This window comes from Macrotis lagotis, chromosome 1, assembly GCF_037893015.1.
Source record: "Macrotis lagotis isolate mMagLag1 chromosome 1, bilby.v1.9.chrom.fasta, whole genome shotgun sequence".
Lineage (NCBI taxonomy): Eukaryota > Metazoa > Chordata > Mammalia > Peramelemorphia > Peramelidae > Macrotis > Macrotis lagotis.
The window spans coordinates 916,972,399-917,044,487 of record NC_133658.1 but is presented as its reverse complement, the minus strand read 5'-3'; the positions used below and the strand labels follow the sequence as shown (position 1 = coordinate 917,044,487).

The window sequence follows — 72,089 nt, the reverse complement described above, 5'->3', positions numbered from 1 at the left end:
CCAATATCTTGCCACCACAAAAAGAGCTGCCATATATATTTTTGTGTACCTGGCTCTTTTCCCTTTTTCTTATGATCTCTTTGTGATATGCCCTTTGGGCATAGTTCCAAATCGCTCTCCAGAATGATTGATGAGTTTACAACCTCATCAACAGTGCATTAGTGTCCAAATTTTCACACCTCTCTTCCAACATTTCTCATTTTCCTTTTCTATCATTTAATCATTTTGATAGGTGTGAGGTGGTACCTCAGAATTGTTTTAATTTTTATTTCTCTAATCAATAGTGATTTAGAGCATTTTTTCACAAGACTGGAGAGAATGTTGATTTCTTCCTCTGAAAATTGCCTGTTCATATCCTTTGACCCTTTTATCAATTGATTCACTTGTCCATATATTTGAGAAATGAAGCGTAAATCAGAGAAATTTGTTTTAAAATTTTATCCACCTCCAGTTTTAAGTTTTCCTTCTAATCTTGACTTTGGTTTATCTGTGAAAAGCCTTTTTGATTAATGCAATCAAAACTATCCATTTCACATGCTTTCTATTTCTTGTTTTTTTCATAAATCTTCCTTTATCCACACATCTGACAGGTAAAATTCGTTCATACTTCCCTAATTTGCTTATATATATCACCCTTCATTTCTCTATCATGTGCCTATTTTGACCCTTTCTTGTTATACGATATAAGTTGTTTGTCTATATTTACTTTGTTTCAATCTATTTTCCAGTTTTCCTAGCAGTTTTTGTCGAATAGTGAATTCTTGTCCTGATTGCTCACATGTTTGGGTTTATCAAACACTAAATGACTATGGTCATTTACTTATAATATATTGTGTAGATAATCTATTCCCTTTGATACACCACTTTATCACTGGATCAGTACTGGACCAGTATCACTAGGCAGACTGTTTTAATGAATGCCACCATGTAACACAATGTGAAATCTGTTTATGGCTAGGCCACCTTTCTTCATTTTTTCCCCTATAAATTCGATCATTTTCTTGACCTTTTGTTCTTCCAAATGAGTTTTGTCATTACTTTTTCTAATTCTGTAAAATAATTTTTGTAATTTGATTACTATGACACTAAGTAAATTAATTTAGGTGGAATTATAATTTTTGTTATATTGATTCAGTTTATCCATGGGTGGCTAGATGGCACAGTGAATAGAGCACTGGCCTTGGAGGCAGGAAGACAGGAGTATGGATTCATCTTCAGACACTTGGTACTCACTAACTGTGTGACTTTGGATAAGTCACTTAAGCCTGATTGATTCACAGACAGAGACATCTCCAGTCCTCCTGATTCATTTACAGCCACTGGATCCAGATGGCTCTGGAGGAGAAAGTGAGTCTGGCAACTTAGCATAGCATCCCCTCAATCAAATCCAATTCATGTGCTTGTCATGACATCACCTCCCTGATTTTATTTGAGAACAAAGAATAAACATCATCACCATCATCATCATAATCATCATTATTTTCTCCAGTTGTTCATATCTGCCTTCATTTGTGTGAAAAATGTTTTGTATTTGTCTTCATATAGTTATCATATTTGTCCTGGGCAGGTAGATTCCCAAGTAATTTTACATTGTCTATAGGTTTTTTAAAGTGGAAGATTTCTTTCTATCTCCTCTTGCTGGACTCTGTTGCTAATATATAGAAATTTATGTGGGCTTATTTTATATCCTGAACTTTTCTAAAGTTGCTAATGATTTGCACTAGATTTTTAGTTGAAACTCTAGGATTCTCCTAGTATACCATCATATATTCTGAAAAATGATAATTTTCTTTCCTTATTACTAATTCCTTCTATTTCTTTTTCTTTTTATAGCTACTATTTTAGTACAATATTGAAAAATAGCAATGCTAGATATTTTCGTTGTTAAAACTTCCTATTAAACTTTCTCCTAATTATTTCTTGTTTCCCCTCTGGCCATATTTTTAACTGAATCTTGTCTCAAGAATAGAGAATAGAGATATAGATTGACTTTGGGGAGAAAATTGGGGTGGTAGCAGTGCTGTCTATTCCATTCTCTGGAAGTGCACCTGCCAAGAAACTTTGGACGGTGGCTTATGAACCAAAAAGAAGGGTCAGACAAATCTGTCTTGTTTTTCTCAACTACTTTCCTAACCTATTCCATTTGAGTATTTTTAAATTTTTATTTTTGATATATTATCATTTATTTTGTTAGATACTTTCCAATTACATATATATTTTTAATTTAGCGTCATTTTTAAAAATTTTGAGTTCCATATTCTCTCCCTCCATCACCACTCCCTCCTGCTCCTTCTTTACACCCTTGAAAAGGATCTAAATTTAAGTCTGCCTTCAGACACTTGCTTCTTACTAGCTACGTGAACTTGGATAAGCCACTTAGGTTTGATTTCCTCATATCCAGAGCCATCTTCAGTCATCCTGATCCATTGGATTTGGGATGAATGCTAAGGGAGAGAAAATGAGTCTGGTGACTTAGCACAACGCCCCCCCCCCAAGATATACACTTAAATTCAATTCACATGCTTGTCTTAGCACCACCTCCCCAATGTTATGATCTTCTGTGAGAATGAAGGACATAAAACAATAACATTTCCCATATTGAAAAAAGAAAATTTACATGCACATACAGTCAAAACAAGAAAAATAAATCTGCTCTCAGATTTCAGTAGTTCTCTCCTTGGTGGTATATAGCCTTTTTTAAAAAAAATCATGGATCTTTTGAAATTGTTTTAGATCATTGTCTTGATCAGAGTAGCTAAATTTTTCATGGTTGGTTATAATTACCATAATTGATATTATTATGGACCATGTTGTCCTGGTTCTTTTCACTTTGCATCAGTTCCTATGCATGTGTATGCACATATATGTATATTTGACACCACATCATATCCTTTGTCTCTTAGATCTGGGATGAAGTCTGAGACAGGGTTAGAATTAGGATTAGATGAAGGACCTTCAATTTGCTGCTGCTAATAGCCTAATTATAATAATGACAGAGCTTTAAGGTTTGCAAGATTCTCACAACAACAAATGAGGAAACTGAAACTGAGAGATATTTTGTACAGGGTCACCCAGAACCTGTATGCATCAAAACATTCATTTCATCTTTCACCTAAGCTAACTAGGTGTCTGTTTATTGGGGAAGGGTATGTGACTGTATTGCAAATTTTTGTGGTTGTTATTTCAGTCACTTCCAATTCTTCATGATCTTATTTTGGATTTTTTTCTTAGCAAAATACTTAAGTGATTTGCCATTTCTTCTCCAGCTAATTTTACAAATGAGGAAATTGAGGCAAGTAGGATGAAGTGACTTGCCTGGGGTCATACAATTAATCCATGTCTGAAGCCAGATTTGAACTAATGAAAATGAGTCTTCCTGACTCCAGAGCTGGCACCACCTAACTGCCTTCTAGCACATACTAGATATTTAGCCAGTATTTATTGACTGCCTGCCTGCCCAAGGTTTTGGTGGGAAGGGTGTGCTGATCCATGTCTAATAGAGATCTTCTCTGGCAGATTATGGCTGAGCCATGGATCGGAGCCCAAGAGCATGGGTGTTTTCCCCATATTCTCCTGCTCAGCTACTCCCTGATCCTTATTGAGATTCAGTTGACACTGGGCAGCTGGGAAAGGAAAACACGGGAGCTAAGGCTGGCTAATGGGGTCTCTGGGAAGGGAGCCTGCAGACAACAGGTGCAGAGGTCCCCTGAGACCTCTGGGCTCTCATCTCTTCCAGAAACATTCCCCAGACCCACCCTCCAGGCTGACTCGGGCCCTCTCATCCCTCAGAAGAAATGTGTCACCCTGAAGTGGTGAGGATTTCCTGGGGCTGGTATGTACCATCTAAGGAAAGAAGGAAGTTCTCAGGACATAGATGTTCCCACAGCTAGGAGGAAGGCTGAGCTCCACAACTCCTCTTTGACCCTGGACATAATTGAGCTCTACAAGAGCTCTACAAGAACCTCTACAAGAACCAGTCCCATTGGCCAAAGCCAAGTGAGCCCCTGAAGCTGGTGATGACAGGTGGAAAGGTACCCCCAAGTCTTCTTTTCACCCCCATCACGGACTAGTCCTGAGGGAGTCAGATCCAATCTTGAGAATGGAGAGGAGAGAGCACCCTCAGCTCCAACCTCAGGAAACAGAATAGAGCTTGAGGCTTAGTCTGGGCTTGCTGGGGTGGGAACAAGTGGGCTCTAATAAAACCAGAAGATGAAGGAGAAGGGACCCATAGCTCCTAGTTCAGACCCTAGACCAGCCCAGGAAAGGAACAACTTTCCCTTTAACTATAGCCTCTTTGTCCCCCAGGTTGGTATGATAAACCTTCCCTCTTAGCCCTACCCAGGCAAGAGATGACCTTGGAAGAGAATGTTACCCTCAGATATCAGTTCCAGTATGGTTTGAAAAATAGACAGTTCACTAGAAGGGAGGGGCCCCCCTTCCCAGAACCAAGGAAGCTGGAACAAGGCATATTTCCACATTCCTGAGCTGACTACTGCACATGGAGGCTATTACAGATGCAATAGTTTTCACACCAACACCCCTGTGAGTGGTCAGACCCCAGTGATCCCCTAGAGATCAGGGTCAGAGGTAAGGGAGTTCCAGTCTGGTTCTTTCATGCCCATCAGCTTCAAATGCAATGTTCTAACCAAGATGACTCTGCCCCTGGGAGCCCAGAAGCCAGGTGCATTTGGAGAAGCGAAACCCCGGGGCTGTCTGGGACAGTGGGTGGCTCTGAGGTAGGAGCCAGAGGGACTGATGATGAAGGAGATGGGGGATCTAAAAACTGTACAACATGGAGGGAAAGAAGATGAAATTCCCAAGACCTGGCCTGGAGTAGGAAGAGTTAAAAATGAGGTGGATGAGGAAGGAAAGGAACCAACAGAAAAGGTTACTCCAACCCCTGCCACTTTTCATTCCATTTCCAGGAGCCATTTAACCCTCAACTAAAAATTTCCAGAAAGGTCTGGGGTTCAGCAGACTTGATAACTGATAGGTAACCAGAGACTCTCGGGACAGGGCAAGTCCTGCCAAGTGGGAGAGCAGATCATGGGGATAGATCCAGGTCAAGGAGAAGAAACAAATGGAGGAAAAAAGAAAGAAGAGGTAGGTTTATACTCTTTTTCACACAGCCAGGCCTCTTCCTACCACCAACCACAGGAGAGGAAGAGGAGGAGGATCTGTGCTAACATGGAAGACCTTATTCTTAAGTCAATTGCAACTTCCACCCCCTTTCCAGAAGCTTCCTCCCAGAAGCATCGAAAATTTCACTAAGCTTGACTGGACTGGTCCTCATCCTCCTGACAGATGGAAGCCTAGAACAGCTGAAAAGGGCACCACAAAGAACCCTGGAAGCCCTGATCTGAGCAGACAAACCAGGCCAAAGAACAAGGCAGAGTTGGAAGACAGTGAATTAAGACTTAGAAACTGTTTCACTCTTTGGTTATCTTATCAGAATCAATAAAAGAAGCCCTTTGGTACACTGTAATCAGCCCTCTTTCCTCCTTTCAAAAAGCTAGCTGCCCCAGGGCCCCTGGTATTAGCGATTAGGAACCTCCAAATGCTCTTTTCTATGGTTGCCTGGTGGAGCAGAGGCAGGGGATTCAAAGGCAAGAACCTCCAGGAGGACCTATCCCCACATTTCTCCTTTCTCACCCCTAGACTTGGAACACCAGTCATTGGCTAGCCTGTCTTGTTCCATAGTGTCCTGACTTCATAAGCACCCCCACCTCTTCCCAGAGCATTATACAGTGTGGGGGAGCAGGACCTGGAGACACAGGACTCCTGTGAGCACCAACCTCTGAGAAAGCAGTTCTGCTACATTCAGATAGTACAAGGGAGCCTGGCTAACCCCTTTCTCTTTTCCCCTGAAGCCTGTCTCTGGGGACCCTCCTTTGCCTTGCTCTCCAGCCTCATGTATTTTTGAGTTGGGCTAGTACATGATGTAATAGATGGGGGAGCAGAGGAAATCCTCTCATTGTTTCCTATCACTGTATAGTGACAAAGAGACTACTGAGCCAGCACCAAAGTAGGGGGGTACAGAAGGTCAGGTCCAGTGAAGCCTTTTACCCTGCCCTGCCAGGTGTCTCCAGATTTCTCTCTCTGAACCCCATGAAAGTGAGAGGTCATAGAGCTGCTTCTGTGTTTATACTTTTCTGAAGTTAGATGAATATTAGAGTGGGAATGGACTAGATGATGATCTCAGGAGCTTCAAGGCTGCCAGTTTTGGAGAAAGCCATCAGATGCCTAGCTACCAGAGTTGGAAAGAAGGATCTGCCAAGGGTCATTGAATTTTAGTCTGGTGAGGAGCCAGTTCTGGGAAGCACCAGTCTTAAGATGAATCAGTCTCTCATCTGAGATGACCAGGTCCAGCAAGCAAGGGAGTGACTCTCTACCGGCTATAATGCACCCAGGGGTGAGTGTGGGGTAACTGCTTGATAGCATTTACTTTAAGTCTTAGCCCATTGCCCTCCCCAAAAGGTGAGGCAGCTAGATAGGACAGTGGATGAAGTATTAGACCCAAAGTCAGGAAGACTTGAGTTCAAATCCTGCCTCAGATGCTTACTAGTTGTGTGAAGCCATAGACAAAGCTCTTAACCTCTATTTCCTCATCTGTAAATGGGTGTATCATTGTTTCTCTCTCCCAGGGTTGTTGTGAAGATCAAAGGAGATCATTTCTGTAAAGGACATTGCAAGCCTTTAAAGTACCTCCAAGATGTTAGCTTTGATTATCAGATGGCAGATCAGGGACAGGATTGAGTCATGGACTCCTTAGGATTCTGAGCTGAGATCCTTGGAGAGGTGGTGGGGCCTTTGATAGAAACAGGGAATTGTGGAGAAAGGATGAGTGGGGGGAGTGGAGTGGAGAGTGAATTATTATTATTACCAATTGGGTTTGATCAACTTTACAATGTCAAAGGGACATTCTTTTGGAGAAGTCCTATAGGCAGATGAAAGATTTCTGCTGTTGTTGTCATTTATTTTCTAAGAGGATCAATGAATGATATCACAAGGTGATGTCTTGAATTAAGTGAGGCAAAACTTCAAAAAATCATCAATCTCACCCTTTCTTCCAGAGTCTTCAAAGTCCAGTGGCAAGACAAAAGTTAAGATGACTGGTAATGGTCCAGGATGCAGTGGATGACCAAATTCCAAGTTCTCCACAACATCTGCTTTAACCACCTTCATGGTTGAAGCAAATTGCCTTCATCTTCCAGGGGGAAGTCTTCACATGCTTGGGTAGTCATCTCCCTAATTCACCCACAGTTGTGAAGCCCATCAGTTACTCTCAGTCTGGTTTAACCCATCTACCAAAATGGTTTAATAGGGGTGTGGCCACCATGTGTGCTACAATTCCTTGAATCTACAGGTGAGAGGTGGGTAAAGCTGGACACCAAAGTAGGATGAGCAACTGAATGGGGGTCAGTAAGTCCATTTTTATAGAGATAAAAATGCAATCTATAGTGGCTTATGAAATCCCAAAGAAAGAAGCTATAGGGAAAGAAAGAGGAGGGGATCCAGGTCAAAACCTTAGACAAGAATCACCAGTTAGTGGATAGGAAGTGATGATCTTGGGAAGGAGACTGAGGGATGGCCATCAGTGTTAGAGGAGGAGAAGCAGGAGAGAGCAGTGTTTCCATAGTTTAGGAAGGAGAGAGATTCAGGAAAAATGAGTGTAGACAGTGTCAAAAGTTGTATATAAGACATGAATAATGAAGAAAGGATTATGTAATATAGAGGAATATCTCATATCCTTGCAGAGAAAAATTTTTGTGCAGTTGTGGCATCTGAAACCAGATTGTGAGGAGCTGAACACTGAGGAGATGAGACAATAGAGACCCTGTGTAGAAGATTTCTATAGCTTCTATATCAGCACATTTACTAATTTAGTGATAGACTACCATGGCACATTCCAGAATGGGGGGTGTGGGTTGAGGGATCCCAGAAACAAAGTCTTCTCCATCTGACTTTCCCAACCCCTAACCCCATTCCAGATTCCATATCAGTGAGCCCAGTTATACTCAACTCTCCCTCTTCTTTCTGAGTGATGCTGGTTAAGGTCTTTCTCCAGATTATGTCCACTAACCATGGAAAGATTGGATCCAGAGTCTTCTTTTCAAAAAGTCAAAACTCATAGATCTCAGGGTGGCTAGGTGGCTCAGTGGATAGAGCACCAGCCCTGGAGTCAGGAGTACCTGAGATCAAATCTGGCTTCAAACACTAAATAATTACCTAGCTGTATGGCCTTGGGAAAGCCACTTAACCCTGTTGCCTAGCAAAAACCTAAAAAAAATAAAACTCAAAGATCTCTAGACTCAGCTAACAAAAGGCAAAAAAGCTTAGAAGGGTCCATCTTGCTGGAAGACCTCAAGAAAAAGCAGATGAGATGTTGAACTTAGAGGAGAAATTCAAGGTGGGCGAGATAGTCATCTTCAAGCAAAAGAGATCAGACTGCAATATGTGAATACAGACCAAAGTGTATTTTTTTTCTCACTTTATTTTTTTTGAGGTTTCTCTTTTTTCTCTGTGTGTGTGTGGGGGGGGGTATATTTACTTTTACAGTACACATATAAGAATGTTTTCATGGCTACAGCTTTTTAACCTACACAAAGTAACTTGCTCTCTCAATGAAGGAAGAGAATTTGGAACTCAAGGATTTGGAAGTAAATGTTGAGACCTGCTTTTGCACATAGCTGGGGGGGGGCAGAGAAAAGAAAAATTAGTGTGTCAAAAGACCAAAGGGGTAAAAACCCATTGTAGAATGAGTCAAAATCCCAGAAGAGATTAAAAAGGAGGTGAGTGAGCCCAAAATAATTGAATGTATTAGAAAATGAACAGTGGAAAGAGGAAAAAAAAATAAGGATTTCAATGGAAATACTTAAAACCAAATGAAATATTTAATATATGGGTAGCAAATAATGCTGAGACAGTATGATCACAGGATATTACACATGGAAGCATAGAGCTGGAAGGTTCCTGGAAGTCTATTAAGTCCAACCTCCTCGTTAACAAAACTAAAGCTCAAAGAGACTTGGTGACTGGCCCATGGTTATGCAGACAGCATGTATCAGAGTCAAGATTTGAAGTCAAATATTCCTGATCACAAGTTTAGATCTAAATTCACCACAAGTTATTATGCAAAAGAAGGGCAATGTAATGCTGAATTTAAGGAAGCAAGGCTGACTCTGAAGTAGGGAATTTATTTCTTGAAAAGGAACTGGGTTTGGGGAATCTTCCCTGGTGAACAGACTAAACAAAATGTGTACATTGGGAAGATAGTAGTATATGATTTTGTATTGAGCAATTTCCTGTCGTGGATGTAAGCTCAGATAAAGAATAGATCCGAGTTGCTAATGTATATGTCTTCCATGAAATATAAAATGACAAAATGTAAAAAAAAAAAAAAAAAGGTTTAAAAAAGAGAGAAAGATCTGTTCTGCTTAGTACTTAGATGGAATAATGGGGAACGATGGGTAGAAACTTCAGGAAACTTAGAACAAGTATAGTTAAAAACTTCCTACCATTTGGGGTTATCCAGCACTGGAACAGGTGAGAAAGGATGTGCAGCAGCCCTCTCACTGGGATACTAATATAAGAAAACAAATGATCACTTCTTGGGTATATTGTATGCACATTATTCCTTAAGCCTATAAGAGGAGGCTTCCTATAAGAAGAAGAAGCAGGGTTCCTCTTGATTGTTTACCAAGAGAGGCAGGACAACATCTGAGTTGTTTAGAAAAATGACCTCATAAGAATTGTTTTTCTTTTTTTTTTTTGCTTAAGTAGAATAAAGTAATATTTCCATCAAAAAAATGAATTGAAATACTTAGGAAATTCAGGAAAATATCAGGATATAGAACAAGTTCACCTAAATCATCATCATTTTTATGAATCACAAACCAAACTCACTAGAAAGAACTTGTAAGAGAAATTTGAAAAAGAAATTCCATTCAAAGTAACTAACGAGTTCTAAAATATTTGGAAATGCATCTATCAAGAAACATCATGATCATCAGGAAATTCATCATCCCTGAGATTTAATTATATGAGATATGATAAAATATATGAATTCAATTATAAAACTTCCTTTGCAGAAATACAGATCTAATGATTGAAAAAATATTAATTACTCATAGACAAAGTAAATATAATTAAAATTGAAATAGTGCTTAAATTATTTAATTTAAGAATGAAAATTAAATGACAGATTCAGTAAAATTTCTTGTTCAGTTGTTTCAGTCATTTCTGAGCCTTTGTGATCCTACCAGGGATTTTCTTGGTCAACATACTGACATGTTTGCCATTTCCTTCTCCAGCTCATTTGAGGAAATGAAACAAACAGTATCAAGTGACTTGCCCAGGGTTACCCAGCTAGTGAGTGTCTGAGCCTGAATTTGAAATCTGGAAGATGAGACTTCCAGGTCTTACACTCCATTAATCATATCACCTTGTTGAGCCATCAACCAACCTACTAAAGGATTGTTCTATAAGATAGAAGAAAGAATTTTAAAGGTATTACTGGGGAAAAGTAGCAAAGGCAGGTTTGGGACATCCAGTAATGCAGTATAATAAACATTTATTAAGTGACAGTCTCTATGGGTGTACAAATGAGAAAGAATTTTCCTTCCTGAAAGGAGCTTCTATTCTATTGGGAGAAACAACTCCCAAAAGGAAGCTGAAGTAGGGGAAGGAAGAAGGTACCTAGCTCAGGGTGTGATGACAATAATGGAGTCAAAAACAAACAGAGCAGCTGTTGGGAAATGAGGAGCTGACTGTTACTCAGCATCCTCTTTACTGGTAGACTTTGGGAAGAATTTTTTGCAGCCTTTCAGTGAGGGGAAGAGGAACAATCAAGGCCAATAAAGAGGTGCACCAAAGGTGATGAAATCTCAGGGATGATGAGTTTCCTGATGATGAGTTTATCCTTGAGGGGAATGAAGATATTGGAGTCAAAAAGAAGCAATGCTGCTGGCAGGTGATTACAAAACATTGTTCATTAAAATGATTGATTTAGGTATAGATCATATAGAAGCAAGCTTAGTGTTTGATAAACTCAAAGATTCTATGATAAATGCCTATTGTGGATAAGGACTCTATTTAATACAAAAATTCTGGAAAACCAGAAGGCAGTCTGGCAGAAATTAAGTCTAGACCTATGTTCCACAATTTATATCAAGATAAACTCCAAATGAAGGCATGACTTAAACATAAAATGTAACATCATGTGCTAACCAGAGGATTAGGGAGGAAATTAACTTTCAGATCTATGGAGATTGGGAGAATATGACTAAATAAGTGATAGAGTCATAGAAAATTTGATGAACTGTTTTGAATGTGTAGAAATGAACAATTTATGCACAAATTTCCATGCAGTTAAAATTAGCAAAGAACTAGGGTAAATCTTGGTAATAAATTTTTCACATCTAAGATATTGTTAAACTACTTAAGACTAAGATCCATTCCGCAATGGGTAAATGATCGAAGACTAGGTTCAGTAAGAATATTAAAGGAAGAAATACAAGCTATTAGTGATAATATGAAAAATTTCCCAAACACTAATAATTAGATAAATGCAAATTAAAATAGTTCTCAGCTTCTTCTTTACACCCATAAGTTTGGCAAAGATAACAAAAGAGGAAAATGACAAATATTAGAAGCACTACTGGAAAACAGACATACTAATATACTATTGATGGAACTCTGTATTGATCTAACACTGGTATCTGTGCTTGTTCTTTGACTCAACTATGTCACCACTAGGTCTATATCCCAATGAGATAAAAGAGGAGAAGGAAGTATAAATACAAAGATGTTTAAAGAAGCTTCTTTTATAGAAGGCAAAAAACTTTAAGGAAATGACTGCAAAGGGAAATTACAGCTTGAGAATGAAGTGGAATATTAGTGTATCATAAGAAATGGAAAAAAATCATTTCAGAGGAAGCTCTGAGGAGACATGTATGAATGGAAATATAAGTGAACAGAATTTGTAGAACAATTTGTACAACATACTTATAGAGCAAAAACAAGGGTAAAAGACTAGTTAATGCAATGCTTATCCAAAAATCCACAAAAATGAATATGAAACACACCATCCACCTTCTGATGGATCATATATAGTTATTATGAAGAATGATTTTTTTTATTGTTCCTTTGAGAGGGATTGTAGAAGGAAGAAATAATAAAAATAAACAAAAAGGATAACAGCATCCCCATTGGTCAGTAGATGGCTCTCAAGTGTTTAGGAGAGCCCCAGACCCACTACTATGCAGCATTTTCTGTAAGGGAAGGAAACTAAACTATAAAAAGCAAACAGGACTCTAGCCAGGCTCTGATTTTAAGCTTGGTGATCATGTAGAAAAGCATACCAAAATATCAAAGGAATTATTTTTATCCATGAGTTTTTCCTCCTTTCTCAAATCTGGACTATTCTCTCTCAGTCAAACAGCCTCTAATGTTAATTTTTTTTGTTTTTGCAAAGTGATGAGATAATTATAAAGTGTCTGAGGCTGGATTTGAACTCAGGTCTTCCAGACTCCATGATAGGTGCTCTATCCACTGAGCCACCTAACTGCCCAAATCCTTAATATTCATAAGATTCTGACCATCAGGCCTCTGAAGCCACAAGAATGTAAAAAGATTCTTAACTCTTTCTTCTAGAGAGAGTTGAAGATATTTTTCTCTAACACTATCAGCTTAAGCTTCCATTCCTATGAGTTCTTCCTTTTTTTTAACCACTAAGGGTTAGAAGCACATTTCCATTTAAACCATTAAATTTTCTTATCTTTTAAAAAAAAAGCATATCTAAGAAGACTTTTTAAAGTTTATTTTTATTAAAGATATTATTTGAGTTTTACAATTTTCCCCTCAATCTTACTTCCCTCCCCCCACCCTGCCATGGAAAGCAATCTGTCAGTCTTTACTTTGTTTCCATGTTGTACCTTGATCCAAATTGGGTGTGATGAGAGAGCAATCATATCCTTAAAGAAGAGACAAGAAGTCTAAAAGGTAACAAGATCAGACAATAAGATATCTGTTTTTTTCTTAAATTAAAGGGAATAGACCTTGAACTTTGTTCAAACTCCACATCTCCTTATCTGGATACAGATGGCACTCTCCTTTGCAGACAGCCCAAAATTGTTCCTGATTGTTACACTGATGGAATGAGCGAGTCCTTCAAAGTTGATCATCACTCTCGTGTTGCTGTTAGAGCATACAGTGTTTTTCTGGTTCTGCTCATCTAGCTCAGTATCAGTTCATGCAAATCCCTCCAGGCTTCCCTGAAATCCTGACCTCCTGGTTTCTAATAGAACAATAGTGTTCCATGATATACATATACCACAGTTTGCTAAGGCATTCTCCAATTACAGGACATTTACTTGATTTCCAATTCTTTGCCACCACAAACAGGGTTGCTATAAATATTTTTGTACCAGTGATGTTTTTAACCTTTTTCATCATCTCTTCAGGATATATACCCAGTAGTAGTATTGCTGGGTCAAAGGGTATGCACATTTTTGTTGCCCTTTGGGCGTAGTTCCAAGTAGCTCTCCAGAAGGGCTGGATGAGTTCACAGCTCCACTAACAGTGTAATAGTGTCCCAGATTTCCCACAACCCTTCCAACAATGATCATTATTCTTTCTGGTCATATTGGCCAATCTGAGAGGTGTGAGGTGGTACCTCAGAGAAGCTTTAATTTGCATTTCTCTAATAATTAATAATTTAGAGCATTTTTTCATATGGCTATGGATTGCTTTGATCTCCTCATCTGTATATCCTTTGACCATTTATCAATTGGGGAATGGCTTTTTTTGTTTTAAAAATATGACTCAGTTCTCTGTATATTTTAGAAATGAGTCCTTTGTCAGAATCATTAGTTGTAAAGATTGATTCCCCAATTTACTACCTGTCTTTTGATCTTGGTGACAGTGGTTTTTGTCTGTGCAAATCTTTTTAATTTAATGTAATCGAAATCATTTAATTGGTTTTTGGTGATGTCCTCCAACTCTTCCTTAGTCATAAACTGCTCCCCTTTCCATAGATCTGACAGGTAAACTACTGCTTGATCTTCTAATTTGCTTATAGTATAGTTTTTTATGTCTATGTCCTGTAACCATTTGGATCTTGGTAAAGAGTGTGAGGTATTGGTCTAATCTAAGTTTCTTCCATACTACCAATTATCCCAGCAGTTTTTATCAAAGAGGGAGTTTTTATCCCAGTGGCCGGACTCTTTGGGTTTATCAAACAGCAGATTACTATAATCATCTACTGCTTTTACACCTAGTCTATTCCACTGGTCCACCACTCTATTTCTTAGCCAATACCAAACAGTTTTGATGACTGATGCTTTATAATATAGTTTTAGATCAGGTAGGGCTAAGCCACCTTCTTTTGCACTCTTTTTTCATTAAGCTCCTGGTAATTCTTGACTTTTATTTCTCATATATGAATTTACTTACAATTTTTTCTAACTCATTAAAGTAATTTTTTGGAATTTTGATTGGTAGGGCACTAAACAAATAGTTTAGTTTTGGTAGAATTGTCATTTTTATTATATTAGCTCTACCTATCCATGAGCATTTGATATTTGCCCAGTTATTTAAATCTGATTTAATTTGTGTGAGAAGTGTTTTATAATTGTTTTCAAAAAGATTCTGAGTCTGTCTTGGCAAATAGACTCCCAAGTATTTTATATTGTCTGAGGTAACTTTGAATAGGATTTCTCTTTCTAGCTCTTCTTGCTATATCTTGCTAGACATATATAGAAAAGTTTAGGATTTATGAGGGTTTATTTTATAACCTGCAACTTTGCTAAAATTGCTGATTGTTTCTGGTAGTTTTTTGGATGATTTCTTGGGATTCTCTAGGTAGACCATCATGTCATCTGCAAAGAGTGAGAGTTTTGTCTCTTCCTTCCCAATTCTAGTTCCTTCCATTTCGTTTTCTTCTCTAATTGCTGATGCTAACATTTCTAATACAATATTGAATAGTAGTGGTGATAATGGGCACCCTTGTTTCACCCCTGATCTTATTGGGAATGCCTCTAGCCTCTTCCTATTGAATATAATGCTTGTTGATGGTTTCAGATAGACACTGCTAATTATTTTAAGGAACAGTCCATTTATTCCTACACTCTCTAGTGTTTTTAATAGGAATGGATGCTGTATTTTGTCAAAAGCTTTTCCAGCATCTATTGATATGATCATGTGATTTCTGATAGGTTTGTTGTTGATATAATTGAGTATACTAACAGTTTTCCTACTATTGAACCAACCCTGCATTCCTGGAATAAATGCTACTTGATCATAATATATTATCCTAGTGATAACTTGTTGTAATCATTTTGCTAAGATTTTATTTAAGATTTTTGCATCTATATTCATCAGGGAAATATATCTATAACTTTCTTTCTCTATTTTAACTCTTCCTGGTTTAGGTAACAGCACAATATTGGTTTCATAGAAAGAGTTAAGCAGAGTTCCATCAATCCTTATTTTTGAAAAGATTTTATATAGAATTGGAACCAATTGTTCTTTAAATGTTTGGTAAAATTCACTTGTGAATCCATCCAGCCCTGGAGACTTTTTCTTAGGGAGTTCATTAATGGTTGAATCTCTGTTTCTGAGATATGGTTATTTAGGTATTTAATTTCCTATTCATTTAATGTGGGCAGTTTATATTTTTGTAAATATTTATCCATTTCACTTAGCTCATCAAATTTGTTGGCATAGAGTTGGGCAAAATAATTTTGAATTATTACTTTAATTTCCTCCTCATTGGTGGTGAGTTCACCTTTTTCATTTATGATACTAGCAATTTGGTTTTCTTCTTTCTTTTTTTTAATCAAATTGACCAGAGGTTTATCAATTTTATTGGTTTTTTCATAAAACTAACTTTTGGTTTTATTTATTAATTCAATAGGTTTTTTGCTTTTGCTTTTATTAATTTCTCCTTTAATTTTTAGAATGTCTAATTTGGTATTTAATTGGGGATTTTTGATTTGTTCTTTCTCTAATTTTTTTAGTTGCATGTTTAGTTCCTTGATTTCCTCTTTCTCCAATTTATTCATGTAAGCATTTAGAGCTATAATATATCCCGTGAGAGTCGCTTTGAATGAATCCCATAGCTTTTGGTATGTTGTTTCATTATTATCATTATCTAGGATAAAATGGTTAATTCTTTCTATAATTTGTTTTTTGGTCCACTCATTCTTTAAAATGAGGTTATTCAGTTTCCAATTTGTTCTGGGTCTATATCTCCTTGGCTCAATATTGCATATGACTTTTATTGCATTGTGATCTGAGAAAGATGTATTCACTATTTCTGCCTTTCTGCAGTTGATCATTAGGTTTTTATGTCCTAGTACATGGTCAATTTTTGTATAAGTTCCATGTACTGCAGAGAAAAAGGTATATTCCTTTCTATCCCCATTCAATTTCCTCCATAAGTCTACCATATCTAATTTTTCTAAAAATCTTATTTACCTCCTTAACTTCTTTCTTGTTTATTTTATGATTCGATTTATCTAGATCTGATAGTGGGAGGTTGAGGTCTCCCACTAGTAGAGTCTTGCTGTCTGTCTTCCTGTAATTCTTTCAGCTTCTCCTCTAAGAATTTGGGTGCTATCCCACTGGGTACATATATATATTCAATATTGAAATGACTTTATTGTCTATGGTACCTTTTAGGAGAATAAAGTTTCCTTCCTTATCTCTTTTAATGCTATCTATTTTTGCTGATGCTTTGTCTGAGATAAGGATTGCTACCCCTGCTTTTTTTACTTCAGCTGTAGCAAAATATATTTTGCTCTAACCTTTTACCTTTACTCTATATGTATCTCTCTGCTTCAAATGAGTTTCTTGTAAGCAGCATATTGTAGGATTCTGGTTTTTAATCCACTCTGCTATTTGCTTACGTTTTAAGGGAGAGTTCATCCCATTCACATTCAAAGTTATGATTACTAATTCTTTATTGCCCTCCATGCTATCTTCCCTTTGTTTGTATTTCCCCCTTCCCCCTCTTTATCCATATTCCCCAGTATTTTGTTTCTGAATACCACCCCCTTCAGTATGTTTGCCCTCCTATATCACCCCTCCCCTTTCTTTCTCCTTTCCCTTTTTCCCTTTTCCCTTCCCTTCCTTTTGTTATTTCCCCTTCTTTTCCCCCACTCCCCCTTCCCTTTCTCCATCCCCCCCTCCCCTTTTCCCCTTTTAATACTTGAAAGGTTAGATGTTTTATAAGTTAACTGAGTATGTGTAGGTTGACTTTAAGCCAAGTCTGATGAGAAGATTCAGGTGTTTCTCATCTGCTCCCTTCTTCCCCTCTATTACCATAGGGTTTTTTTGTACCTCTTAGTGTAATGAGATTTATCCCATTCGATTCCCTCCATCCTCCCATCTCTTTCCTGTCCCCCCCTTTTTAAGGAGGTAGTGTTTTTTAGACCATTCTGAGTCATAGAAAATTCTGAGTAACTGTCACTTCTGGTTAAGTATATTCTTGAGTTAAAATTCTCGAGGGTTATTGCAGTCTTTCTCCCAAGCGGGGTTAAAGCCAGTTACATCCCATTAGATAGCAGTCTCATGGATAGATCATGAATGTTCATCATTTCTGGCTAGGTATATTCTCTCTGTTAGAGTTACAATTCTCAAGATTTATGAGAATCTTTTCCCCCATGCTGGGATATAGCCAGTTCAGTTTCAACTTACTGGATAGCAGTTTTTTTTTTCATTTTACCAACCTTTTATTTTTTTTTTACCTTTTCATGTGTCTCTTGAACCTCCTGTTTGATGTCCAAATTTTCTATTTATCTCTGGTCTTTTCATAAGAAATTTTTGGAATTCTTCCATTTTGTTAAATGACCATCTTTTTCCCTGGAAGAGAAGGCTCAGCTTTGGGGGGAAAGTAGATTCTTGGCTGCATTCCAAGCTCCCATGCTCTTTGAAAGATCTCATTCCAGGCCCTTTGATCACTTAATGTTGATGCAGCCAGGTCCTGCATGATCCTTACTGTGGCTCCTTGATATTTAAATTGTTTCTTTCTGGTTGCTTACAATATTTTCTCTTTTATCTGATAGTTCTGGAATTTGGCAACAACATTCCTTGGTGTTTTCATTTTAGGATCTTTTTCTGGAGGAGATTGATGTACTCTTTCAGTAACTACTTTGCCCTCCAATTCCATGATATCAGGGCAGTTTTCCATCACTAGATCTTGTAATATAAGTCCAGGCTTGTTTTTCTCTTCAGTGTTTTCAGGGAAGTCCTATAATTCTCAGGTTGCCCCTCCTCAATCTATTCTCAAGGTCAGTGGTTTTGTTGATGAGGTATTTTACATTTGCTTCTATTTTTTCTATTTTTTGATTTTTGTTTAACTGACTCTTGCTGTCTCATAGAGTCATTAGTTTCTGCAGACTCCATTCTTTTTTGGGAGGGAGTAGTTTTCTTCATTAACCTTTTGCAACTCCTTTTCCAATTGGTCAATTCTACGTTTGAAAGAGCTTTCCATTTGACCAATTGAGACTTCGAGAGAATTATTTTCTTTTTGCATTTGCCCAATTGAGGATCTGAGAGAATTTTTCTCATTTTGTATTTGTCCAATTGACGATCTGGGAGATTTATTTTCCTTTTGTATTTGTCCAAATGTTTTTTCTAAGGATTTGTTTTCTTGTTGCAAGGTATTAATTGTCTCTCTCAAATTTTCCAGTTTATTTTTAAACTCCTTCCTTATTTCTTCAAGGAAGTCTTTCTGTGCTGAAGACCAGATTGTATTCTCCTCAGAGGTTCTAGGTCTTTCTGAGTTAGGGTCTTTCCCTTCCAAGAATTTTTCTATGGATCTACCTTTCTGCTGATCCTTCTTCATTTTGCTATGACCTTGAATTGGGGAGGGGCTGGTTCATAGGGCCTTGTGATCAAGAGGCTTTACTCACTGAGTGCAATTTCTCTGGCTGGCCAGTAGGAGGTGCTGGTTGCTTTCTCTGGAGTGTCTGTGACCTTGTTGAGGCCTTCTCCCTTTCCTTGAAGAGAGGAGTTGGAGCTATTGAATTCTTTTGCCTTCAATCAATGGTGTTCTTTACCCTGGTCTGAGGTTATTCGTCAGCTGGGCTGGTTCTTCTGCTCACACACCTGGGCCTGAGGAAGAAGTAGTCTGTAAATGTTTGTTCTGGGAGGAGGCCTTAGCAGCAATGGAGGCATGGACTTTGAGTTCCTCAGACCAGAGGAGCCTAGGGATGGTGTCCACAGCTCTCCTGCACCGGAACTCTCCCCCCAGCCCTGTCTGAAAGCTCCCGAGGGACAGCACCCACACCAGTGACTCTGCAACCTAGTTGACTCAAGCCCCTGCCATCTAGCCCCACCGCTGATCCAGCAGGTCTGTCTCTCCAGCCCTCAGACTCCCGGCTCCAATTCAGCTGCTAATCTGGTTGATTCAGGGCTGATGCTCCTTCTGAGCCCAAACTCACCTGCCCGAATTCATCCAGTGCTGCTAGGGGAGACAAATCCTGAGGTAGATGTTCTTTCTCCTGGCTTTTCTTTCTAGGTTTGTGGGTCGTATTTCTTTTAAGAGGTTTGGCTCATATGATAGATGGGGAAAGATCAGGAGACTTTAGAACTGTGCCTGTCTTCTCTCCATCATCTTGGCTGGAAGTAAGAAGACATTTTTAGTCATTTTCCATAAATGAAAGCCCACACTCTTCTCATACCCTATTCAATCATATAATGAATCACTTTTCCTCTGAGATCCATTCCTCCTTTTAAATTGAAAATCATTTCTCTCAGGATCACCTTATTAAGGGTCACCCCCCCACACACACCCAGGCCAATCAAAATCACTCTTTCATTTTTCTCTGGGTCCTATTCCTGATGTCATTTCCCCACCATACCCCAACATGAATTCTCTGTCTCTCACTCTCTCTCTCTCTCTCCCCCCCCTACCCCATCCTGCTTTTCAGTTCTGCTTTATGTGTTGTCTTCCCTCATTAGAGTGTAAGCTCCCTGATGGCAGGTAATATCTCTTTTCACTTCTGTTTATATTCCTGAATCTTGTCGTGGTGCCTGGTCCATAGTAAGAACTAAATAAATGATTGTTGACTTGATTCGATTGTGTTGGTAACTGATGAGCCTCAAACTTAATGCAGTTTCTACAGTATTCACACCACCATGTTCTTTTCCAAATGGGACATGACTTCTGAAAATTAGATGGGTATTTAACTCAGCTACTTCTGGTCTAAGTTAAAGAGGTTATTATGGATTTTGCTCTTCACTTTCTGGCTTCAGGCAAGTTTTAACATGACCCATTTCCTGGATCTCTCTTGTCTGGACATTTTGACCTTTTAAAGTACATAAAGTCACATTATCTCCAATATTAACTCACCTACATACAAAATAAATGTATATTTGGATAAGACCAAAGTAGAAATTATAGAGCAAGAAGAAATAGCACATTCATTCACACATAATGGAAATAGCTTTTCAACAGACCTAATTACTTTCTAGAATCCTTCTTGAGGAAACAAAATCAATCAGAGTCCTTTCTTTAAGTACCTACTATATGCCAGTTCTGTGCTAGGCACTAAGAAGGGTGTAGGGTGTGTTCAAGGAAGACTAGTAGTACCTCTAGGGTAAGACCTAACAAGCCTTTATCAGAGCTGCTTTCTACCTTTTATGTTCATTGGAGCCACCTTTCACCTGAGACTTTTAAGAAGCTGTAGCATACACAGCAGCCACACCCCAGCAAACCATTTTGACAGACAGACAAAACCAGGTTGAGGGTAGCTGAGGGGGTATCAAACCCAAGCATTTTTTGGTAGATGGAAAGTGAGTGTTTTTTTTATAATTTGGTTGTATTTAGACACTTGAGTTATGGGAGCTTTTACCTTTTCATATTACATTTTTAAATTTATTTACACATTACTAAAATAGTCTTGTTGTAAGAGTAAATGAAACCCCCTTTCCCCATGCAAACAGAAAAACCTCAAGAAAAAGAAAATGAAAGAAAAAGAAAAAAATGTTCTTCATTGATGCATCAGCTCTGTCTCTAGGATGGATCTCATTCTTTATCGTAAGTCTATCAGAGAAGCTGTTTCCTCATTTTTTCCCACATTTGCTATTGCTGATTTTATTTCCCTCCATCTGTTCCTCCTCACTCCCATTTATTATATTTTCTTTCTCTTTCTATTTTGTCCCTCCTCAAAAACGTGCTATGCTATGGGGAAGCTGAGTGGCACAGCAGACAGAGCACAAGCCCTAGGACCAGGAAGCCCTAAATCCCAACCCAGATACCCAACAATCACCCAGCTGTGTGGTCCCAGGTGGGTCACCCAATCCCATCACCTTGCAAAAAAACAAAAAATAATAGGGGAATCTGACTAACCTCTCCCACTATCTTGCCTCTCTTCTATCACCTAAACCCCTCTTCCCCTTTCCCCTTTCTACCATCCCCTTCTCTCTTTTCCTCTAGAATAAGATAGATTTATACATCCTATTGAGTGTGTATTTTATTTTCTCTCTGAGTCACTTCAATTCACTCATTCCCTTCACTTTTCTCCCCTTCCACTCCACTGCAAAAATTTATTTTTTCAATTTTAAGTGTTTAGTAATGAAGTGCTTTTATGATGCCAAGAAAACTATTTATAAGCCAAAGACATATGGTGTCTCTCAATTGCTCAGTGCTGGCAGAGTCATATTGACTAGTAAGTGATAGGGACAAGATCCAAGAGAGATGGTTAAACACTTCCATAGTATTTTTAATAGACAATCAATGACAAAGCCATTGACCATGTATCTCAAGTTGGAAGTCAAACAGTCCTTAGCTGAAGTTCCAACTGAAGAAGAAGTGTTATGCCATTAAGCTTCTTTCCTGTGACAAAGCAGTTGGTGCTAATTCTATTACAGCTGAGACCTACAAGGCGGGAGGGTCTATTGCTCACCCAAAAGCTGACTGAAATTTCTAGGTTATATGGCATGAAGAGGTTATCTCTCAGGAGTTCAAGGATGTCTCCACTGTCCATCTCTATTAAGGTAAAGGGAGTCTGTCTGTCTGTCTGTCTCTCTCTCTCTGTGTGTGTGTGTGTGTGTGTGTGTGTGTATGTGTGTGTGTGTGTGTGTCGTTGCTGTCAAAATTCTTGCCAGAGTCCTCCTTAATAGGCCAGTCCTTCATTTGTAAAATTGTCACTTATCTAAAAGTCAGTGTGTTTTCAGAAAGTGTCAAGAAACAATAGATATGGAGTTTGCTGCCCAGTAGGAGTGCACCTCTATGTTGGTAGATCTGACCAGGTATGAGGGCTTATGGAAAATTATGTACAAATTTAGTTGCCCAGAGAAGTTCATCAGTATTGTACATCAGTTCCATGATGGTATGCTTGTCCAGGTTCTGGATAGTGGACGATGCTCTCAAGCTTTCCTTCTCACAAATCGAGTGAAAAAAATGCTAGAGAGGATGTGGGAAAAATTGGAACTAGTTCATTTTTGTTGGAATTTTAAAATGAACTATTTTGGAGATCAATCTGGATTTATATCTAAAGAGTTATTAAACTACCTAGACACTTTGACCCAGCAATACAATATTTGGTCTATTTCCAAAGTTGATTAGGGAGGGGAAAAGGAAAGAACTGATATGTTTTAAAATATTTATAGCAATTCTCTTTGGGTTAACAAAGAACTGGAAATTGCTGAATGGCTGAACAATGAAATGCTACTCGGTGATAAGGAATGATGAGCTCAGTGATTTTAGAAAAATGTGGAAAGACACAAGAAATAATAAAGAGTGAAATGAGATGTGAAACATCTCATTGAAACATGTTCAATATAATATTAGATATGCTAGAAGTAGCAATAAGAGAAGAAAAATATTGAAAGAATCAGAATAGGCAATGGGGAAGCAAGACTCACTCTTTGCAGATGATATGATGGTATACCCAGAGAACCCAAGAGAATCATCTAAAAACTCCTTGAAATAATTAACAAAGTAGCAGAATACAAAATAAACTCTCATAAATCTTCAACTTTTTATATATGAACAACAAAGCCCAAGAACAAGAGATAGATAGAGAAATTCCATTTAAAATAACTGTAGACAACATTAAATACTTGGGAATCTATCTCCCAAGACAATCCAGAAATTGTATGAACACAATTAAAGTCAGTTCACTCAAATAAAGTCAGTTCTAAATAATTGGGAAAATGTCAAATGCTCATGGTTAGATTGAGTTAATATAATAAAAATGACAATTCTACCCAAATTAAATTACTTATTCAAACTACCAAATAAATACTTTACTGAGCTAGAATAAATAGTAACAAAATTCACCTGGAGTAACAAAAGGGCAAGGATAGCAAGGAAACTGATGAAAAAAATGTAAAGGAAGGTCTACCTTAGCTCTACCAGATCTAAAATTTTACTATAAAACAGCAGTCATCAAAGCTGCCTGGTCCTGGTTAAGAAACAGAGAAATGGATCAGTGGATTAGGATAGGTTCAAAAGAGAATGCAGTAAATGACTACAGCAATCTACTATTTGACAAACCCAAAGACATCAGCCTGTGGGATAAGAACTCACTATTTGACAAAAATTGTTGGGAAAGCTGGAAAATATTATGGCAAAAACTAGACATGGATTCACATCTCACACCCTATACCAAAATAAGGTCAAAATGGGTACAGGATTTAGACATAAAGAGCAATGCCATAGATAAGTTAATAGACCAAAAAATATTCTATCTGATCCATGGAAAGGAGATAACTTTATGACCAAACAAGAATTAGAGCACATTATTAACTGCAAAATGAATGATTTTGACTATATTAAATCACAAAATTTTTTCACCAATAAAATCAGTGCCGCCAAAATTACAAGAAAAGTGCTGGGAAACAATCTTCACAACCAGGAGTTATGATAAAGGTCTAATTTCTAAAATATATAGAGAATAGCATCAAATGCAAATTTATTAAGTCACAAGTCACTTCCCAGTTGATAAATGGTCAAAGGATATGAACAGATAGTTTTCAAATGAAGAAATTAAAGCTATTTATAAGCATATGAAAAATACTCCAAATCACTATTGATTAGAGCAATGCCAATTAAAATAACAATGAGATATCATCCCACACCTATTAGATCAGCCCAGATGAGAAAAAGGGAAGATGATCAATGTTGGAGAGGTCGTGGGAGGATTGGGACATTGATGCATTGCTGGTGGAGTTATGAATAGATCCAAATTTTCTGGAGAGCAATATGGGCCTATGTCCAAAGAGCAATAAAACTGTTCATACCCTTTGACCCAGCAATTCCAATTCTAGGACTACATCCATAAAAAACTGTAAAAAATGGAAAAAGTTCTACATGTTCCAAAATATTCATAGTGGTCCTTTTTGTAGTGGCAAAGAATTGGAAATCGAGGGGATGCCCATCCATTGGGGAATGGCTAAACAAGTTAATGGCATGCAAATACTATGGAATATTATGGCTCTATAAAAAACAATATATGGTCAGACTCTAAAGAAGCATGGAATGATTTGCGGAATCTGAGGGAGTAGAGCCAAGAGAGCAATTTACACATCAACATTACAAGATGAACAACTTTGATGGAAGCAAACCCTCTTGGCAGTCCAAATAGCTAGGACAATTGTATTTAACAGATTATGGAGATTATCCCCAACCAGAGGAAGAAAAATAAAACAAAACAAAATGCACAGAAAAAAAAAAAAACACCCCTACCAAATCTGATAAACACTTTATAAAAATATCTCTTCTGTATCTCTTTCCCTTAATCCTAATTCCTCATGCTAAAAGACTTCTAATTTGTAAATGTGTTTAATAAAATATGTATGTAAAAATGCTAACCTAACTGTTCCCAACTGAGGTGGGGGGAGGGAAGGGAGGAGGGAGGGAAACTTTGTAACTTAGAAATGGATGTGTACAAATGGATGAAAATAAATAAAAAAAAAAATAATTGCAGCAAAAAAAAGAGTGAAATGATGACAAGAGAATATTGTATACAATGGCAGTAATATTGTTTTAAGAATGACCTTTGAGAGAATAAATGTTTTGTCTATTATAAATACTCAAATTAATTATAAAGGCCAAATGAAGACATTATCTGCATCAAGAGAAAGAACTGATAAATAGAAATATGTACAAATGGCAATCATCTTTAGGGAAGGATAAAAAAAGTATGTGATAATTTTGTTGTATTTATCAAAAGATGAACAGGCAAGAGATATGCAGTTTCGTTATACAACTATCTGCTTTATTGTACTATGTTATAGAAATGCTTTTTATTCATAAATTTAAAAATAGAAGTAAAAAAAGAAAATAGAAATGTAAAAAAAATTGTAATCAAGATGATCTATTTTATCTTATAATGCTATCTCTTGTTTATTAATGAGTTGTTCTCCTATTCATAACTCTGATAGACAATATCTTCTATATGATTCTAACATATCTCATTATAAATAGCTTATGTATTCATTTTGACTTTATCTTGGAAAATCATGTAAGATACTGGTCTATGCTCAGGTTCTACGAGATTACATTTTAACTTTCCCAACAATTTTACCAGATAATGAATCATTGTCCCTAAAGCTTAAATTTTTATGTTTATCAAACATGGGACTACTATAATTATTTGCTACAGTGCTCTACTGATCTACCTTTCTATTTCCTAACCAGTACCAAATAGTTTTAATAGTTACTGCTTTTCAGTATAGTTTATTATTTTAATTTATGCAATAAAAAAAGCATTTCTAGAATATAGTACAATTAAAAAAGATGATTCTGTGTGGAACTATACTTCTACTATGCATAACTTGCTATTACTTTCAAATATACTTTTAAAAATCATGTAAATTCCTTTTTATTTCTTCCCTCCCTCTCTCCCAACCTAGAGATGGCTTTCATTAGAACACACATATGGATGTAAAATTATTCTGTACACACTTCTATTCCTAAATTCTTTCTCTGGATGACAATGATGTCTTTCTTCACATGACCTTTATAATTAATTTGAGTATTTATAATAGTCAAAATAGCTTATTTGTTCAAAGTTCTTCTTAAAACCACATTGCTGTTACTGCATACAATATTCTCTTCATTCTGATCATTTCCTTCTTTATGTCATACAAGTCTTTCCATGTTTTTCTTCAATTCCTGAATTCAAAATTCATTACAGTATAGTAATATTCCATCACAATAATATACTACAACTTGTTCAGTCATTCCCCAATTAATGGACATCTTTGCAGCTTCCAGTTCTTTGCCACCACAAAGAGTTGCTCTAACCACTTTAAGACATATAGGTTCTTTTTCTTTTTCCCTAATCATTTTTGGAAATAGTACAAGTAGTGTTATTACTAGTAGTGGTGTTAATTTGCTCTTCAAAAATGGTTGGATCACTTCACAAATCCACAAACATTGGGCAAGTTTCCCAATTTTTCACATCCTCTCCAACATTTTTATTTTTCCTCTTCTATCATTTTATCCAATCTGATAGTCTAAAATAGTACCTCAAGTTTGTTTTAATGTGCATTTCTCTAATCAATAATGACTTAGAGCATTTTTTCAGACAACATATAATTTTTTCATTGGAAAGCTTCCTATTCATCTTCTTTAAAAATTTATCAACTGGGGAATGACTTGTATCCTTATAGATTTGACAGAGTTCTTTACATAATTTCATTACATATAATTACCATTATAGTAAAAAAAAATGACTGTTTAATTTAATGTAATCCTAATGATCCATTTTATACTTAACTTTCTATCTCTTGTTTATTCATAAATTGCTCACCTATCCATAAGTCTGATATGTTCTATGTTCTTTATAACTAGGTCATATATTTGTTTGATCTTATAATAAATGGTTTAAGATATTGGTCTATGCCCAGCTTCTGCCATACTGCTTTTCAGTTTTCCCAACAATTCTTTTATCAAATAATAAAGTATTATTCCAAAATTTAAAGCCATTACACTTGCCAAATACAAGTTATCAAGTTTATTTACTACTGTAAATTGTATCTCTACTCTGTTATTGATCTACTTTTCTATTTCTTAGCCAGTATCAGATAGTTTTGATAATTAATGTCTCATAATATAGTTTAAAATCTGGTCATGTTAAAACTTCCTCCTTTAATTTATTATTATTATCTTTGATATTCTTGATTTTTCCTTTCTCTTTTTTTTTTGCAAGGTAATGGGGTTAAGTGACTTGCCCAAGATCATATGGCTAGGTAATTATTAAGTGTCTGAGAATGGATTTAAACCCTCCTCTGCCCCCCCACCGTCCTCTCACACTAATCATTATAGTTGCACAATGCATATTTTCCAAATAATGGCCTTTTTATTCACCCTATCACAATCACAGCTTCCATCAGCCTTCAATAACCCCTCTGGTATTTCAGGCTCAGGCAAAGGAGACCCTTGCAGAGTGTTTAACAGCTAACTTGAGGAATCTTTTTTGACCACAGAAGGGCAGGGGACTCCACAAGGATGAGGCATCCCTGAATCAGTGGGGCTTACCCCCTTCTCCTGGACTGGTGATGCCAGACTCAGTCAGTCAGCTGCCACTTCTGAAAAACCAACCATGTAAGAAGGACCAGACTAAGAGCTGGGAACTGTTCCTATGTTGGGGCCACTAGGAAATGCCTTAAGCTAAGGACCCTGGACCAGTTAGATCTCAAGTAGGCTTTCAATACCTCTTAAGGGAAAATTAGTTCAGGCTACATGAGGTAGGGTCTTGGGTTCTTCCCCCCCCCCAAAAAAATGTAATGTATTATTAAATCAAAAGAAATATTCCTGTGATGAATTCAGAGAAATTTGGGGAGATTTGTATGAACTGATGCTAAATAAAGCAGAACCAGAACTGGAAGAACAATAAATGCATGGACTATTTTTCATTTGTCTCTGTCATATCTGATTCTTTATGGTCCCTTTTGGAGTTTTCTTGGCAAAGACGATGGAGTAGTCTGCCATTTCCTTCTCAACTCATTTGATAAATAAGGAAACTGAGGCAAATGAGGTGAAGTGGTTAACTAGTCAGTGTCTGAGACTGGGTTTGAACTCAAGTCTTCCTGACCCCAGACTGCATGCTTTAACCACTGCACATCCAATTTGTGTCTTTCCACAGACTCAGCAGACCTCCTTGCTTCCCCTTCTGTCCAGGATGACATGCATGCACACATTCATAATGCACAGCCAGGGAAGGGAGGGAAACTCTTTTCTATATGACAAATGAGGAAACTGGGCAGGATACAGGACATCTATAATCCCTGTTGGGTTCCATAGATGGTGGACAAGGTTGTCTTTCAGTAGACTTAGTGTTCTGTGGTCCTGACATTTGTAATAAATGAGGCAAAGGGGAATGAAGCCAAGATGGTGGCAAGAGTACAGCCTCTCTTAGGTGTTCTCTCCAAAATATTTCAAAAGCCTTATAATTATGACTCTAACTAAATTTTTAGGAGACAGAACTCAGAGAAAGATCCACTGAGACAATTCTCCAGCTGAAGGTAACCTAGAAAAGAATGGGAAGGATCTGTTCCACTGGGTTAGATGGGTTGCAGCACTCTGGAGGGAAGGAGCTTTAGCCTTCTAGGAAAAACCTCAGGGCACCTAGGTCCCTGGCAGCACTGATGCCTGGCAGCAGAAGTAGTTTTCTGACCTGCCATCCCAGGGAGCATCAAGCACAACTTGGAAGATCAGTAGAGTCAGCACAAAGCCCAAGCCAGTGTGGCCTTCCTCAGTACAGCCACAGCCCTCAGCACAGCCCAGATCCCAGGAAACAGAAAGAGGCTGAAGAGCTGCCCAGGAAGAGTTGCCCTGTAGCTGCTCCCTGGGCACTCAGCCCATGGAAGGAAAGAGAGTGTAGGGAGACTACCAGGGTCTGTCCTCTGTCCCTGGGACAGGACTCTGGGGCTTTGACCACATTCAGACCCTGGTCTCAGTCTGGGGCCCCAGAGGGGTGAGCTTGTGATCATTCAACAGACCAGGAGAGCAGTCAGAGCCTCACATACTGAGGACCTTGTAGAGGTGTCCCAATAGTACTCAAAAGCTCAGGAAGCACCCCAAAACCAGGCACCGGCTGGGGAAATAAATAAACAGATAAAAAAGGAATCTACCATAGACAATTATTTTGGTCCTCCAAAGACTAAAATACACAATCTGAAGATGAGAAAGTCCAAGCTTCTGCATCAAAAGACTCCAAGAATTACAGAAGTTGGGCTCAGGCTATGACAGAGCTCAAAAGAGATTTTGAAAATCAAGTAAGGAAGGTAGAAGAAAAATTGGGAAAAGAAATGGGAGAGATTCAGGAAAACATGAAAACAAAGTCAGCAGCTTAATCAAGGAGATCCAAAAAAAAAAATGTTGAAGAAAATAACATATTAAAAATCAGTTTAGGTCAAATGGATAAAACAGTTCAAAAAGTCATGGGGGGGGCAGCTAGGTGGCACAGTGGATAGAGCACCAGCCCTGGAGTCAGGAGTACCTGAGTTCAAATCTGGCCTCAGACACTTAATAATTACCTAGCTGTGTAGCCTTGGGCAAGTCACTTTACCCCATTGCCTTGCAAAAAAAAAAAACCCTTAAAAAAAGTTATTGAGGAGAAGAATGCTCTAAAAATCAGAACTGACTAGATGGAAAAGGAGATAAGAAAGCTCTCTGAGGAAAACAAATCCTTCAAATGTAGAATGGAGCTAAAGGAATCTGGTGACTTTGGAAGAAATGAATACAATAATTCAACACCAAAAGAATGAAAAACTAAAAGAAAATGTAAAATATATCATTGAAAAAAAAACAACTGATCTGGAAAATAGATCCAGAAACAATAATTTAAAAATTATTGGACTACCTGAAAGTGATGATCAAGAAAAGTGCCTTGACTTCATTTTTTAAAGAATTTCTACAGGAAAATTGCCCTGATATCCTAGAAGCAAATGGTAAAAGAGAAATTGAGAGAATCCACCAATCTCCTCTGGAAAGAGATAAAAAAAACTGCCAGGAATATTATAACCAACTTCCAGAACTCCCAAGTCAAAGAGAAAATATTACAAGCAGCCAGGAGGAAATAATTCAAATACTGAGGAGCTGCAGTCCAGATTAGGCAAGATTTAGCAGCATCCACAGTAAGGGTTAAGAGGGCTTGGAATATAATATTTCAGAAGGCAAAAGAGCCTGGAATGCAACCAAGAATCAACTCCCTAGCAAAACTGAATATCCTCTTATAGGGGAATTGATGGACTTTCAGGGAAACAGGGGAATTTCACATGTTCTTGTTGAAACCACCAGAGCTGAACAGAAAATTTGACATTCAAGTTCAGGATTCAGGTGAAGCATAGAGAGTGGAGGAGAAGGTTAAATTATGAGGGACTTAATGATGATGAACTACATGTATTCCTGCATGGAAAGATGATACTGATAATACTCATATGAACATTCTCAACTGATTAGAATGGGTAGAAGGAGCTTTTATAGATGAGGCACAGGAAAGAGCTGAATTTGAAGGTATAATATATTGTAAAAATGGAGTCAATGGGTGAAAGGGAAGTGTACTGGGAGTAAGAGAAATGAGAGGTAGAATAGGCTAAGATATTTCATGTAAGAGTCAAGAAATAGCTTTTGCAATGATATGGACATGGGGAAGGTGAGGGGAATGAGGAAGCCTTCAGTCTCATCAGAAATGGTTCAGAGAGAAAACAGCATATGCACTCAATAGGTTATAGACATACAGAAGAAAAGGAAGAGAAGGGGGACGGTGGAGGGGAGGGGTAATATGGGTGATAAAGGAGAGTGTAGATCATAGGAGAGGATAATCAGATACAACACATTTTCTTTTTTACGTTTTGAAAAGTGCTGGGAATGGGTGGTCTGTCTGGGACCACAGGAGCAGGTGGTTGCTGGGTCTCTGGGGTGGGATGTAGGCTTGAGGCCTCTTGGCCCTGGGGCAGTGCTCTGTCAGCTGGGTCACTGGGCTGCCCCACATCCCATTTTTGAAGAGGGACAGAGTGAAAGAAGAGAGATAATCTAATAGATGGTAGTGGGGAGGAATGGATGGAGGGAATTACAATCAGCAAGAGCAACTATGGAAAAATATAGAAGTAATTACTATGATGGACTCATGATAAAGAAAGTGATCCACCTAAGACAGAGCTGATGGTATCAGTACACAGACTGAAATGCATTTTTTTCTCTTTCTTTCACTTTATTTCTCATGAGGTGTCATATTTTTGTGGGGGAGGGGATATTATGTTTACACTTAAGAATATTTTAGTAATGTGTAAATAAATTAAAGAAAAGTTAAAAAAAGAAAGCAATTGTAGCTGGGAGGAAATAAAAAATTCATTCATGTAACAATAAGAGTTCTTAAATCTGGGAATCTGGGAACTTTTTTTAAAAATGCATTTTGTTAATTGCATTTCAATACAATCTTTTTCCTTTTCCAAAGAAAGAAAGAAACAAACAAACAAACAAACAAATGAGGTAAAGAGGAAACTGTCCAACCTCTGGGCAGAGGAAAGGGCCTGGTGGAACCAAACTCACCTTTCCAAAAGAAGGAAGGGATTTATCCTTTGTACCAGATAAAAGGAAAGCAGATAAAATAAACAATAAAATTCTTTTATAAGAATCATAGAAAGAAAGGAAGAAAGTCCTTTAGGGCCAACTGAGGCAGCCTCTGAGAAAATTATCTATATAGACATTCTTCCAACTGCTCCCTTTGCCTCCCTCTCCCCAAACATGCCCAGGGAATGGGAGGGATATTTCTTCACCCAGTCACTCACGTCTGGGGCCTGGAGAGAAACCAACTGGGGAAATTTCCCCTCACCAACCACCCCCCACCATGGTCTGAGCCTTCCTCTGGGTGAACTGTGAGTCTTACAACCAACTCCTGGAAGAATAGAGCATTGTGATTCAAATGTTGCAGGGTTGAGGGGTGAGTTTCAGATACCACTGAGTCAACAAACAGAAGCCTTGGGAGCAGCTGAGATGACAATCTTCTTTTATTTATATTCAGCAATTTTTTTCTTTTTAATTTCCTTTCTTGTTCTAAGCTTCATAAGCAATAAGTTGACATTTCCATATACAAAGAACAGAAAAAGGGGATTGAACATAAAACCACAAAACTAAGCTAAAATATTAAAGGAAATGAGCTATGAACTATAATTTTTGGAACTAAATAATGAACCAATTTTATGATGAATGCTGTGTGAATTTTCTTAGGATTCTGTCTAGCTACTGCCAATAAATAAACCATGAAGATATATAGACTGACAAGTAAACTGAGGTTTATTAATTAATTTAAGAGTGTGACATGTTCCTCTTCTCTCAACACTTGATAGTGTCAAAATTAATGATTGTGAAAGCCTGTGCTGATGCAAGGGAAAGATGAAGAGAATCGTGAATGTAACAGAAAGAAATTGGGTGGAGATGTAAATTGACTACCATGGAAAAGATGTAGAGAACAATGAATGTAGCAGAAATTAAATCTCTAATCTTAAAGGCTGCCAATCTTGTCAAATTGGGTGGAGATCCCCATTCTTGATTTGCATCCTGATCTCCTTAGGCTTCACTCTCTACCTAATTCCCGATCCAGTAATGGGAAGGGAGTTCACCTTTTGCCCTCTGGATGAGAGGCAAGACATAAAAACCTGAGTTGGACTCCACTCAGAGCTGCAGTCTTCTCTGACCTGCTGGCCCGGCCTACACTGCTACACTGCTTGGCTGTTCTTTTCTCTCTCTCTCTCTCTCTCTCTCTCTCTCTCTCTCTCTCTCTCCTTATCCCTTCCTATATGTTGTAATTTCTTTTAATAAATTTTTGTTTTCTTTCCACCCTTAATTTCCCAAGTCTGAATAATGATTCCTCATAGGCAGCACCAATAGCCAGTGGCTACAGAAAGACAAGTCAGCCAGGGTGAAATCTCTACCCAGACTTGGGAAATTGGATCAGGCTCCATAGGTGAGAAGCACACCCCTTTTTTAGATCCTAGGTTTTTAGAAAAGTAGGAAAATTATTGGACCTCTAGCCCTCCTTCTGGGTTTCCCTTTTTCTGGAAAATGGGAAAATATTGAGTTTTTTGGGAAGTCAGCTAAACTAATCCCACATTGTGTTTCACAGTAGCCCTGGTGTGGGACTGTCTGTGATGTTTCCAGACGGATAGGTTGTGGCAGTTCTGAGGTGTGTTTGGTTTATGCCGCACTGTAGAGTGAGGGTTGTTAAGAAAGGATGGGCTATGTCCAACTGATGTGTTTGCCTGCCTATAAATTGATGGAGAATTAAAATATGAGGGAAAAGTTGGTGCCAAAGACCCCTCCCCAGCTGTGTGCTTGCTCCTTGGAAGGAATTAGATTTGACAAAAGCAAAACACCTGAACACCTGGAAATTATCTTTGGGTAGAACTCTCTTTCTCTTTGAAATGCTCTCTCTGATTCTCTGTGGCCCCCACCCTCTGTAGAGGGAGGGGGAGGATTTTAAAATTTAGACATTCAAACCTATGTCTCAAATAAAATGCATGCTTCACCGCAGGAAAGGTAAGACCCCACCCCCCAAAAAACTTGTTTTAGAAAATAGGGGACCTCCATGCCTTCCTCCTGGTTTGGGGAGGAGGGGAGGTGTTGGGCAACAACCATGTTTTTAATTCCAAGGCCCATTCCCTAAAGACATTATCTGGGCTGAGAAAGTTTCATCCTTGGGAGAGGGAAGGGGAAATGGGCAAATTGATTGAGAGGCCTCTTGGTCAGCTAGTCAAAGCAAAAAGGAGAGTAGAAAGATAACTTTTTCTGGGACTAGGAAATTCAGATTTCATCTTTAAATTAAGCCCGTGTATTATAAATGGCTCGAGAATACTTTGTCCAGAGTGATTAAAACGATTTTTATTAAGCTATCTTATCAAGATGGCACACCTCTCTCATGGTGGGAGAGAGGGGCAGGGAAATCCCAACATACAAGTCTTTTGTGCAGTTTGAAAGGCTTTGTTCCTGCTGCTTCATGCCAGTCATAGGCTGGGGTCACCATATAAGTGACTCCTTGGCTCCTATGCATTTCCCCTGTCCTGCTCATTGTACTTATGAGCACAATCTGCTAGAGCTGCTTGAGCGTGTGCAAAGGAGAAGGTCAAGCCTCTAGGCTAAGTTACAAGCAGGTGGGGCAGTCTCATCAGTTTTGATCAGATTGAGGTCACCTGCCCATATAGGGAGACCTTAGTCTTTGTAATCTATACTAGGCATCCTCCCTTCCCATTCTTGTGGAACCCAAACACCCACATTTTCCTCACAATTTCCCCCCTTTTCTTCTTTTATTAAGAATTTGGGATCCACACCTTATTAGTGAGTTCTTTCTTAAATCACAACCCTTGTTAACGACATAACTACTGACTTTTCTATCAAGATTTTTACTTCCTCATTGTCAGAGACATAGACTAGTCCAATTTTCCAGTTTTGTGCAGGAGCACATGTCAACTTTCTGATGTCTTTTACTATTTGCCTATTGACATCTATCTTGATAGATTCAGTTTACCACAAACTCCTCCTTCTCCAATCAACAGATTTGCTTGCATGGCTTAGCCAGCAAGTCAAGGCTCTAGCTGACTAATTGGTAATTTTTCTACTACAGCTTAGAATCTAATCAGGACATAAAGTGGCTTTCCATAGCCCCCAACTCCCATCCTGTGCCCAGGTAGTAAGCCCTTACATCTAGAAAACAACTCCCTGACCAATCCTTTGAACAAATGGGTGTAGGCAGTCCCACAAATCCAATAAATGTTCCTTTAGTGCTGGTTGGTCTTCCAAGAATATAGTTTCCCATTTTCCAACAAATGGATAACACTGGTCATCCTTACTTCCAAGGGGCCTCCTAAATAAACCATATAATCATCATGATAATAAGTATGTTTCCAAAGCTGCTGTACTTCCTCCCACTAGTAAGTTTCTATATCAATGTCTTTAGATAGATCTTCCTTGCCCCACAAATGATCAAAATAAATTCCTGATTTTGTGCCATTGGACCAACCCTAAGAATAGCTAATATATCTAGTGATATTTCTTAAATTATTTTTCTTACAAATGGCCATTTCAACACTTTTCCTTGCAAGTCCACACTAACTCATAATCACAGTTTCCCTTAACAAGTCCCCCAGTTTATGTACCTTTACAAGAGACCCAGGTAGCATCATAACACCTCACAGGAGTCTCAGTCCATCTATCTCTAAATTATTCAGTCCAGAATATATGTACCCTGCTTCTGGACATGTCCAGACATTTTCTATTCCCCAGGAAAATATCCTGGTCAGATTGGTATAAACAATAGTCACCCTAAATTGACTCAGTCATATATTACTGGTATTTCTCTCCTCTGGACCAGAATCCTGTGCCACAGTGCACCTGTGGCCATGGACTGACAATCTAGGGTGGACTCAGGGGGGACTGGAACCCAAGGCCAATTTTCAAATTAATAGTTTGTGGACTAATAGTTAGCCACACCAGAAGACTGGGCATCGACTTCTGTCAGCCAAATTCTCCTCCCACCTTTACTAATAGGGTATACTAAATAGGATATACAGACTCATGTAGGATATAATTACACCACCCAATAATCTCCCTCCTTTTCTCTCAATAGAGAACATCTTCATCCTCTATCTCCTCCTTTCCGGAAGGAGAATGGCATAAGTAGGGGTGTCATACTTAGAGAATCAAGGAGTATATAGGCATACAATGTACACATAGACAAGAGATGGTGGAGATGAACTGGTCCAGTGTCTCTCCTTCTATCTTCTCCTCTGAAGACAGCCTATGTCCTTCTGCATCTTCTGAATCTGTTCCAAAAAGTCCTCTCCAACTCAGATGACTAGTTAAGACCTTCTCTTCTGGTAAAGAATCTGCTTAACATTTTATTCAGATCAAAACACATGTTTTCATCACAAAACATTGCAAAATATTCTGAATTTATTACAGTTTATGATTTCCTTTGCTTCCATATTGACACACATACTCCATTTTAACACAATAACCTTCCATTAGTGTTTTACTACATGAGCAAAGTCCCAATGAGAATTATCACAATGACTTAAGCTTGTAACATAGATATTCAACAGTCATCTTTGTTCTCACTTGCTCTCATTAGAATAGTGACTCAAATATCATTAACCAAAATGAATTTTTTTGAAATATTCTCATATTTTCCTTTTCCTGGTATACTTATCTAACTCACATTCCTTTCCTTAGACTAGACCTTGAAACTGCAATTATCCCAAGAATTTCCCATTCTTCTTCTTACCTAAATATCCCCTCTAAATAAAAATTAAGGAAACTTACTTCCTATCTTAAGATGTAGCTGATAGCAGGTGTCAAAGCCACAAAGCTAACCTATCTCTGGCTATTAGATCCAATTCACCTAAAATTTCTTTTTCTGGTTTACTTAGCAACTAACTATAAAGATCCTGGACATTAAAGGAAAATTCCTTTACAGATATAAGTATTAAATGTCAGTGTCCAGGCAGAGGTCATGTGAGTAGTCAAATATCTTAGGCCAGATTTATTCTTCAAGGTGAGACATTATCCAAATGTCATTTTAGGGAAATCAAGTCAAAAGGGTCTAACCTCAATCATACTGAGAAGCCATCCCTTTGGCTGCACATCCCTATCACCTGACATCTTTAGCCCATTGACTTCCTTGGCTCCAAGAACATGACCTTGACCCAGTAGCATTTCCTTTTGCTGATCATCCTGTTATCTGCCATAAAAAGAGAAAATTGATTAAAAAGTCCCATGATCTAAAATAGTTGTTTTACTTAAATAGAACTTCCAGTGAATACAATTCACTAAATTCCAATTATAATTTTAGTGGGGGTCCCAATTAATGACCCCCCTACCTAAAACTCTGAGTGTTCTTCCAGGGTTATTAGCAGACTGTGCTAATAACTAATATCTCTGTAATAGAGTAACTGGATTTGAACCTTATAAAATTACTTAAGAATGCATTCAATTTTAACTAATGATTGGCTATTTCAAAATCTTAATGAATATATGTGAGGTTCCTCAAGAAATTCTGATTGACTCTAAAGGTTATTTTTTGAGTGGTCTTAACTGGTACATTCAAAAAAATATATAAATTGTGTGTGTGTGTGTGTGTGTGTGTGTGTGCATGCGCGTGTGTGCGTGCGCGCCCGCGTGTATGTATTTAAACATCAATGGGACGTTTTCACATCTCTCCACTGACCTCGAGAGGTGGAAAAAATGTTTCTATATTCTGATTTGGTACTGGCCAGGGTATCCAACAATCTCACCTTGGTAAATTTGTTTTACAAAAGAGTTGTGTCTGTGTCTAAACTCCTGTAACTGTGTGTGTGTAATTCAGATCTGAAATAGTTACAGTTGCCTGAGTTAAATGTTACTCCTTTTAGTTTGGGTTTTGAATTTATTTGCTTGAAAAGGTCTAATTTTAAGTAATTATTGAAGTTGGGATCTGAGCCTATCCTCTTATACCATTTGAAAGTTTGTAAGTGGCAAAGTTTGTGAAATGATCTCAGTTGTGAGCTAAGTTTTTGTTACTGATTGAAGGCTGTGTTAATGTAGACTACCTGCCCTCAAAAGGCTTTGAAAGGGAGGGAAGGAAATTGATAAGAAAAGGTCACCACCTTGTGTTTCAAAAAGAAACTATCTGAGAGCTAAAAGAGTAATTTAGTCACCTTTGAAAGTTCTGTAAACAAGTCTTGAGAAATTATATGCATTATTAAGAAGGAAAATATAATTGGGATAAATTGTATGTCAAGGAATTTGGGAATATTGAATCATATATAATATATTACTGATATCCCTTGGGGAAGAAAAACTACTAAATTTTTAATCTGGTTTGTTTTGATGTTAAATCAATATTGATAATTGTCAACAATTCTTATCTGAACTTTTGTTGGTAAAGGAAGAAAGTTTGTAGTAATCTTTGTCCACTAAAAGTAAAATCTACTTAACATCTGTTATTTGAAAATAAGAAAATGTATCAACATTGCCTAGCATTTATAGCATTTGCTCTTGTTCTAAGAGGAATGAGATGTTTAAATAAGAAGAATCTTATGTCCAATGTAAAATTAATAAGTATACTACTGGGTCTATACCTTGAAGAGATTATTAAAAAAGGGTAAAAATGTCACTTCAACAAAATATTTGAAGCAGCCCTGTTTGTGGTGTCAAAGAATTGGAAATTAAGTGAATGTCCTTCATTTGGGGAATGGCTTAACGAACTGTAGTATATGCATGTGATGGAACACTACTGTTATATTAGAAACCAGGAGGAATGGGATTTCAGGGAAGCCTGGAAGGATTTGCATGAACTGGTACTGAGGGAAATGAGCAGAACCAGAAGAACATTGTACACCCTAACAGCAACATGGGGGTGATGATCAGCTTGATGGACTTGCTCATTCCATCAGTGCAACAATCAGGGACGATTTGGGGCTGTCTGCAATGGAGAATACCATCTGTGTCCAGAGAAAGAACTGTGGAGTTTAAACAAAGACTAAGGACTATTACCTTTAATTTAGACAAACAAAACTGATATCTTATTGTCTGATCTTGTATCCAGAGAAAGAATCTTAGAGTTTGAACAAAGACCAAAGATTAGGGGAACAATTGCAAAACTCAAAATAAATAAAATCTTAAAGAGAAAAAAATTAATAAAGTGTGTTTAATTTTGAAAAAATCAAGAATATGGACTTTCTCATGGTAACTGCAGGCAGCTCTGACTGAACATAGCAATTGTGTTGTTCCCTCCAAGGTAACTTATTGACGAATAGGATATATTTATCAGTTATGTAATCTTTTGTAACTTCGAAGAAATGTTATTTACAGTGTTTGGTTCTCTTCTGAACATGCAAGCTATTTGAATACTGGAATATTAAAGCCTGGAATTAACATGTGATTGCTTTGAAAGGGTGGTAAGGGAAATATCACAAATTATGACCCCCTTCTGGGACACATTTGTGGATTATTATTTTATAAAATTTAATGAAATGCCTAGTTGTTTTTACATTGTTAATTGCATTAGAATTAATAACACATGTTAGAAATGTATAGTACCTAAGATGTTCTAATGGTTTTAAAGAATTCTGAAAGTAATAATTTATATTTTGAAGATGGCTAGTAGTTAAAAAATTTATGTATAGATGTTTCTAGTTATATATGAAAACTGGGACCAAACTGTGGTTATTTGCTTTGAGGGAAAAGCACCTATGTAACATGAGGAAGATAAAATAATGATAGTAATTTGAGATTTCTCTGTTGCAATCTCTAGCCAATTGTTATGTGAGAAGTATGGAGATGATGGACAACCTCCGAGCCAGAAGGAGATGTTTAGTTATTTTAAACATAGTTAATAACTAAATGGGTTCATTGCAAAAAGTTGATTTTATAAAAAAATATTAATTAGGATTATTGTTTTTACATCTCAAAATCTATTTATTGCATTTCATTTACATCACTGTCCTTAGGTATATGAGCAACATTTGAATTATCATTTTTCCCCCCTGAATCTCTTAGACCAAATTACAGTCTGGCACATTCCTGCTTCTCCTTAGTGCTCAAGCCACCTGAAATTCTGGTTATAGGTAATTGCTATATTACAATGTATTGATAATTGATCTGCCTGATATCAGATATGTTAAAATAGACAATATGCCAGTGAAGCCATTTAGCTCTATGGGGTTTGATGCTAAATGCTGCAGATGCAGTAAGTGACCTTTGAAAGAACAGTCCTAACCTTACTGGGGTAGGATTCTCTTAAAGGAACCCCTCACCTGGCTCATTGAAAAGGGCTGTCTGTATGATTTCATAAGGGAACAGTCCTTGTGTCCCTCTCTGCTCTGAAACAGCAAATTGCCATGATCATTCTAGGTGCATCCTAATTACGTTGGAGAGTTAGCCAGTGAATCAGGATAATGCCTGTTGGTATACTTTTTAACTGCTTTAAAGGAGAGATCCATTCTTCAGCTAGAATTGTTGTTCATTCTAAACATGGCCAAAGCAAAGTAGAAAATTTTGTTGCAAATTACCTTTTGGACATGTGCAATTTTAAAATAGTTTTTCAGTACATCTGTTTATACTATTTTTGAGCTTTTGTTTACAACCTATGTGGCATCCATCAACGAATCTGTATTGTATTGGAATCCATGTTCTTAGAAAAAGGAATTTTGATACTGGCTTAGGATCATACAGTATAATTTTTACCCCTTATAGACCTACTTTTTCCTAACTATTGGATCTCTGTTCAATAGCCTTCTCTGTTACAATATCTCTGGTTTTTGCTTGCTCAATTTTTTTCCCTTGAGTTTTGTTTCTCTAGCTATATATCTCTGTGACCAGCCTCTGCTGTTGCCAGTTAATCATTCTCTAGACTCTGCCTCAATGAAGTCCTTGCTGTAATGCATTCATCTCCAAACAGACTCTGAAAGGCCCAAAAGAATCTGGGTCCCAAATAATTTTGATGGGGGAATGATGCAGGGGAAAAATAAAGAAAATTGTGAATGTTGAAATTGGGTGGAGATGTAAATTGACTACCATGGAAAAGATAGAGAATTATGATTGTAACAGATGCAAAATTTGTAATCTTAAAGGCTGCTAATCTTGTCAAATTGAGTGGAGGTTCCCCATTCTTGATGTAAATCAACTACCATTGATTCATTGTTCAAAGTAAAGTTTGTATCTTGATCTCCTTAGTTTTCACTTCTACCTAATACCAGATTCAGTAAGGAGAAGGGAGTTCACCTTTTGTTGTCTGGATGAGAGGCAAGATGTAAAAACCTGGATTGGACTCCCACTCAGGGGCCCAGTCTTCTCTGACCTGTTGATATAACTGCTACTGCTTGGCTGCTCTCTCTCTCTCTCTCTCTCTCTCTCTCTGTCTCTCCCCCTCTCCCTCTCTCCATCCATTCCTATATGCTGTAATTTCTTTTAATAAATTTTAGGTTTACTTCCACCCTTGTTTTCCCAAGTCTGAATAATGATTCCTTATAGGCAGAACTGAACTCAAGTAGCCAGTTGCTACAATGCTACTGACCAAGGCCTAAATTCTCAATCTGTAAATGAGAATTATGATTTTGGAATTCCTGTCTCTTCTATTGTTAATTGTCCTAATCACAGGAAAAAAGATGATTAGAATTTGGGAATCCTAGCTTGCTATCCTTGTGAGAAACCACGTAAACTTCTTGTATTTGTTAAATATTGAATCAGGTGTGAGATAGATAGGCATATTCTCTATGTAATGTAAGGATGACATGTACATGAGCAAATATATAACCTCATTCATTAGCTTCCAGAAGCTCTAATGACCCCTTTGTTCTTTTAATGTTTATGTTCAGGGCAGCCACCTTGGAGAGATGATCTTCATCTAAAGGTAAAGCCTAAGGAACTAAACTTCATGTCTAACCTATATTTTCTCTCATTTTATTTTAACCATAATATATTAAGGTTTACAATAGGCAGATGCCTGTGTTACACAGCCCAAATAAAACAATTTTTCCAATCAATCAAAAAGCATTTTTAAGGATCAACTTCCTGCTTCATCAAATAGGATAGAAGGAGGGGGGCAACTTCCTAGAATTATTAAAATTCCTTTAAGGTTCCTTTTCGAAAAATGACTAAGAGATCTTGAAGGAGTAACATTTTCCTTTAAGTTGTCCCTGCTGTGGGTGCTGAGATATCACACAGCAAAAATGGAAAATGTAGAAGAGAAGGATGCCTAATAGACAACACTGAACTTTTAAAAAATATTCTCTTTCAGCAGAGGTTTGCTTCATTTTTTTTCCTTTTTCTTAGTTATGGTATTTACTTACCTTTCTTATAATACTGTTGTTTAAATTATTTGAGAGCAAATAATTCTCTCAGTTCTGGGACTCTTAGCAAGAATGCTTCAAATGGCTCTTTTTTATTAAACATCCATCATTTTTCATTGATGGTTAAGCTCAGATTTGAAGACTATGTCAGTTTGAATTTCTTTATTCTTCAAAACATTTTATTCCATTCCCTTCTGTAGATGTATAATAATCTTACATTATTAATAATTATTTTACATTTGAAGCTCTTTACCTCAATTGCTTACTGGATTCATTCTGTCATTGGAATTGTTAGGTTTAATCACTGGATGTCTTAGAAATTGCAGTATAGAGTTTTGGATTTCTTTTCTGCAGGGGATCCGTGAATTCTTTTAGATTGCCACTTAGTTTGCCATGTTCAGACATTCTGAGCAGTGATCTTTTATTATTTCTTTTATTACAGTGTCCAAAATTTTTATACATTGTTGTTCTGAGAGATTAATGGTTTATAAATTGTTACTACATATCCTGTCTTCAAAAGTCATACATTTCTCTTGAATGGAAACCATGACATTATGCTTTTTGCTTTTCCTCTTCCAGACTGTTCCTACATATGTTAATTTACATTCCCAATCACTTGGTGTCTCTTGTTTCTTTGATGTGGATTCAAGGTTTTCTATTCTGTCATTATTTCTGTTGTGCAGACCATAAACTCTTCTTTCATTATTTTTATTTCTCTCTTGGAGTATTCTGCAGTATATCACAAAAATTATACATTATAAACAAGTCAAATTTATGTGAGGAATTCAGGGTTGGTTCAATACAAGAAAAACTATTGACATAATGAAACCACACTAATAATAAAAGTAATTAAAATTATATTAATGTAACAGAAGATAAAGAAAAAAGTTTTGATAAGAAACAAAGCCCATCCCTATTGTTGGTTCTTGTCCTTTCTTAACAAAGAAGACCAAAATGACATTATCATGTTTGAGAAAAATTAGTATGAGGGTGGCTAGGTGGCACAGTAGATAGAACACTGGCCCTAGAGTCCATCCAGAGTACCTGAGTTCAAATCCGGCCTCAGACATTTACTAATTACCTAGTTGTGTGGCCTTGGGCAAACCACTTAACCCCATTTGCCGTGTAAAAACCTAAAGAAAAGAGAGAGAGAGAGAGAGAGAGAGAGAGAGAGAGAGAAAATTAATGTGTCCAACAGTGGCCTATCAGACTAATATGAGCTTGGAATGCTCTACCACAGGTTGGGCACAAATAGTCCATGTAAACACCTGGGATGGGTACTCTAAACTTATGAATGTCATGTTTCCTTTGAGCTGCTTCAATTCTGTCTTCCTCATAGAGCACAGTACCATCCTGCATCAGTACTATCCACTGTGTTAAATACATCATAAATAATTCTTTCAATTGATATAAGAGAAGATGGTCCATCTAGTGTATCCTAGAAAGTCAATTAAAAATTAACTGAAGTAAATAACAACTGTTTTTTAGGGTTTTTGCAAGGCAAATGGGGTTAAGTGGCTTGCCCAAGGCCACACAGCTAGGTAAGGCTGGATTTGAAATCAGGTCCACCTGACTCCAGGACTGGTGCTCTATACACTGTACCACCCAGCTGCCCCCACAATCATTATTTTCAACTAAAACAGAAAAGGTTTCTGACTTTAACCTTATAAATTAATAGAGTTGCATCTTTGTTTCACAAACATTTCTTGTCTTAACCTCTTTCCAAATATTCCCATGGCATTCTGAAAGAATGAACTGTTTCAAGGATTTATATAAAACTATGTAACTATAAGCAGACAGATTGTAAACCCAAATATTAATTCACTTAATTGTTTGGGATATGGAATGACTTCACATTCAGTTGAATGTGTGTCTTATTGAAAACAATAAGATCTTATGTACGTGCCTTATACTCATATCTTCTACTGACTGCTTCCTCTGATTATAGAAATGTGCTATATATAAAAGAAAAAAGCAGGATTCTAACAACATTAAAATTGATCTTTCAGGCCTGGGTCTAAGAACACAGAATGGCAAGACATATATGCTAGGATAAACCATTTTTAACTCTATTTGATTTCAAGTAAGTCACATTTGACAGTTAATCACATAATAACAATACCACCTCCTAGTCAAACTTAGGTGAGAAATATTTCTGGTCAGAAAAAGAAACATGATAGAGAAACTAAGTCAAGAGGATCTGACCTTAGGCTATACCAAGGTTTGACTCTGAGATTTTACCCTGATCTAGACCTCCAACTGCCACATTTAGGATCATGTTCCCTCTGAGTAGCTTGTGACCCTATCTCCAGAATGTGGATTACTGACTTAATGATCCATAGACAACTCACCTGAACTAAAAACTCAAAATAATATCAGTTATGATCCCAAGAGTTTTTATCTCAAATGATGAATTTAGGGTCAGAAAATGATTATTTTTACTCTCATAGAGATTTCACTTCATATCCTTCACTTGTTTTTCTTTTTTTCTTCTTGACCTTAGTCTCATTCTAGTATAGAGATCAATCATTAGAAAACATTTATATATTATAAACAAATTTATAACTTCTCAGGAATCCCATTCCTTAGTTAGAAAATTCAAATCCTATAAGAAGATAATTTCCCAGGGCTGATGTCTTTGCCCACACAGATAGTTTTCAAAACCTAGCATAAGGTTATGTGAGGATATGCAAATGGAATAAATATTACACGATCATTACTTTTTTGTTTTTTGGTGGGGAGGGGCAAGGCAGTGGGGTTAAGTGACTTGCCCAAGGTTATAAGAGAGTTTATAAGGTCTTTCTTCCATCCCTTTTTCTGTGCAGTAATTACAGTTTTCCCTTTTTTTGGTTGATACTTTTTCCACTCCTTATTAAAGGACCTGACTGGACTCACTATCTACCTTCCCAAGCTATTGAAAGTCATCTATCTGGATGTTCTCAGAAGGATGCAAGCCTTGTCACTCTTGGTCCTTTAAATAAGTTTCCCTTTTTGTAGGAAGAAAACAAGATAATTCTTGAAACTCAAATTGAACATAATTACAAAAATGAGTAGAAATCTCGTATAATTTGCAGTCAAAATTCCAGTTTCAAGACACATGCATTTTATGTTATTTTAAAATTAATAAATATGTAACTTAGTTTTTAAGATGCCCTAAATATCTAATAAAATGTTCCCATCACACTCAATTATTTTTGTTTCCTGAATTACACAGATCTCTCGATTTTCTTAAGGCAGAAAAAGGATAAGGGCCAGATCTGTCCCAAAGTATAAACATTTCTTTCTTTTTTTCCCCTTTACCTAGAATCTTTCACTGACCCAAACCCCACATCAGCCTCTTGATTATCATGCAAATATAATTATACATGTAAATACAATTACAGCTGGAGTTTTCAAGTGACAGTCCACTTTTCTTTCAAAAGTTTCCAAACCTTTTATTCTCAATCCTCTGTTTACAATGTCCCTGCAACCAGATTACAACTTTCTTTTCTTTTCTTTTTTAAGAAAAATTTTATTTTGAATTTCATAGTTTCCCCCAATCTTCCTTCCCTTCCCCATCCCCCACAGAAGGCAGTCTGTTAGTCTTTACATTGTTTCCTGCACCACTCCTCTCATTTCTACTTGCTCAAGCTTTTTCTCTTTACTTCAATGAATGGATTCTCTCCCTGTCACTCTGTCTCTTTGTCTCTGTCTCTGTCTCTCTCTCTCTTTCTCTGTCTCTCTCTCTGTCTCTGTATCTCTGTCTCTTTCTATCTTTGTCTCTCTCTGTGTCTCTCTGACATTCTCTCTGTCTCTGTCTGTCTGTGTCTCTCTGTCTTTCTCTGTCTCTCTCTTGGTCTGTGTGATGCATGAGGTTCTGATGGGAGCATGGTCAGAGGAGAGAAAGGGGCTGGGAGACAGATGCTATAAAGGCAGCCATTGGTGCCATATAGTGACATTGAGCAGTGGGGACTGTTTGGAAGGGAAGATCCCAAGTTTCATTTGGGACCAGATCCAGAATGTCCAGTTCTGGGGCTCTGAGAGTTGGAGATATAAGATGGAAGGTGAGGAGAGGAAGGGAGGCAGGGACTGGGGAAGGTGTAATGAAGGGCAGAGCAAAAGGGGAAATAGGGAGAGAGGCAGAGAACTGGGTCCAGGTGACAGAGTCCTGGGAGTTGGTAAAGACCATGGTGTAGTGACCAGGTTAAGAATCTGAGTAACCAACTTCCAGTCAAGATGGCGGAAAGAAGACAGGCACTGTGTTAAGTGCTCCTTTGTCCCCACAGAAACAACATGAAAGAAACTTCTTAACAGAAATTCAAATGACAAAGCCCAGAAGGAAAAGCTAGGAGAACAATAATAAGAAGGTCTGCTCAGGGGACTGTGGTTGAACCAGGAGATGGGAGGAGAGGGTCAGCTCAGAGATAGCAGCTCAGGGAAGCCAGAGGACCAGCCTCAGCTGTAGAGACTTTGGCGAGTGGTGGGTGGGAGTTCCAACTTGAGTTGAGGAGTCTTTGGCTGGGGGGAGGTGAAGGGGGGGAGCTATGGGAGGGTGAGTTCCAGCACAGAGTCTCAGAGCACTTCTGGAGAACAACCAGCTGGGCTGGGGACCTGAGCTCCATACTTTTAGTGGAGCTGTTTGCCTAGAACAAACAATAATCAACCCCCACCCCCTCAGACTAAGGCATGGTCAACAGAGTTCACTCAGCAGAAAGGGAGATTTGCTCCCTCCCCCAGAGGCCAGTCCAGTGTACAAGGACAATCCAAACCCTGCTGCTAAGGGGCCCAAATACTCCAGAGAAAGCAACCAGCACTCCCTACTGGTCAGGGCTTGAAACTACTAAGCCAAGTGAACAAAGCCTCTAGAATATTCAAAAGCAAACTTCAGAGAGCCAGCCCCCCCCAACACAAGATCCTAGAAATATGAAGAAAAGCCAGTGAAAAGGGGGGCCCATGGAGAAATACTTGGAAGAGACAAATTGTAACCCAGAGAGATCAAGCACTGCTTAGGAGAATATGAATTGGTCTCCAGCCCAGAAAGACTTTCTTGAAGAAATCAGGAAGCAGTTTAAAAATCAATTGGAGGGGCAGTTAGGTGTCACAGTGGATAGAGCACCGGCCCTGGAGTCAGGAGTACCTGAGTTCAAATTTGGTCTCAGACACTTAATAATTACCTAGCTGTGTGGCCTTGGGCAAGCCACATAACCCCATTTGCCTTGCAAAAAGCTAAAAAAATCAAACTAGAGAAAATTAACATCTCTCAGCAAGAAAAAAAAAATCCTTGGAAAATACAATTGAACAAATACAAAATGAGAATAATTCTCTCAGATCTTCAATTGGGCAAATGCAAAAAGAAAATGATTCTCTCAAAACTACACTTGGGCAAATGAAAAACTTCAAAAATAGAATTGACCAACTAGAAAAGGAGTTGCAAAAGATAAATGAAGAAAAATCTTCTCTGAAAAAAAAGAATGGAATTGTCAGAAACTAATAACTTCGTGAGGCAACAAGATAGTGTTAAAAAAAACAAAAGATCAAAAAAAAAGGAAATGTAAAATAACTCATCAGCAAAACCACTGACCTCAAGAACAGATCAAGAAGAGAGAACCTGAGAATTATAGGCCTTCCTGAAAACATTGAAAAGAGAAAAAAAAAACCTGGACTTAATATTACAGGATTTAGTGATGGAAAAATTGCCCTGTTATCATGGAACCAGAGGGCAAAATAGTTATTGAAAGAATACGTTGATCCCCTCCAGAAAGAAATCCTAAAATGGAAACACCAAGGAATGTGGTGGCCAAATTCCAGGACTATCAGATAAAAGAAAAAAATCCTACAAGCAGCCAGAAAGAAAAAATTTAAATACCAAGGAGCCACAGTAAGGATTACACAGGACCTCGTCAAAGCAACATTAAGGGATTGAAGAGCTTGGAATGAGACATTGGGAAGAGCAAGGGAGCTTGGAATGCAACCAAGAATCCACTAGCTGGAAAAGCTGAGCCTTCTCTTACAGGGGAAAAGATGGACATTTAATGAAATGGGAGACATCCAATATTTCATGATGAAAAGACCAGAGCTAAATAGAAAATGTGAACATCAAACAGGAGGCTCAAGAGACACATGAAAAGTAAACAAACGGGGAAGAAAAAAACTTATCTAATAAGATAAAACCAGCTATATATCCATTTGGAAGAAAGAGTTTCATAACTCTCAAGAATTGTAACTTTATTAGAGAGAATATACTTAGCCAGAAGTGATGGACATTCATAACTTTTCTGTGACTCAGACAGGATGATTTAAAAACAATATCTCCTTAAAAGAGTGGACAGTAAGGAGATGGGAGGATGGAGGAGAATGAATGGGAGTAAATTTCATTACATCAAGCAGGAAAGACCTACTGTAATTGAGGGGAAGAAGAGAGGAGGTAAGAATGACCGGAATCTTGATCTTATCAGACTTGGCTTAAAGTTAACTTAGAGTCAGTTAAGAAACTTACCTTAACTTTCAATCATTAAAAGGGGGAAAGGGGAGGGGAGAGGGGGGGAAGGGGGAACCAAGGAAGGGAAGGGAAGAAGGGGAAAAAGGGAAAGGGGAAAGAAAGGGGAAGGGAATTGATATAAGAGGGCAAATATACTGAAGGTGGCAGTATTCAGAAACAAAATACTGAGGAATATGGATAAAGGAAAAAAAGGGGGAAAAAATAGAAGGAAGATAGCATGGAGGGCAATAAAGAATTAGTAATTATAACTGTGAATATGAATGGGATGAACTCTCCCTTAAAATGTAAGTGAATAGCAGAGTGGATTAAAAACCAGAATCCTACAATATGCTGCTTACAAGAAACTCATTTGAAGCAGAGAGATACATATAGAGTAAAGGTAAAAGGTTGGAGCAAAATATATTTTGGTTCCACAGGAATGAAAAAAAATCAGGGGTAGCAATCCTTATCTCAGAAAAAAAGCAGCTGAAAAAATAGATAGTGTTAAAAGAGATAAGGAAGGAAATTATACCATCCTAAAAGATATCATAGACAATAAAGTAATTTTAATATTAAATATGTATACACCCAATGGTACAGCATCCAAATTCTTAGAAGAAAAGTTGAAAGAGCTACAGGAAGACATAGACAGCAAAACTCTACTAGTGGGAGACCTCAAACTCCCACTCTCAGATTTAGATAAATCTAATCATAAAATAAATAAGAAAGAAGTTAAGGAGGTAAATAGATTGTTAGAAAAACCTAGATATGATATGGAGGAAATTGAATGGAGATAGAAAGGAAAATACTTTCTTTTTTCTGCAGTACATGGCACTTACACAAAAATTGACCATGTACTAGGACATAAAAATCTAATGATCAATTGCAGAAAGGCAGAAATAGTGAATACATCTTTCTCAGATCATAATGCAATAAAAATCATATGCAATACTGGGCCAGAAAGATATAGACCCAAAACTAATTGGAAAATAAATAACCTCATTTTAAAGAATGAGTGCATCAAGCAACAGATTAAAGAAAGAATTAATTATTTCATTCTAGATAATGACAATAATAAAACAACAAACCAAAACCTATAGGGTACACTCAAGGAGGGTGTCAGGATCTTTAAATGCTTACATGAATAAATTAGAGAAAGAAGAAATCAATTAACTAAATATGCAACTAAAAAATTAAAGAAAGAACAAATTAAACCCCCCAATTAAATACCAAATTAGAAATAGTAAAAATTAAAGAAGAAATTAGTAAAATTGAAATCAAGATAACTATTGAACTAATAAATAAAACCAAGAGGTGGTTTTATGAAAAAAAAAACAATAAAATTGATAGACCTCTGGTCAGTGTGATTTAAAAAAAAATAAAGAAGAAAACCAAATTGCTAGTATCATAAATGAAAAAGGTGAACTCACCACCAATGAGGAGGAAATTAAAATAATAAGTCAGAATTATTTTACCCAATTCTATGCCAATAAACTTGACAATCTAAGTGAAATCGATGAATATTTACAAAAATATAAGCTGCCCGGATTAAATGAAGAGGAAATTAAAAACCTAAATAACCCTATCTCAGTAAAAGAAATTCAACAAGCCATTATTGAACTCCCTAAGAAAAAATCTCCAGAGCCAGATGGATTCACAACTGGATTCTATTAAACATGTAAGGAACAATTGGTTCCAATTCCATATAAACTCTTTGGGAAAACAGGTGAAGATAGAACTCTGCCTAACTCTTTCCGTGACACCAATATGGTGCTGATACCTAAATCAGGAAGAGTTAAAACAGAAAGAAAGTTATATATTTATCTCCCTGATGAATATAGATGCAAAAATCATAAATAAAATCTTAGCAAAATGATTACAAGTTATCACTAGGATAATATATGATTACCACGTAGGATTTATTCCAGGAATGCAGGGTTGGTTCAATATTAGGAAAACTGTTAGTATAAATAATTATATCAATAACATACCTATCAGAAATCATATGATCATATCAATAGATGTTGAAAAAGCTTTTGACAAAATACAGCACCCATTCTTACTAAAAACACTAGAGAGTGTAGGAATAAATGGACTGACCCTCAGAATAATAAGCAGTATCAATCAGAAACCATCAGCAAGCATTATATGCAATAGGGAATAGAGGCATTCCCAATAAGATCAGGAGTGAAATGAGGGTGCCCATTATCACCACTACTATTCAATTAGCAATTAGAGAAGAAAACGAAATTGAAGGAATTAGAATTGAGAAAAAAGAGACAAAACTCTCACTCTTTGCAGATGACATAGTGGTATACCCAGAGAATCCCCCAAAACATCTAAAAAGCTACTAGAAATAATTAACAACTTTATCAAAGTAACAGGATATAAAATAAACCCTCATAAATCCTCAACATTTCTATAGATAGATAGATAGATTGATAGATTGATAGATTGATAGATAGATAACAAGATATAGCAGGAAGAGCTAATACCTGGAAGTCATGGGGCGGCTAGGTGGCGCAGTGAATAGAGCACCAGCCTTGAAGTCAGGAGTACCTGGGTTCAAATGTGACCTCAGACATTTAATAATTACCTAGCCGTGTGGCCTTGGGCAAGCCACTTAGCCCATTGCCTTGAAAAATCTAAAAAAAAAAAAAATACCTGAAGTCTACCTGCCAAGGCAGACTCAAAAACTTTGAAAACAATTACAAAACACTTCTCACATAAATAAAATCATATTTAAATAACTGGGCAAACATCAGCTGCTCATGGATAGGTTGAGTTAATATAATAAAAAATGACAATTCTACCAAAATTAAACTACCTGTTTAGTGCTCTACCAAAAAAATCCAAAAAATTACTTTAATGAGTTAGAAAAAGCTGTAAGTAAATTTATATGGAGAAATAAAAAGTCAAGAATTTCCAGGGATTCAATGAAAAAAGTGCAAAAGAAGGTGGCTTAGCCTTACCAGATATAAAATTATATTATAAAGCATCAATCATCAAAACTGTCTGGTATTAGCTAAGAAATAGTGGTGGATCAGTGGAAATGACTAGATGCAATAGCAAGAAATGATTATAGTAATCTGCTGTTTGATAAACCCAAAGAGTCCAGCTATTGGGATCTCTCTCTTCAATAAAAACTGTTGGGAAAATCGGAAGTTAGTATGGAAGAAACAGATTAGACCAAGAACTCACACCCTATACCAAGATAAGATCCAAATACATACAGGATTTAGACATAAAAACATTATTATAAGCAAACTAGAAGATCAAGGTATAGTGTACCTGTCAGATCTATGGAAAGAAAAGCAGTTTATGACCAGGGAAGAGATGGAGAACATCATTAAAAATAAACTAGAGGGGGCAGCTAGGTGGCATAGTGGATAAAGCACCGGCCCTGGAGTCAGGAGTACCTGAGTTCAAATCCAGTCTCAGACACTTAATAATTACCTAGCCATGTGGCCTTGGGCAAGCCACTTAACCCTATTGCCTTGCAAAAAACTAAAAAAAAAAAAACTAGATAAATTTGATTACATTGAATTAAAAAGCTTTTGTACAGACAAAACCACTGTCACCAAGATCAAAAGAAATGTAAATTGGGAAACAATTTTAGCAACTGGCATTTCTAACAAAGGACTCATTTCTAAAATATACAGAGAACTGAGTCAAACTTTCAAAAAAAAACAAGCCATTCCCTAATTGACAAATTGCAAAGGCAATTTACAGTTGAAGAAATCAAAGCAATACAGAGTCATGTGAAAAATTGCTCTAAATCATTACTAGAGAAATGCAAATTAAAGCATCTCTGAGACATTTTACACCACTCAGACTGGTCAGTATGATCAGAAAGGACAGTGATCAATGATGGAAGGGATGTGGGAAATCTGGGACACTAATACATTGTTGGTGGAGCTGTGAACTCATCCAATCTTTCTTGATAGCAAATTGGAATTATGCCCAAAAGGCAACAAAATTGTGCAATACCCTTTGATCCAGCAATATGGCTCCTGGGTCTATCCCCTGAAGAGATGATGAAAAAGGGTAAAAACATCACTTGTACAAAAAAAAAAATTCATAGCAGCCTTGTTTGTGGTGGCAAAGAAGTGGAAATTAAGTGAATGACCTTCAATTGGGAAATGGCTTAGCAAACTGTGGTATATGTATGTCATGGAACACTATTGTTCTATTAGAAACCAGGAGGGATGGGAATTCAGGGAAGCTTGGAGGGATTTGCATGAACTGATGCTGAGTGAGATGAGCAGAACTAGAAAAACATTTTACATTCTAACAGCAACATAAGGGTGATGATCAACCTTGATGGACTCGCTCATTCCTTCAGTGCAAAAATCAGGCACAATTTTGTAGTATCTGTGATGGAGAATACCATCTGTATCCAGAGAAATTACTCTGGAGTTTGAACAAAGACCAAGGACTATTCCCTTTAATTTAGGGGGAAAAAAAACTGTCATTTTATTGTCTGATCTTGCTATCTCTTGTACTTTATGTTTCTTCCTTAAGGATATGATTTCTCTCTCATCACATTCAATTTGGATTAGTGTATACCATGGAAACAATGTAAAGACTGGCAAATTGCCTTCTGGGGGGGGGGGGTAAAATTAGGGGAAAAATTGTAAAACTCAAAATAAAATCTTTATAATAAAAAAAAATCTGAATAACCTAGAACAAAGACCATCTTAGAGCTCTCTGAGTTGATTGCTTACCTATTGCACCAAGGGGGAAACTGAGGCAGAGAGGGGGACATAGATCAGACCAAGAACCCACAGTAATGTGGGGTAAGGCTTTATCTGCACTGGGTTCCCTGATGCTCCAGTACCTGGGTTCTAATGGGAGTCACACGTCACTCCCTTGGGTCCTTCCCTTGTTGTAATGAGGAAGGAAGGAGAGAGGAAGAAAAGAGGAAGAGGCGGTGTTAGAAAATTCAAACATGAGCTTGTTTGGTTCCCAAGACGGGCCACCAGTCTTTGACTCACACCCTGGAGCCACCATGTCCCCTTTGCTCCCTGCCCTTCTGGGCCTTGGTAAGTGCTGGGAGGAGAAAATTCCAGGGTGGGAGCCTGTCCTTTCCCTCTCTCCCCCATTTTTCAATGAAGGAAAAAGCCCAGAGTGAGGAAGTGACTCCCCTGAAGCCACCCAGGGCTAGAACAGCAGAGGGACCCTGAAGGCCAGCCAGCAGCCCCCAAAGTCCTGTCCCCTCAATTTGTACCCTGCTCCTCCCCTGCACCTCCCATCTCCCAGAGGTTTTGTAAGGAAACAGGATTCTGGGCAGAGCTGATGGGGTCCTCTCTGGCAGGACTTTGTCTGAGTCAGAGGATCAAGGCACAGGATGGTGAGTTTTCCCTTCTTCCTAACCAACCTCCCACCATTCTCTCTGTCTATCCATCTGTCTCTTTTTCTCTCTGTCTCTCACCCCCCACCCATCAGTCCCCTGTTTCAGTATTACCAGAATCCCCTGGGATACTCACCTCCCCAAGGGAAGACACACCTACTGACTCTTGGGGGCCTGGGAGGGACCTAGGGTCAGGAGGCAAGGGCAACACCAAAACCCTCTGAACCTCCAGACTCCTTCTTCCAGATATTCTCCCCAAGCCCTCCCTCTGGGCAGAGCCAGATCATCTGATGCCTGAGGGGGAACTTGTGACTATCTGGTGTCAGAGCCCTTTGGAGGCTTCAAGTTACAAACTGGAACAAAGAGGAACCACTTGGTCTGTGTCATCCTACCTTAAAGGGAATAAGACTTCATTCTTGCTGGGGAGAATGAGAGCAGAAGCTGCTGGTGTTTACCGCTGTCAATACTGCACCTCATCTGGCTGTTCAGAGTCCAGTGACCCTCTGATGCTGATTATGATAGGTGAGGCAGAGAGCCTTCCCCATCAACCAGGGCTCAGTCCCCACTAAAGCATTCCCTCCTGTTTGCCCCCTTCTGTCCAGGCACACCCCACTCATCTAGGGCCACAGTAGAGAGGAGATTCTTAACTCAGAACTTATTATAGATAGAGGGGACTTTCCTAGGCTTCAGGCTATCATTCCAGAGCTGGAGGTGGTGGTGGTAGCACATCCCTGTGAGCTCTGACCTACGCACAGTGCAGGGTTGTTCCCCATAGCACCAGGGTCTCCTTGTCCATCAGGTCGGTATGAGAAACCTGTCCTCTCCGCCAGACCCAGAACTGTGGTGGTCCCAGGGGAGACTGTCACTCTCCACTGTCAGTCTCTCTATAACCTGGATGGCTTCATGTTGTCTAAGAACCAAGGAGGCAATGTGACCCCTCGTTATGAATGGCACACTCTGCCCTCCTTCACCATCACAGCTGTGACAGCCGCTCATGGGGGAACTTACCGATGTCACGTTTTTCAGAATGCCTACCCTTATGTATGGTCAGCTCCCAGTAACCCTCTGGTTCTGAGGGTCACAGGTGAGACATCCCCAACCCAGCCCCTTTCTCTTTCTTCTAATGCCCCAGATTGGGAGCTCTGTGCCCAGCCCCAGGGAGCTGGGGGATGTTGACTCCCTGGGGAATCCTGGGCAGGAGAAAGGAGGAGGAGAAGAGAAGGCAGAATCTAACAGTCTTGGAGTGCGTGGGGGACACATCTCCTGTCCTGCTCTCACTCTTGCTTATCCAGGAGAAGACAAGGTGACTAATGGGACCAGGAAAGGAGGCAGCCACAGGAAGATTCAGGAGGGGCAGACTGGTCTGGGAGGGGGAGAGCAGGGCAAGTTAGGCTGCCTACCCTCTCATTCCATTCACAGATACTCCTGAAGATCACAGCCTCCCAGATCCCAAGGAACCAGAACCCACAAATAGTGAGTAATCACAGTCCAAAGTGGAAGCCTGAGAGTTGGGGGAGTCCCAGTCATCCTCAGTGCCCTTCCCTGTCCCAGGTACCCCATGGCCAATAGGAGCCCAAAGGGGCAGGAAGGAGAGAAGAGAGCTCCAGTCCTCTACAAGTTAAAGAGAAGGAGCTTGAGTAGAAGGTTGAAGCAGCATTGAACAGAGCAGTGAAGACTTAGCCCCTGATTTCTTTTGTCTAGAGAATTCCCCGATGAGGAAATGCCCTGGTTCAGGTTAACACCTTCTCTACAATTTCTAGTCTAAGGAGTTGTCAGAAGCACAGAGTGCATTAAGTGACTTGCTCTGGGTCACCCAGATAGGAGGAAAGAGTTGAGGCAGAACTTGAACCCAGATCTTTCTAGTTATCAGGCCAGTTCTTCACCCAACATTCCACATGATCTCTCAAATATGTAAATTATATACTTAATTAAAAGGGAGGATGGGAAGGGAGGATGACTATTAACTTGGGGACTAGGGTGTTAGTCCTTCTTGTGAAGAAGTTGGTCTTTGGGCCACCTCTAGGAAATGAGAGACTATGAGGTAGAGGTGGGGAGGGACATTCCAGAGTTCAAGGGCAGTTTTTACAATATACATGGGGGGAAGATGAAGAGCCCTATGAGAGAAACAGCAATTTGACCAGATTATAGAGGGGGCAAAGTGACTATAAAGAGCTTTAAATGCCAACCAGAAAAATTTAAATTTGATCCCAAAGACAATAGAAATCCCGAAGGAGAATGAATAAGGGAGGAGAATCTATACTTTGGGAAAAAATCACTTTAGCCATCTAGAAAGGTGGATTGGAGAAAAAAAGACGAAGCAGGGAGACCAACCCAAGGGTACTAGTCTACTCGAGATGAAAGCCTGGCTATGTGAGTAGGGGGAAGGGGATGAGGTAGAAAGAACAAAAGTTTGGCAACTATTTGGGTGCATAGGAGAGGAAGAGTGAAGAGATGAGGTTGTGACCCAGGGTAATGGGAAGGATAGTGCTCCCTTCCTTAGGAATAAGGAAATTTAGAAGAGGAGAGGATCAGGGGATAAAACAGATGATTCTGTCTCAGATATGTTGAGCATGAGGTGCTTGTGAGATATTTAGTTCAAAATGTCCAATAGCAAGTGAGAATACGGGCTTAGGCAGAAAAGACAGAACCAAGATGGTGGACCAGTAGAGAGAAGTACAGTGAGTCACATTTTTAGCACAGGTTGACCTGAGGAAAGATCAGGTCAAGAGTGGAATGCACAGAATATACAATAACAGGTAGAGGTTGGGTATGAGACTTAGAGCAGGACCCAGATCCAACTTGAGGAGCTCCAAAGTTATGTAAGGTAGAAGAACAGGTACCAGTCATCAGCTCTGTCCCTCTCTACCCAGTTCTGGATCTTGGACATAGGGCACTCCAAAAACATCACCCACCCCAAGGGTGACATTCCAAGGAGATGGAAGACAGGGTCTTAGGTTATGTGCTAAATGAAGACCAAGTTCAGAAGCCAGAAGTATCAACAGAAGTGTGAATCAGACCCCAGGGGTGGAGCCTTCTGCTACCAGCCCACTTTGAAAGCTACAGTGGAATGACCAGCACAGGAATCCCAAACCAAAAAGGAAGCTGACAGTGCTATGGCCCTGATCCAGCAGGAACCTCCCAGTTGAATGATCGGTGGAATCCAGAATCATCTCTTGAAACTCCAAAGGGAACAAGTCTTTTGCCAAGATCCAAATCCTAGCTCAAGAACTTACATAAGTCAGACCAGCGAGACAGTGATCAAACCTTAACTTGGACAAGATCAATTGAAACTAATGAAAGCTGACAGCCCCCCAATATTAACTATCTCGGAGGTCTTAGAATCATTAACACTCAATACCCCATGAAAGCAACACTAGGACCAACCCAGACGCTTCTTTCCAGTTTGTCAAACCTAGCTTTAACAATAAATCTGTAGTCAAGAAATGGACTGGAAGAATGAACAAACAAACAACAAATCCCACCATAAAAATATTATGTTGATATAAACACTGAAGACAGAAACTCAGAAAAAATAAATTGACTCCAAAACATTTACCTGCAAAACATATCTTGCACAAATACAATTTCTGGAAGAAATGAAGCAAGAATTTTTAAAAAAAAAAACGGAGTTTAAAGTATCTTTCCAAGGGACAACTAAGAATAGCACACTGACCCTGGAGTCAGGAGGACCTGAGTTCAAATGTGACCTCAGACACTTAATAATTACCTAGCTGTGTGACCTTGGGCAAGTCACTTGATCCTGTTGCCTTTAATAAATAACAAAAAATTTTTTTAATGTCTTTCCAAATTAAATCAGAATATTTCAGGGAAAATGGGAAAGAAATGAGTTTAAAAAAACTGTAAAGGGAATGTATTTATGAATCAGATCACATCAATGTCAATTCAATACCCTCTTAAAAATCATGGATTAAAGCTCCTCCATCCCCCCCCCTTTTCCAGATGGAAAAGAGAGGTCCAGAGAGGGGTCCAGTCTTGTCAGCCTCTCTAGACTGGTAGTCAGAGACCCTGTGTCAGCCCTACTTGGGTCCTAATCCTACTTCTCTCCTCATTCCCAGGAGCCACATTTCCAAAGCATTCTGATTTGCTGTTTGGTGAGTAACTAGAAGATTCCCAACCCAACCAGTATGGGGAGACTCTGTATTGAATTTTAATTGAGGATTGATTTCTCCCTCTCCCTGTCCCATTAATTTCCTATTACTTCCCTTGAGCATCTCCTCTGCCTTCTCCCCCATTCCTGTTCAGAGAAAGGAAATACAATTATAGCTCATATCTCCCCCTACAAACTGGGGGTTTAGTCCTCCCTCCTCCCATTTACAATGAGGGGACACCCCAAGTACCATAATTGTGTTAACACTGTCTCCTATGTGTTGGTCTTCACACAAAGGTCTCCCCAGGCTCATAGCAGGCATTCTGTTGGGCATCTTGGCACTCATCATCCTGACCTTCCTCCTCCTTCTCTTCTTTTTCCTTCGACATTGGAGACAACGTCAGGCTAGACTCAGTGAGTTCTTGGGGCTGGTGGTGACCTCGGACAAAGTCTGATGGGGCATTGGCTAAAAAGCCCCATGAAATATGACCCTGACTCTCCTTACAGAGACCAGGGGAAAAGAAATAGAAATAAAGGAGAGCCTGAGAAGGTAGGGGCCCAAGATATATCTCAATTCCCCCAAGTCCCTTCCCTGGGATTGCATCCATCATCTCAGACTTTCCCCTCAAAATTCTGTGTCTTCTTGCTACCCAGATCTGATCCAGCTGGGAACCCCCCAGAGGAGACCTTGTGTGAGTGAGAGGGGCAGGGGCAGCAGGGCCTGGGAGCAAAGGGCCAGGGTCCTGGCCCCTCATGCCTTCTCTTCTTACTTCCAGATGCAGACGTGAGTGAGGGCAGACAGACAGAGGAGGCCAGACTAGAGGACACAGCTGTGAGTCCCTCCCAAATCCCTCCACCCTTCCCCAGTTCTCTCCTTCTGGAAGGGTCAGAGAGGGGGAAGCTTCCCCAGGGTCACATATAGCTAGGGGATGTTCATGTCCTTTCCACCCTTCTCAGCCTTCCTGCCCTGTGTCCCACTTTATCCCTTCATCTCCTTCTGCCAGACTCCCCCAAGGGAATACCCTCAGGAAGTGACCTATGCTCAAGTGAACATCAACAGCCTCAAGTTTGGGGTCAAGGACCCCTCCCCCTCTGGACAAGGGGATCCCATCCTCTATGCTGCTCTGAAGTGATCTCCACCTGAAGTCAGGTAACCCCAGGAGGAAGGACCCCATCTCTGTTTTCTTAAGGCAGACACTGTCTGCATTATTATTACCTGTCAGATGTTAAGACTTTCCCATTGCAGCAGGTACCCAGGAATTTGATTTCTGTTGTGGCAGTGTGTCCTTAGTGGGTTTCAGAAGGAACATTCTTAGCCTACCTGAAATTCATCTACTTTCTGCCACCTACTACCAAAAAAACACCCTCAAAAATAGCAGGGTCTCAGTCTCACCTGATCAATGAACTAATTCAACCAGTAAGGAAGGACAAGATAATTTGCCTCCTGACTGATGCAACCCTCAATCCACCACTCATCAGAAGAAACTAAATAGTAATAGTAATAATAATATGTAATACTAATAGCCATAATAATAAGTGCTAATAATGGTGATGATGACTATGATGATGATGATATTAATAATAACTACCATGAATATAGCTCTTAGACAATATTAGACATTGTATTTACACATATTATCTTATTTTGATTCTCTTTTTGTTTCCAGAAACTGAAACAAATAGAGCTTAAATGACTTGCCCAGAGTCATCCAGTTAGGAAATATTGGAAGTCAGATTTGAACTTGGGTTTTCCTGACTCCAGTCCTGACAGTCTATCCATGGTACCACCTGCCTACAAGCTCTGAACTTAAATTTTTACCCTCCCCACAGTCCAGGCTCTCTAGGATCCCTGAAAGTAACAGGTGCTGGTCCCGATTCAGCACCTGATCCAAGATATGCACCTAACCATATTCTGAATTATGAGAAATATAAGAAAATGTCTACTGGACTCATCCGCATCTTATTTCTGAGAAATATCCTTCTGTCTAGCCCATACTATGCATTTATATTACCTAGACAAGCCACATGGTGACCACAAAATTTTATTGTAAAGAATAAATAAACAAACAAACAAGCAAACAAATGAATGAATGAATGAATGAATGAATGAATGAATGAATGAATTTTTTAAGGATGGTTAAGGACTTGTTTACCTTATACAAATCCTCCTAATTTTCTCTCACTGCTCCTCAAGTGGAAGAGGGAGTAAATGATGTGTCTTTCTTGACCTCCATGTAGCCGTGAGCACATGGCTGCCCCTGACTTTTTGGGTTGGTTTGTTTATTCATCAGGCAAGAATTCCAGGGTGATCCAGTCCAGGACTAATGGAGATCTTAGAGGTTCTAAAAAGATACCAGTGAGGATCCATTTGGAAACAAAGGAAGCTTCTGAATCAGAAAGAATGGCTACTGGAATGGGATTGACCTAGTTTGGTCATTTGGATAACACAATTTTACAATTAGGAGGCACAGTGGATAGAACACTGGTCCTGGAGTCAAAAGGACCTGAGTTCAAATCCAACCTCAGACACTTTCTAGCTGTGACCCTGGGCAAATCACTTAATCCCGATTGCCTACCCTCCAGGGCCTCCCCTTAAATATCTCTTGTCTAAAGGTAACTATCTGGATTCAGAAGGCATGCTGTTTCCTTGCTTGCTCTTGGGACATGGAGTAACCCCTAGTTTACACTAACCAGTTTAATTCCTTCCCATCAAATATTAGTTACATAAATGACATCACAAATAGTGAACAACTTACCATTATATCTAATCAGAAAACAAATAAAATATTTATATATTTTTTAAAAATTAATCTCACATGGAAAAAGCCAAATAGTGAAAAGCTAGTAAATGCTTCTATCTAAGCTAAATAGTAAATAGAAATCACAAACTTTCTATGGATTAGAATATGGTTGAATGCTCAGGCCTGACCACCCACCTCATTTGACCAGGGAGTTGACTGTCCATCCTCAATGCCTTACCCCCTTCACCAGCCTTCTGAGTGAAGGAACAGACCAAGGCCCTGACCAGTTCTCTCTGCAACAGCCTTTGAGGACTGTGAGAACCTCTTAGCATCTGCTACCCATTGTCACCACTGTCATTTTTCCTGTTTTTCTCTCTATCCATTGAAATAATTTGTCCTTTGCCATTTAGTAGAAAACCATCTCCTGCTTCCTGCTCATGTTTTCTTATCCTCTTCCAATTCAATTCAATCTCATCCATGTCTGAAGAAAACTCTGTCCATCTCTTCCAATGTATCTTTGGTATTCCACTTCCATAGTAATCTTGTCTTCATCCTGAGACCTCTTTCTCTCATGCTCCTTCCATCTCTTAAACATCTGTTTATTATATTTTGTTCTCTTCTGATCACCCTGAGGCTCCAGCTATGCTCTCCAGAACTTCCCTCACTTCTTTACCTTCTCTCCTGCCCCATGCTAACACTGAAGAGAATTAAAACAGTAGCTAGTCTGAAGTCTCTAAGCTAATCTGAAAGAGAATGCTTTTTTTTTTAGGGTTTTGCAAGGCAAATGGGGTTAAGTGGCTTGCCCATGGCCACACAGCTAGGTCATTATTAAGTGTCTGAGGCCGGATTTGAACCCAGGTACTCCTTACTCCAGAGCCAGTGCTTTATCCACTGTGCCACCTAGCTGCCCTAAGAGAATGCTTTATCAGTTTTTTGTTAATTATCTCTTAACCAAACAATTTCCTACTCTCCTCTTTCAAATCAGTTCAGGAAGGATTTCTACTTTGAAGTCATTAGGGGACCAGGCAAAGGCAATGATCCCCTAAGTGATAATATGGGAATGGCAGAGATAGACCTGGGAATGTACTTTAACAACTGAGTAGAGAACAGACAGCAAAGGGGAGAGAGCTGAAGCAAGCAGGACCCCACCTCAATAGTGACTGAAATAATCTAGTCACAAAATAACAAGGGCCTTCATGACAATAGTGGTAGTATCAGAGGAGAGAAGGGGACATATGCAAGTACCCCTCACATGTGACATGAAAGTGTCATTGGAGTGGACCAACCTCTTCTTCACCAACCCTTTCCAAACATCAGATGTGCCAGGTGAGGGGGAAGGAGTTACTGGCTAAAAGTATATCTATCTGCTCGCTTAAATATTAGTCTAAGAATCAGCTTTTTAGGTTCAAGCTAACTTTTGATCACTGTTTCATTAATGAGGGAGAAAAGAGGATCCAAGGCTCTATATCTAAAGCTTGACTTCCATACCATTACCACAATAAACATGTAAAACAATTAGCAAAGAAATTCATTTATCCACATCTTAACAAAACTGAAATCAAAGAAGGTAAACTAGGTAAATAGACACCAGGTAAAAAACTGAAACCAAAGAAGTAAATATACACCAGATAATAGCAAGTGAAGGAGTTCTCTCATTGGCAGCAACTTAGCTCAGCTCTACCAAAAGCAAGAATGCTGGATCTAACACAAGGAGAAATACCCCAAAAATCTCTAGGGCAGCAAGTTGGGGGCATTGCCAAGATGATGATTGGCATCTCCTTTCAAGTCTTTCCAGAGTCTTACCTTTCAACATCCTGAAATGAAGTTGACCTTTTCCATCTTCTCTCTTGATGTCAGAAGCACCCAAAGTGACTAGAAGAAAACCCCACTCCCCCACAAAAATATAAAATCTCATGAGAAATAAAGTAAAAGAAAGAGGGAAAAAATGTGTTTCAGTCTATGTTCCTGATATCATCAGCTCTGTCTTGGGTGGATCACAATTCTTTCTCATAAGTCCATCATAGATGTTACTTCCATATTTTTCCACAGTTGCTGTTGCTGATAATAATTCCCGCTGTCCATTCTTCCCCATTACCAGCTTTTATATTTTCTCTCTCCTTTCATTCTGTTCCTCTTCAAAAGTGTTCTGTGGAGCAGTTGAGTGGTAGAATGGACAGAGCACTGGCCCTGGGACCAGGAGGCCCCAAGCCCACATCCCACACCAGAGACCCAGAAACCACCTGGCCCTGTGGCCCAGATAGACTGCCCAAACCCAGCAACTTGCAAAAAGTAAAAAAGAAAATGTGTTATATCTGACTGTCCTCTTCTATGCTCTGTTCTCTCCTCTATCACCCACATCCCCCTCTTTCCCCTATACCTCTTCTCTCCTTTTTACTCTAGATGTCTATACCCTAATGAGTGTGTATGCTGTTTCCTCTCTGAGCCATTTCTGATGAGAATGAATGTTCCCTCACTCCCCCTCACCTTCCTTCCTTCCATACCATTTCAAAAGTTACATGAAATACCTTTTATATGAAATATCTTAGCCTATTCCACCTCTCTTTTCCTTTCTCCCAGTGCATTTCCCTTTCACCTATTGGCTCCGTTTCTACAAAAATCTTAAAATTAAGCTCTTTCTTGTGCCTTATCTATAAAAGCTCCTTCTACATACTCTATTAAATGAGAAGGTTTATATAGGCATTATCAATATCATCTTTCCATATAGGAATACATGCAGTTCATCATCATTAAGTCCCTCATAATTTATCCTTCTCATCCACCCTCTCTATGAGTCCTATATTTAAAGATCAAACTTTCTCTTCAGCTCTGGTCATTTCAACAGGAACATTTGAAATTCTCCTGTTTCATTGAAAGTCCATCTTTTCCCCTGGAAGAGGATATTCAGTTTTACTGGGTATTTGATTCTCGGTTGCATTCCAAGCTCTTTTGCCTTCTGGAATATTATATTCCAAACCCTATGAACTTTTAATGTAGTTGCTGCTAAATTCTGTGTGATCCTGACTGCAGCTCCATGATATTTGAATTGTGTCTTTCTGGCTGCTTGTAATATTTTCTCTTTGACTTGGGAGTTCTGGAACTTGGCTATAATATTCTTGGGTTTGTTTGTTTTTTTTTTTGTATCTCTCTTTCCAGGGGAGATCGATGGATTCTCTCAATTTCTATTTCACCTTCTGTTTCTTGGATATCAGGGGAATTTTCTGTAGGAATTCATTAAAAATGAGGTCAAGACTCTTTTTCTGATCATGACTTTCAGGTATCCCAATAATTTTTAAACTATCTTTCCTCAATCTGTTTTCCAGATGGGTTTTTTTCAATGAGATATTTCACATTTTCTTCTAATTTTTCATTCTTTTAGTGTTGAACTATTGTGTCTTGATTTCTTGCAAAGTCATCAGCTTCCTTTAGCTCCATTCTACATATGAGGGATTTGTTTTCCTCAGAGAGTTTTCTTATCCCCTTTTCCATCTGGCCAATTCTGCCCTTTAAAGCATTCTTCTCCTCAATAACTTTTTTTGAACTATTTTATCCATTTGACCTATGCTGGTTTTTAATATGTTATTTTCTTCAGCATTTTTTTTGGATCTCCCTGACTAAGATACTGACTTCTTTTCCATGTTTTTCCTGCATCTCTCTCATTCCCGCTATCTATCTCCCTTTCTTGGTTTTCAAAATCTTTGTTGAGCTCTGTTATCTCCTGAGCCCAACTTCTACATTTCTTGGAGCCTTTAGATGCAGAAGCTTGGACTTTCTCATCTTCAGATTGAGTATTTTGGTCCTTCATCGGACCAAAGGAATTGTCTTCCTTTTACTGTTTACTCATTTCCCCAGCCTGTGCCTAAGGGGGTACTTCCTGAATTTTTGAGTATTATTGGGACACCCCCACAAAGACCTCAGTGTGTGAGGCTCTGATTGCTCTCCTGGTCTGTGAGCTCTCCTGCTCACCCCTCTGCCTCAGGACTGTAGCATGGAGGAGGGGAGGGTTCCTGCTCTATGGGGGGCTTAGACTGCAACCAGGGTCTGAATGTGGTCAAAGCCCCAGAGTCCTGTTCTAAGGACAGAGGACAGACCTTGACAGTCTTCCTCCACTCTCTTACCTTCAGTGGGCTGAGCTCTCAGGTAGTGCTAGACAACTCCATGAGCCTGCTTCCATTTTCTGGATCTGGGCTGTGCTGGGTGCTGGCTGCACTGAGGGCCTGGACTTCATGCTTGCTCTAGCAGAGGTCTCCTTGCTGATCTTCCAAGTTGTGCTTAGTGCTCCCTGGGGTGCAGGTCAGGAAACTGCTTCCGCTGCTGGGAGCCAGCCCTCCCAGGAGCCCTGGGTCTGTTCCTGGGAGACTGAAGTTCCTTCACTCTGGCATGGCTGCCCCTTCAACCCTGTAGAACAGAGTTTTTCCACTATTTTCCAGGTTACTTTGGGCTGGAGAATTGCCTCACTGGATCTTTCTATGTGTTCTGTCTCTCAAAAATTTAGGTAGAGTCATAATTTTAAGATTTTTTAAAATATTTTAGAGAGAGCACCTAAGAGAGGCTCTTCTCCTGTTGCCATCTTGGCTCCACCCCCCATGATAATATTCAAATACTTCATTGTGCAAACTCATTTGCATTAGGTAGAAACCTCTAGGTCACCCCTTGATGGGTTAGGGATTTGTTTCTTCTAATCTTGGGCTTGTCATTTTTTGGAATGGGATTAGGAGAACTCTCCCAGTTTTGTGATTGGCTGGGGCCATTCCCCCTTTGTAATGGATTTCATAGGAAACTTCCAACCTGTGGAGACCAATAACACCCCACATTCTTCACCCACAGGTCACTGCAAAATTCATGGGTGATTACAATATTCACTATATAAAATTCACAAGTGACAACAAAACATTCACAGGTAAAGTTCTTTGGAGAAGCAACAATACAGTAAATTACTTAAAGAATAGGCTGATTAGTAGAAATTGAGGTTAAAAAGGCTAAAGCACTTGAAGCAAAAAAGGAAAGAAGTTACATGGAGCTTGCCTTGCAAACTTCCCCCCACCCAAGGAAAAAAGAAAACACAGAATGGAGAATACTCTCCACAGAAAACAAAAGCCCTGAAAGAAGATCACAACTTTTTCTCTGTACCTTATTTCATAAAGTAGGACCAAGTCGAGTCATTTTGAATACATTTGTTATATCTCTAAAAACCAATAAAGAAAAAGAAAAATGATATTGTAAATAATTCCAGGATATAACCAGAAAAAAAATGTATCCATGACTGAAAAAAATTATCTGTTCTCCTATGAGAAGAAAAATGGAAATAAAATGTAGTCCCCTCCCTCTAAAGCAGGAAGCACGAATTTTCAGAGACAGAAACTGACCATAATGGAAAAACTGCCAGCAGCTTTCTGTCTAATTTGAGGAAGTTTCCTAAGTCTCAGAGTGCTTGCTAAATGCCAACAGCATTGCAAAGGGATGGGGTGTGCAAAATTATGAGACTCAAAGAAGATGGTGTAAGAATTTACCATCACACACACACATACACACAAACTTTTGAACATACTCACACACATTCATATACCCACAAAATCCATCAAGAAATAATCACCCCTTCCATAGTTTCTCAGGAAATATTTCAGTTTAACAAATATAAATGATAAATCAGAATGTTTTCCAAATGCTATCCCTATTCTTACTCATTTCAGGTCAACAAAAGTCATAGAAACCGTAGCGTCTACCAACAAGGGCTGAAAGGAAAATTGTTTATTGAAGGAGCCAGTGGACGGGTGAACAAACATAACTACCCTCACTATAGGTTGTCAAGGGAGCATATTGAAAAACATTACATATGCAGCACAAAAACATAAAAGCATTCCATTAAACAAATTATATCAAAGATTATTATCAGGAAAGTTCTGTTTAATTAATAACTTTACTATGCAGGAACAAACTAGGCAACAGGCAGGTTGAAGTCATCATGGTCTGAGCAGGGACAAGAAAATTAACTACATGATTGATAATCACACTTGTAACCACTACATGATCAAACTTGTAACCATATGAACTATATGATTAATGATGAAAATTGTACACTTTTGTAACAAAGGAAATGATTTTAGTTTGCTTGTTTGATATGATTCTGAGACTATAAAAATAAATCTAAGTAGCTGACAGTCAGTCAACCTGCTCCTGCCTTTACCCCCTCATTGACTCAACTCATTTCTCCGACTCTATCACTCCTGTCAGGTTCCAAGGACCCCACGGAGGCTGGAACCCCCCACACACACATACAGTCTTATTCTATATTTCTGATCAAAAATTGTCTCTCAGTCTCAAACTGATAGTTATAAATCTGAATGTTGTCTCTGTGTGCAAAAATGTCAATCTGTCAGATCAAGACCTGTCTCCTACACTTAAATGTAGATTTGACCTTTGTTAATACTACCTTGGTCAACTTTTTTTTTAGGTTTTTGCAAGCCAAACAGGGTTAAGTGCCTTGCCCAAGGCCACACAACTAGGTAATTATTAAGTGTCTGAGAGACGGATTTGAACCCAGGTACTCCTGATTCCAGGGCTGGTGCTTTATCCAATGCGCCACCTAGTCACCCCTTACCTTGGTCAACTTGGTAATTGCCAACGATTTCAATAAATTCATTTTCCTGGGTTAACAAATCACAAAATTAGAGACATCTTGGATGAGGAGAGAGTAATCTTATGTTTATTTATAAATATTCCCTCTCCAGTCTAAGTGGGAACATCATCAAGAGGAATTGTAAACAATATTATAATTTATAAAAGGATCATAATGTAAAGCATTATCATCTATATGAAATCTCATTGGTCACCTAATTCAGTTTTGTGATTCTTTGTCCATTCTGTATAAAATGAACCCCAAATTTTGTATCAGGGTTCGTTTCTTTAATGATACCATCAACCCATGTGTTCAGTAAGATCGTAGAGAATAAAATTTCATGGTTTTGTAAAATTATAGTTAGCAATAATAGTGCTGCAGATAAGATCTAGGCATGATGTTGAAAGGGAATAGACTTTTGCTCCCCACAACACCACAAGAAGGGATCCCCAGAAAGCCAGGACAGATTTTGAGCCTGGCCCAATAAGAGTGCTTTATCTGAAAGGAGTTTGTTACTTTTCAACTTCAATTACCCTAGTTTTGAACTGTTGTTTCATTGAAGTTGAAATTTCTCTGGGATTTTACTTTTGGTTTTGGGACTTCTCATAGGTTGGTGAAAATTGCCTGGATTCTTAAGCATCCAGGTGGGTTCTGAGGGCTTATTCCTAGATCTGTGTGGCATTTTTTAAGTGAAGTGGTCTAGTGGTTAAATCTCTGGCACTTTTGTTTGATGAAGTGCAAAGGAATTTGTTCAAGATCCTGTCATATGTCCAGGGTCTGTTAAAAATTTTTGTTTATTTTTGTTTAGTGTCTTATTGTGTCTTTTGGTGTTTCGTTTTGTGTATAGCTATTACTATTTAATTGGGTTTTTTGTATCTGATCATGGCACTATCTAAATTCAGGATTAGAGATCCTGCAAAAAGAACTCCTGCTTTCTATATGACCATGCATTTTGTTAGTGTATACTAACAAGAGATGATCCTAAACTGTTGGTCCAAATGGGGATTTTTGAAAAGAGCTAAACTGAACTATATTAAAACAAAATTAATTTAAAAAACTAATAAGACTTCTAAAAAGGAATGGGGATTTTCCAATACTAGTTTAGTGAGAAGCTACAAAGAGAGCACAAAACTGAAATTTCTTCACTTAAAGCTTGTAAAAAGGTTTCATCTCCCTCAAACATCCCCTTTCACTGAAAAGATTAGTGGTTTCTCCAAATCTATCTTCTGCTTAAGTTTATTTACTCCTCCAGTCTCAGTTTCAGCCACTCCTCTTCCTGAGCCACAGGAGTTTTCACATTTCACTTTTTCTCTAAAAGCTCCAATTTTTCTACTCCCTTCCGTTTCTGTTCCTCATCCTTATTCAATGTTTTTTCTTCTTTCTCAAGATTCTAGTTTTACTTCTCACACAAATTAAATCAGATTTAAATAACTAGGCAAATATCAACTGCTCATGGATAGGTAGAGCTAATATAATAAAAATGACAATTCTACCAAAACTAAACTACCTGTTTAGTGCCCTACCAATCAAAATTCCAAAAAATTACTGTAATGAGTTAGAAAAAGTTGTAAGTAAATTCATATGTAGAAATAAAAAGTCAAGAATTTCCAGGAATTTAATGAAAAAAAAGTGCACAAGAGGGTGGCTTAGCTCTACCTGATCTAAAATTATATTACAAAGCATCAGTCATCAAAACTGTTTGGTGTTGGCTAAGAAATAGAGTGGTGGACCAGTGGAATAGACTAAGTGCAATAGCAGGAAATGATTATAGTAATCTACTGTTTGATAAACACAAAGAGTCCAGCTATTGGGATAAAAACTCTCTCTTTGATTAAAAACTGATGGGAAAATTGGAAGTTAGTAATGGAAGAAACTTAGATTAGACCAACACCTCACACCCTATACCAAGATAACATCAAAATGGACAAAGGATTTAGACATAAAAAAACAATATTATAAGCAAACTAGAAGATCAAGGACTAGTTTCCCTGTCAGATCTATGGAAAGGGGAGCAGTCTATGACTAAGGAACAGATGGAGAACATCACCAAAAACAAACTAGATGATTTTGATTACATTAAATTAAAAAGCTTTTGCACAAATAAAACCATGTAACCAAGATCAAAAGAAATGTAGTAAATTGGGAAACAATCTTTACAACTAATGATTCTGACAAAGGACTCATTTCTAAAATATACAGAGAACTGAGACATATTTTTAAAACAAAAAGCCATTCCCCAATTGACAAATGGTCAAAGGATATGCAAAAGCAATTTACAGATGAGGAGGTCAAAGCAATCCATGGCCATATGAAAAATTGCTCTAAATCATTAATTATTAGAGAAATGCAAATTAAAGCTTCTCTGAGGTACCACCTCACACCTCTCAGATTGGCAAATATAACCAGAAAGAATAATGATCATTGTTGGAAAGGTTGTGGGAAATCTGGGACACTATTACACTGTTGGTGGAGCTGTGAACTCATCCAACCTTTCTGGAGAGAAATTTAGAACTGCGCCCAAAGGGCAACACAAATGAGCATACCCTTTGATCCAGCAATACCACTACTGGGTATATACCCTGAAGAGATGATGAAAAAGGTTAAAAACATCACTTGTACAAAAATATTCATAGCAGCCCTGTTTGTGGTGGCAAAGAATTGGAAATTAAGTAAATGTCCTTCAATTGGGGAATGGCTTAGCAAACTGTGGTATATGTATGTCATGGAACACTATTGCTCTATTAGAAACCAGGAGGGACGGGAATTCAGGGAAGCCTGGAAGGGATTTGCATGAACTAATGCTGAGTGAGATGAGCAGAACCAAAAAAACACTGTATAACCTAACAGCAACATGGGGGTGATATCCAACCTTGATGGACTCGCTCGTTCCATCAGTGCAACAATCAGGGACAATTCTGGGCTGTCTGCAAACAGAATTGGGTTAACATACATGTTTTAGGTTCTCTAGGCTTGTGGTCTACCACAGGTGAGGTTCATTTAAGAACCAGACCCAAAGTGGGATTTAGATAGATAACTAATACATACATACCACACACATAGACACACACACACATACATGTGTGTATATATAAATATATATACATATATGTATATATGAGCTGATCTTTTGTATAAGATATTCTAAAAAATGCATTAATTAAAATACAAAGTTTTCAAGTTTTTCAAATACATAAATTGTGATCATGGTATTTTGATGATCCTAAGTGTTCTAATATTAAAAATACTGGTAAATAATTGTAACAGCTAAAACTATTAGAAAGGACAGAGTCTCTCAAAAATTTATCATTCAGAGATTAGAATTGTTGACAACAAACAAAATGAATAAATTAAGAAAATTTAAGGACAATAAATTGCTTCTATGACTTTGCTTAACAATTCAATAGAGAAAACCATGACCCTTGTATATTGAGTTTCTATTCTTACTCACCAACAAATCAATTCATTACCTGTAAAAGCTATCCATGATATTAACCTGTAGTGTGAATTTTCACATAGCCATGAGGTTATTTTTTATTTTGGCAAAGGCCTTATTGGGAAGGACAGATATATGTTTCAGAAAATATTAGGGGACTACACAATTTGCCCTTCTAAGATGGAACTTCCAAGCTGCAAATGTTAACAGATTATCCCCCAAAGGAATGGAGTCTCAGGATCAAAGGAATGGAGTCTCAGGATTTTTTTAACCATGGTCAGCAAGCATTCTAACTACCAGCCACCCCACCACAACTTGTAAGCTTATCATGCAAGTTGATAAGAACTTGACATTAAGGTGAAACTAAGCCCAGGTCTTAAGTGATAAAATCCAAATACTAAATCAGAGGTGGTGAACAAACTTTCATCCAAAAATTTCCTTCCAGATGACTACAATTATAATAGTGTTAAAATTATCCCAGATATACTCTTTGTGACCCACTAGCTCAAAAAGTTGATGTTTGCAGAGACTACCATTAAATCTATACCTTTAAAAAACTCCAAAGATCCCCAGATGTAAACTCTTCTGAGCAAAGACTCTTCAGTTCTCCCATCCTTAAAGAGTACCCTTAAGGCTATTTCCAATGGAAATGGGAAAAAACAGATAAGATGAGATAGAAACCCCTTAGATGGCTTTGATTTTTTTCTTGAAGGAGTAATTTGGGGGTTACATTAATTAACCTCAGGTCACCAAAAAAGAAACTGATGCCCATGAAGCTGAACATCCTGTCCAAGGTCAAGGTTAGCAAAACTGGGATTTGGACATATGTCCTCCTAAAAAAAACTTCCATTCTGCTCTACCACATGACAACAATAGGATTCTATCATTAAAATCTGGAAAATTTCTCAAGGCTTTATAGCTCATACCCAATAAAGAAAGGGGAGGTTGGAAGGTGATATTCCACATGGCAAAAGATTAAGGCTAACAATTCAAATTGCTTCTATAGACTGCTTCTCCTGGCTCAAGTGAGCTGGTTGTTGACTTTTACTTGAATTTAAGGATGTGAGTGCATATACATCTGTATATATATATATATATATATATATATATATATATATATATATATATATAGCATATATGTGTATGTATGTGTATAAGTATATCCTATTTCAAATTTGAATTTAAACATTGAAAAGATATCCCCATTTGCTATATATAAACAATACTTAATGATTCTAAGTGACAGAGTGGAATTTATGTGAAGCCAGAGTCTTCCTTCAATAGAGTTTGCTTTTTTTAAGAGGATGTAATCATTTGCACAAATTTCCTTTTAAGGTCTTATTTGTCTGTACTTCCTTCTGCAATTTTCTCTTTTAGTTTGGTTATTCAGTAAATTGTTTCCAAGTCTCTCTTTTTTGCATCTTCATTGTCACTAAAACCTACTCTTCCTTACCAACTATCCTCCCAATTAAAAAGGAAAAGAGATAGGCGGAGCCAAGATGGAGACAAGAACAGGTTGTGTCTTAGGCACTCTCTCATAAATCTTCAAAACTAAGGACTCTAACTAAATTTTCGAGAGACAGAACCCACAGATGGCCCC

At 38.3% G+C, this 72,089-nt stretch overlaps 1 protein-coding gene and 1 long non-coding RNA gene across 2 annotated transcripts; one reads left to right on the top strand and one right to left on the bottom strand.

Moving 5' to 3' along the window:
* Positions 1-17,237: 17,237 nt before the first annotated feature.
* LOC141509995 (uncharacterized) lies at positions 17,238-65,010 on the bottom strand. Its single transcript, XR_012474750.1, has 3 exons — positions 64,559-65,010; positions 19,449-19,626; positions 17,238-19,119 (listed from the first exon to the last, which is right to left on the bottom strand). It is a non-coding gene; the product is annotated as an uncharacterized LOC141509995 (long non-coding RNA).
* On the top strand, positions 53,176-59,807 carry LOC141509964 (leukocyte immunoglobulin-like receptor subfamily B member 4). The gene is made up of 12 exons (XM_074219874.1): positions 53,176-53,286; positions 53,559-53,594; positions 53,841-54,116; positions 54,394-54,678; positions 55,014-55,067; positions 57,671-57,706; positions 58,000-58,116; positions 58,210-58,252; positions 58,357-58,394; positions 58,479-58,534; positions 58,707-58,852; positions 59,370-59,807. Exons 1-11 carry the CDS (start codon positions 53,193-53,195, stop codon positions 58,833-58,835), a joined length of 1,164 nt encoding a protein of 387 aa, XP_074075975.1. The 5' UTR covers positions 53,176-53,192; the 3' UTR covers positions 58,836-58,852; positions 59,370-59,807.
* Positions 65,011-72,089: the final 7,079 nt, after the last annotated feature.

Bases quoted from the DNA above. Each gene is read 5' to 3' on its own strand.
- LOC141509964 (XM_074219874.1), top strand. From the start codon at position 53,193: ATGAGCTTGTTTGGTTCCCAAGACGGGCCACCAGTCTTTGACTCACAC. The intron at 53,595-53,840 runs GTGAGTTTTCCC...TCCTTCTTCCAG, and splicing joins GAGGATCAAGGCACAGGATG to ATATTCTCCCCAAGCCCTCC. The intron at 57,707-57,999 runs GTGAGTAACTAG...CTTCACACAAAG, and splicing joins GCATTCTGATTTGCTGTTTG to GTCTCCCCAGGCTCATAGCA.